We start from the raw sequence: 72,089 nt of genomic DNA on the forward strand, positions 1-72,089 counted from the left end.
AACCTACCCATATTCTCTTCCTCTAGTTCCGGTAGCCTTGGAACAATTAAAAGGGGCAAAGTACTTCACCAAACTCGACCTCAGGAGTGCCTGCAATTTGATCAGGATCAGGGAAGGGGATGAGTGAAAGACTGCTTTCATGACCACTAGGGGGCAATATGAATACCTGGTGATGCCTTTTGGACTCTCTATTGCCCCCTCTGTCTTTCAAGCATTCATTAATGAAGTACTCCGAGACATGCTAGGGAGATATGTTATTGCATATTTAGATGACATCCTAGTATAACTCCCCTGACAGAGAATCACATGTCCAACATGTTTGTGCTGTATTGAGACGTTTACTGGACAACAATTTGTATTTGAATGGAGGGCGGTTGTTATGATATAGCAGGTGGTTGCAAAGGTGTTGGTACTTAGGCCCAGTCCCATTTCTTATTTTAACCCCTACCCCTTGTTTTCGAGTGTTGCCCCTTGGAACTGAGTTACAGGGTAGTGGTTGAAATCTTCCCTCTGAAATGGGACCCTCAAATAAAAAGAGCATCACTTCATTAACAGCTACCAGCGCTGCTCTGTAGGCGACCCTGCCAGTCTGCAGTGACAGCAGAGGAGGGTAAAGTTCAGCTCCTCACTGCTGGGCTTTAGTTACATTTAGGGACTCATATGACTTCAAAGAGGGGGCAATTATTTATTATCACCCACCTCTAATTCTTCAGTGATATGAAGCTGAAGTCAGATATTCACCAGCTTCTTGTTTGAATTTACATGTTCCACCTTAAATGGTGCAGCAGTTTCATTCTGCCGCTATTTAAGGTGGAATGGGACATTTAGCTACTGAGACACTAGCATACTGTTAGCGATGTTTATGGCTGTTATGAAGAAAAGGACCAAAATACACTGAAACGACATTAAACTAAGATAATATAATGGTTATCGTCATTTTTTAACTGAGAGAATTCTCACATTTGTGTGTTTCTTTGGTCTCTTGTTCTCCATCTTGCCGGTTTTTCTTTTTTTTTCATAACTCTCTGTTTGGAGTCTCTGAAAGACCTCTGTTTGGGGGGCCATGTGGCCCTAACACTCTGTCCTACCCCTCTATCTCAACAGAAATCGGGACACCCTACCCCTAGACGTCAACGAACAAAACAGAGACGTAGGGCTAAGTGTAGGGGCTAGGGGTGAAATGGGATTGGGCCTTGGTTTCTGTGTTTTCAGGATGTTGAGGATTCTGCTATTCACTCCTACACTATGTACTCACTATATACATTGCATGTGATGCCAAACTATCGCCTTAAATAACCGCCTGAAAGGGTTCATACACCCAACCTGGACAGGCAGTGTGCTTCACCAGTTGAGGCTGATGTTCTAATGTTTCCAGTTGATTCTACGCTGAAGCCGGACAGCCATAAGGTCATCCTTCAGGGGACTGTGAAGAAGTTTCGGAAGCGTAAGTCTTTCTGGTATCTATTTAGAATTTAGAAGCTCATAGAAGAAAATGTTTGAAACATTTTTCATTCAAAACAAGCTGGCTTTAAGACGGTCAGTGCAGACATGGACATTTGAGAACTGGCAAAACGTGAATGTTGGCCAGTTTAAAGCGAACAAAAAAAGACTGTAAACCATGTTTATGTTAATCAAACAGGAAAAATCATTTAGTAACTTGATTATAAAGAGGCAGGTTTTCAGGTCTAATAAGGAGGTTTTGAGCTGCCCCTTCAGATGAGTTTATGCTAAAGCTAACACTGGAGCTAATTAGATGTTAGATGCTGAGGAGAACTCGTCGTCTTTTTACACGAAATCTTTCAACAAACTTTAATGACAGCCACTCGTTTTATTTCTTTGTTGTGATTTTGATCAAACCTTTCAGGTGTTTCAAACATCTTTGGGCCAAAAGACTTAAACAATTTAAACAACAGTGCCGGAAAAGAAAACCGGTCGTTCATATGAACAGCAAGCTGTAACACTGAATATCAAACTAGTTATTTTAAAAATGTAAACATTTTGAATATCCTCAGTTTGTGTCGATGAGTTCATTTCATTTTAATGAGTTCTGTTGGTTCCACAGCCAGAGGAAGTTCAGTCAGGAGCTGCTGGAGCGATACCTGCAGGCTCTGCTGAAGGCCGTGGAGATTTCCTGCAGATACAACATCCCCCTGATACCCGGACGCACCCTCATCTGCCTTTCTGATAACTTTTATGACAACAACTGGAAGCAGGCTGGGGAGTTCTTTCTGCCTCCAGACCCCTCAGAGAAGGCGGAGAAGACCCTCACAGAACCTTCAGAGGACGCAGAGAAGACCCTCCCAGAACCTTCAGAGGATGCAGAGAAGAACGATTCAACACTTGCAGTGAGATAAACACAAACTTTGTAACACAGTAAATCAGTGTTTGTATACAGTGCTGAGCAAAAGTCAGAGACCACCTTTCATTTATATCATTTCCATTCAGAATGGAAGTCAGACAAAAGCAGAAAACATATTTAACAGAAGATTTACTCAGATATTTATATAATTAAGTATAATGTAACCACATTTTCAGTGTTTAGTGTGTCACTCTCTTCCATTCTTTTCAGGAGACTCACTTTCAGTTCCTCAAAGAATCTGCAAACACGTTCAGTGGTGTTGAGGTCTGGACTCTGGGGTGGTCAGTCCATTGATCAGCTTCTTTGTTTAATGTGTCCGTCTCCTTTTGAGCTTAGTGGCCACTTTGACAGGAAATTAAATAAATAAAGGCTGCTTTCTGACTTTGTACAGACTTTGTACAGTACTAAATATCATTCCTGTCTGAGCGAAAACCTTGTTTTCTATTTTTTGACATTTTTAAGATACTGCTGATACATTCTGTAAAGATTTCTTGAGTGGATCAATGGAAAATGATCCAAAACTGCTTGGAATACTTTTTTTTATGTTAGCTTACAACCTCGTTTCCTAAAAAGTTAGGATGCTGTGCAGAGTGTAAATAAAAATAGAATGCAATCATTGGCAAATCACTGAAACCCTATAATTACTTGAAAATAATAGAAAGACAACATATGAAATGTTGAAACTGAGAAATTTTATTGTTTTTGGAAAAAAAAAAAATTGAATTTGATGCCAACAACACATTCCAAAAAAAGTCAGGACAGGTTCATGTTTACCGCTGTGTTTCATCACCTCTTCTTTAACAACACTCTGTGTTTGGGAACTGAGGAGACACTGCTGTAGTTTAGAGAGTGAAATGTTTTCCTGTTCTTTTTTGATACAGATTTCAGCTGCTCAGCAGTTCAGGGTCTCCTTTGTTGTATTTTTCATTTCATAATGCGGCAAATATTTTCAATGGTAACAGGTCTGGAATGCAGGCAGGTCTGTTTAGCACCCAGACTGTTTTACTGTGGAGCCATTCTGCTGTAATACATGCAGAATGTGGTTTTACATTGTCTTGCTGAGATAATCAAGGCCTTCCCTGAAAAAGACGTCGTCTGGATGGCAGCATATGTTGCTCTAAAACTTGTATAGATCAATCAGCATTAATGGCGCCTTCACAGATGTGCATGTCACCCATGCCATGTGCACTAATGCCCCCTATACCATCATGAATACTGGCTTTTGAACTGTGCACTGATAACAAGCTGAGTGGTCTTTAGCCCGGAGGACACAGTGTCCATGATTTCCAAAAAGAATTTAAAGTTTTGATTCGTCGGACCACAGGACACTTTTCCACTTCACTTCACTCCAACTTAAATGAGCTCAGGCCCAGAGAAGGCGGCGGCGTTTCTGGATCCTGTTATCTGGATCATGTTTTTTTCTTTGCATGGTAGAGTTTTAACTTGCATGTGTGGCTGCAGTGATGAACTGCTATCACAGACAGTGGTTTTCAAAAGTGTCTCTGAGCCCATGCAGTGATTTCCACTACATAATTGTGTCTGTTTTAATGCAGTGCTGTCTGAGGGCATGAAAATCATGGCCAGCCAGTACTGGTATTTTGAGATTTTTTGGATTCTCTGAATCTTTTCATGATATTATTTATCGTAGATGATGAAACCCCTGAGTTCTTCTATTTTACCTTTTTTTGAATTGTTGCACTATTTAATGGTGCAGTCTTTCACAGAGTGGTGAACCCCTCCTCATCTTCACTTCTGAAAGACTCTTTTATACTTTTATACTCAATCATGTTACTGACCTGTTGCCAATTAACCCAATTAGTAGTGAGATGTTCCACCAGATGCTTATGTAGGATTACACAACTTTACCAGTCTTTTGTTGCGCCTTTCCCTACTGGAAAAGTGTTGCTGTCTTCAAATTTAAAATGGGACAATATTTTTCAAAAAACAATAAAATTTCTCAATTTAAACATTTGATTTGTTGTCTTTGTACTATTTTCAATAAAATATAGGATTTGCACATCATTGCATTTTGTTTTTATTTACATTTTGCACAGCATCCCAACGTTTTTGGAAATGGGGTTGTACACTAAACGTTTAGAGTGTTTTTTTGTGCTTTTCTTGTAAAATTGCTATTTTGGAGATATGAGGTTGCATTTCAACAATGATGATATGTTAATTATGTTATTGATTACATTTACACCAAATTAACATTCTGTATCACTGGTTCAAGTTTGCACTTCAGAGTTTTTGTGTTTGTTTTGATGTCATAAATGGACAAAAAACAGCAAAAACGTAAAGGATGGTTTTCCTTTCTGCAAAGCAAAGCTGCACACACAACAGCAACCTTTCAGTATATTCATATCATAATAAAATATCCCCTTCTTACAGACACTAATGTGGTATGGATCGAAAGTTCACAATCTGCACTTTCCACACATTTTCTCCACTTCTTTTAATGAGCCATGATTCAGAAATAATTCATATAAATTTACAGCTTTGTCATGTTGGCTGGTAATGAGTGTGATGGGTTTAAACACCTTAAACCAGGGGTGGGCAATTCATTTTCCCAAGGGGCCACATGAGAAATTGGAACGGTTTTAGAGGGCCAGACTAATATACATAACTCAGTTCTGCCCAGATATATATACTGTATACAGTATATATATATATATATATATATATATATATATATATATATATATATATATATATCTTATCCCTTTGTAAAAAACAGTAAATTAAACATTACAATGATACAATGAAAATGTGGAGGACAGAATTATATCATTATTTAATGAACTTGTGATTGTTCAGTTTAGAAAATTGTAAAGACCAGCATTAGTAAATGAAACATTACAATGATGCAATGAAAATGTGGAGGACAGAATTATAGCACTATTTAACAAACATTTATAAAAACAGTTTTAAAAATGTGTCTCTTTTGCAGCGTTTAAAAAACTAGCATCACAACTTTACACAAAAAAAATCTAGTTTTTCAAAGACCAGCATCACATTAACTTTACACAAAAAAAGCAATAAATGCACCCAGCTTTGTTTGTTCTACCTCACTTCTTTTGTGTTCAGTGAGAGAAATCTAGCCTGTTTTGGGCTTGAACAAGTGCATTGAAGTCAGGTTGAATATCTGAGGTGGATATGCGAAGAACAGCACACAAGTGATCATCACTGAGAGACGATCTGTATCTGGATTTGTTTGTTCACATATGTAGGTAGATCCAAAGAGAACCAACATCCTCTGAGCATGCCTCCTTATGTGTGCAAAGTTTTCCTCTTTGAGAGAAGAATGAAACTCCAGCAGTGATTCTGACTTAAAATGCTCTGCCAGTAGATTGTCAGACTGCAGATCAGTGAGTTCAAGCTGGACATCACTGGGTGCATTATCCACGCTGCATGTAAAGGGAGAGGAAATCATGTGCATTTCACTCTCAACTGTTCTGAAGTCTTCAAATCTTCTTGAAAACTCACCGTGCAGTTCCCCTAACATGGATGAATACCTGTGGAGGTGATCAGCTGATGGTGTGACTTCTTTCAGTGTTGGCATGTGAGTGAGAATGTTGCCCTCAAATTGGCTTGAAAGAAACTTCAACTTTCTCATGCAAGCGGTCACCAAGCTGGACATTTCATGTGCAAAGAGGCCCTTGCCTTGCAGCTTGGTATTTAGCTCATTCATTAGTGTAGTCACATCAACAGCAAAAGCCAGACCTGCCATCCAGTGTGTATCTGAGAGCTCTGGGATGCCCTGGCCTTTCTTCTCACAAAACTCCTGAATCTGTGCTCTCAAGTCCCATACTCTTTGAAGCACCTTGCCAAGGCTGAGCCATCTCACAGCTGTCTGGTAGCCTATGTCACTATGTTCACTTTCATGCTCCTCCAACAGTGCAACAAACTGTCTGATTCACGAAATTAACTATCTTAGTTACAACTGTCGTTTATTAAATAGCGATGATGTGAAGATGATGAAGAAGTCTCCGCTGACACCGTCTTGCTTGTATAAGATGTTTATTACAAAGTAAAACAGTATCATATCAAGCACTATAAAGTACCTGAGAGGGGATCCGTGCCAATTCTGAAGTGTCCCCTTCAGAACAGTATAACCTACTGCTTATATAGGGTGGTTGTTATGGAAAAAGGAGACAGAACATACGGTCCTTCTTAGAATGGTCTCATTCATCTGGAACTAAAGTGGAAAGGGACCTAACCTGACAGTTTTTCGCTGTCAGATTTGGACAGCCATCGGTTGTAACACTTACCAGTTAGAGAGATACGGGCCGGTTCTGCCTCGGCTTGCGCTGACCAGTCTGCCTCAAAACAGCTGGGTAAGAGTAAAGTATGAGCTTCTCTTTGAGTTTTTCAAATGTGTTAGATGGTCTGTAGAGTTCTGATGATTCTGCTGACTTTTATATCGATATGATCATCTGTCATACATTGTATTGAATAGTAAAACACAGAATATGCAGAGTTCAGGGGGCTAACAAAGCACACAGAGCAACAGATGGACTACAGTCTGTTATTGTAGAACTACAATGTGCACCTGTTTTGAGGCAGACTGGTCTACATAGGACAGTACTTATGTTATCAGTAGTTCTATTGTCCGCCACGTTAAAGTAAAAGGAATAAACATGCCACTGTTTCATGTTTTCCAGGTGCTCGTGTCTTAGACATAGCCAAGCGTCTCCCCTCGGCTCTCAGCAGATGCAATGCCTTTGGGACCGTGGTTATCCATGTTGGGACCAACGACATCGCTGACCGACGTAGTGAGGTCTTGAAGGAGCACTACCAGACGCTACTGGACACCGGCAGGAAGAAGACGGACGCCAGGATCATCATTTCCGGACCGCTTCCCACCCACAGGAGGGGATCTGAGCGGTTTAGCAGGCTCTTCGCGCTGCAGTCCTGGCTCAGTGGCTGGTGCGCCCTCAATGACTTGGGCTATGTGGACAACTGGGCCTCGTTTTGGGAACAGCCAGCGCTCTACCGGAGGGACGGCCTCCACTCTAGTCGTCTGGGATCTGTTGTTCTCTCAAGGAACATCGAGAGGGCTGACTTCAGTACGTAAGTAGCGCCAAAAATAGAAACGCTACAGCTAATAATGCTACGGTTACTGCTGAATATAAGGCGATTGCTAACACTTATACTGTAAAGGGCAAGTGCTAATACAAATACTTATTCTATAAATACAAATGCTCACACCGCAAACTGTCTTGAGACGCCACATTGGTTCCTCCCGATACAGACTGTATCTGTTCCCCGAATAAAACAAAGCATCAAACAGCCTCGAAATATTTGCTATAGTAACTTAAATTAATATCAGACCAGTTATACCAGTTTGCAGTGACAGCACCTTTGGTCTAAAACTAGGACTGCTTAATATAAGATCCCTTACTCCTAAAGCTGTCGTTGTTAATGAAATTATTACCGATCACGGTTTTGATGCTCTGTGCCTCACAGAAACGTGGATTAGACCCAATGAATACTTCTAAACGAAGCCACACCCCCAGGCTACAGCTATGCACATAGCCCTCGTTTAAGCAGCCGAGGTGGAGGTATAGCAACCATCCACACTAAAGCTTTAGGCGTGAGCCAGAAAGTAGGCTATACATTCTCTTCTTTTGAAGTTCTTTTTCTTAATATAGGTAATCAAGGAACACATAAAAATTCCTTTTCACTAATTACAATTTACAGGCCACCAGGGCCGAATTCTCAGTTCTTACAGGAATTCTCTGAGTTTCTATCAAGTCTAATAATGTTTTCAAATAAAATAATAGTTGTCGGAGATTTTAATATCCACTTTGACAATCCTCAAGATGCACTAAGGCATTTATATCTATTATAGACTCCATAGGTTTCACCCAAATCATAAAGGGGCCCACATACTACCACAACCACACTCTAGACTTAATACTGACCTTTGGTGTAGACATAGATAACTTAGCCATTCTCCCCCAGAGCACAGCAGTCTCTGACCATTACTTAATCTCTTACGAAATTCACTTTAGTGGTAATGTGCGCTCATCACCATGTTATTGTGTTAAACGGACAATAACTCCCTCCACAGCTGGTAACTTTATTAGAAACCTTCCTAAATTATCAGCCGCTCTCAGCTGTCCATCTGATCCTACTGAGCTAGATGATATGACCAAGCTCTTAGAGGATCATTTTCGATCTACTCTAGATAGTGTGGCTCCATTAAAAAGTAAAATAGTAAGGCAGAAAAAACTGCCCCTTGGTATAATGACAACACTCGGGCTTTAAAACAGAACGCCAGACAACTTGAGCGTAAATGGCACCTGACTAAGCTAGAAGTGTTCCAGTCCGTCTGGATGGAGAGCCTTATAGACTATAGACGAGCATTTACTGCAGCACGCTCAGCGTATCTCTCCTCTCTCATAGAAAACAATAAGAATAATCCTAGATTACTTTTCAGCACAATCTCTAAACTAACAGAGAACAAAACAGTTAGTGAACCGCAGATACCATCAGCCTATAGCAGCAACGATTTTATGAATTTCTTTGGTGATAAAATTGAAAAAATTAGGCAGAAAATTAAGAAACACAAACTCTAGAAACCTGCTTCCCCTTAATGCCAGTCTAAATCCTGAGAATATTATAATTCCTGCAGAGAGGCTGGAATTACCTTACTTCAGGAAAATGATATAGTTAAAATTGTTTCTTCCGCAAAATCATCTACTTGTATGTTAGATCCGATTCCTACAGGTTTACTCAAGGAAATTTTGCCAGAAATAACCAAGCCTATTCTGTCAATAATAAACTCCTCTCTTAGCCTTGGATACATCCCAAAATCTCTTAAACTAGCAGTAATTAGACCGCTGATTAAGAAAGCGAACCTCGATCCCTGCGAACTATCAAATTATAGACCCATCTCGAATCTCCCCTTTATATCTAAGATCTTGGAAAAAGTTGTAGCAAAACAATTAAGCTCCTATTTGCATAGGAATCAAATACATGAAAAAATTCCAATCTGGCTTTAGGCCACATCATAGTACAGAAACAGCACTAGTAAAAATTGTAAATGATCTATTATTATTCTCTGACCAAGGAAATGTGTCCTTGTTAGTCCTCCTTGATCGTAGTGCGGCATTTGACACAATAGACCACACTATCTTACTAGATAGACTAGAAAACCTTGTAGGGGTAACAGGAACAGCTCTTTCCTGGCTCAGGTCCTACCTCACTGATCGCTATCAGTTTGTTAATATAAACGGTGAATCATCCGCCCTCACAAAAGTAAAGTATGGTGTTCCACAAGGCTCTGTTTTAGGACCTGTATTATTCACACTATATATGCTACCACTGGGCACCATTATCAGTAAACATGGCATAAATTTCCACTGCCATGCCGATGACACTCAGTTATACTTAGCAAGCGAACCGGATGATAAAATTAAACTTGGCAAGATTGAAGACTGTATAAAAGACGTAAAAGACTGGATGTTGAGTAACTTTCTCCTTCTTAGTAAAAGTTAGTTCATGCATTTATTACTTCAAGGCTAGATCACTGTAATGCCCTGCTGGCTGGATGTCCCAGCAAAAGCCTTAACAAGCTTCAGCCAGTCCAGAACGCTGCAGCCAGAGTTCTTACTAGAACCAGAAAGTTTGACCATATCAGCCCAGTTTAATCAAATCTACACTGGTTGCCAGTTAAATTTCACATTGATTATAAAATTCTATTATTGACCTATAAAGCCCTAAACGGACTCGCCCCTCAGTACCTGAGTGAACTTCTCTCTCACTATGAACCATCACGCCTACTTAGATCACAAGGTGCTGCTCACTATTAGTACCTAGAATTAATAAAGTTACGTCAGGGGGAGAACCTTCTCATACAAAGCTCCCCAGCTTTGGAATAGTCTTCCTGTTAATGTTCGGGACTCAGACACAGCCTCAGTGTTTAAGTCTAGGCTAAAAACTTACTTGTATAGTCGAGCCTTTGGTAATTAGTTTTCCCTGTCAGATCCAGACCTGATGGAGTCTCTGCTGCTCTGCTAACACTGTAATCTGTGATCAGTCACCCATTACAGAACTGACACCCATTACAGAACTGACACTCATTACAGAACTGACACCCATTACAGAACTGACTCTGTGTGTTTTTCCTTTCTTTCGTTTCCTTTGCCGAGTTGAACAGCTGCCCATCCTGTGCGTCTGATGCTGCTGCCTCTTCTGCCTTGATCAGGTACCACTGCTGCCAGCCCTCTGGACCGGCTTGACCACCATTGAGCTTCATGCTGTACAACACCGTGCAAACCTCACCCTCACAATCCCGACCCCACTGATGCTGCTGCATAAACTAAACCAATCAAATTAATCATTGCTCCACCTGTTTTCCCTGTTTTTGTACTAACAACGTTTCCTATCCGGTGTCGACCAGAGGAGGATGGGTTCCCCTTCTGAGTCTTGGTTCCTCTCAAGGTTTCTTCCTGTTTCTCTTAGGGAGTTTTTCCTTGCCACTGTTGCCACTGGCGACGCTCATGGGGGCTCGGACCCGGATTTCTTTCTGTAATGCTGATTTTTCTGTAAAGCTGCTTTGTGACAACACCTGTTGTAAAAAGCGCTATATAAATAAACTTTGCTTGCTTGCTACTGGTATGGTGGAGGGGCCATGCATCAGAGCTGCCTCATCTTGCCTGGGTTGCCAGGAAGCTTTTGTGCATCCCGGCAACCAGCGTGCCATCAGAGAGACTGTTCAGTGCTCAAACCGGACAAAGTTAATATGCTGACATTTTTGCATTTCAATCTCAAGTGAGGTGAGACGCATACATGCAGGATGTGTTAGGCCAGCAGCATTTTATTTCTTTATGAAGAAGAGACTGGACATACAGTCAGTGGTGTTCATTTGGTCCAGTATTGTGGTAAATTGTTCTTACATGGACGTTGTTGTATTTAGAATGGTTATGTTGCTTTTATATGCACATTTGATTTATTTAGGGTTTGTTAAATTAAACCTCCAGTACTAATTTTCTGCACAAAAAGCATAAACTCAATGTTATTGCACTATTGTTTACAGAATATTACAAGTATTGTAATACAAAAGTAATACTACAAATGTATTGCCTATTTTTTTTAATGTTTATGCAAACAAAAAGTGCATATTGCTGCCAAATCTATTTGTGTTGATATAAAAGTTGGTGAAACGAGTTTCAGTTTGTGTATCAGTATTTATTTATTTATTTATTTAACTTTTCAACACATTTGAACAATATCGCGATAATACCGATAATTGTGATAAATTTGGTCATGATAATCGTGATATGAAATTTTAATACCGTTTCATCTCTAACTCAAAGAACCCTTTGCATGATTAAAGGGTTCTCTGCATCATGAAAGGGTTTTTCTGATTGATGGAGAATGTGCCATAGATGGTTCTATATAGAACCTTTTTTAAAAGATTCTATATAGCTCTCAAAAGGGTTCTTCTGTTGTTACAAGCTTGATATCGTCACAATTCTTAAGAAGTTATTTAAAGAATAACAAGTTCTTTTGGACATATATGTACATGAAATATAAAGATATGGGCACTTCCCCCACAATTCCCAAGTATCAGGTGGACTGGTGTAAAGCGCCGCCACTGGACTCTGCAGCCGTGGAAACATTCTGTGTAGTGATGAATCAGCTTCTCTATCTGTCAGTCTGATGGACGAGTCTGGGTTTGGCGAATGCCAGGAGAACGTTACCTGCCTGACTCCAGAAGAGTGGAAGCTGTTAGAGCTGCAAAGGGGGACCAGCTCCATATTAATGCCTATGGATTTAGAATGGGAGTCATAAAAGCTCCTGCAGATGTGATGTGTAGGTGTCCCAATACTTTTGTCCATATAGTGTATCAGTGCTACTGGAATACTGTATCAAGCTATCTATCGATAAAAATAAATCTAAAAGGATAAAAGGATTTGCAGGCCAGTACTGTGAGACCTGGGACTGTTTCTATGAAGCTGTATTGATTAATTACAGTAAGATCCAGCTGAAAAGCTGCTTGCAAGGCCTGCCATATAACCCACATCCAGAAAATAAGACGTAATGTAAATGCAGAATCTATGACGTTTCAGAATTTCAGGTTTACATTTAAAGGGGGAAAAGCAAAAATCCACTGAAACTTGTGTAGCCGTTTGGATCATCGTTCACCCAGGTATCATCCCAGAGCTTGGTGTAGATCCGATCTCCCTCCTCCAGAGTCAGAACAATCCCATTGCTGGCGTTGCCGTTGGTTACTGGCTTCCAAGTAAACACAGAGCACTGCCTCTCATCATTTTTGTACAGGCTGACAGCCATTTTGGTGCCAGGGTGACAGAAAGCGTAAAACCTGAAAAAGTAAACTCCTTTAATCGGAGCAGTGAAAATCCCTGAAAAAGAGAGAGAGACAACAGTGATTCTACAAGAAAGGGTTAAAGGGGAGCCATAAATTTTTCAAATTTCTGCATGATTAAGTGGTCAAGATGTAAACAGAGTCATTCAGAGTGGTTTGGTGTGAAACGCTCCGTTCTAGATAAACTTACCGAGTCAGAACTGTTCACAGTGGTGGTGATAGGAACCAGACGTCCACCTCTAAAAGCTCCCTCACAGAAAGTTACTACATGAAATGGTTATGAATTCACTGCCTGATGACTGAGACGCTGTTTTATGATAGTTTAGAGAACTTAAACTCCATTCATGGTGGAGGGATACATGCAGGGCGCTGTGAGGCAAAATAGTCCCCAAAGGAAACTTATTATTTCAGATTTTCCACTATTTTCCATCATCAACATTCCATATAAACTCAGAAGACTCGTGTAGGTTCACTGGTGGTTCTGGATAGTAAATAAAATGTCTATATCTGTGTTGTAGTCATGGCGACCCCTGGGTCCTATCACCACCACTGTAAAGACATCTGAACTGTTTCACACCAAACCACTCTGTTATGCACAAATCATGAAAATATAGAACACAGAACACATGTCAGATGTTGAAAGTGAGACATTTTACCATTTCATGAGAAACATTAACTCATTTAGAACTTGATGGCAGCAACGCATCTCAGAAAAGTTGGGACAGGGCCGTGTCTACCATTGAGTAGCATCTGAGTTTTGGGAGAGGAATGTTGTCCTGTCTGATGTACGATTCTAGCTGCTCGACAATACTGGGTCTTCTTTGGGTCTTCTCTGCTGGATTTTTCATGATGTGCCAAATGTTTCCTATTGGTGAAAGGTCTGGACTGCAGGCAGGTCAGTTCAGCACCTGGACTCTTCTTCTGTGAAGCCATGCTGTTGTGATGGATGCAGTATGTGGTCTATTGTCTTGCTGAAATAATCAAGGCCTTCCCTGAAAGAGACGCTGTCCTGATGGGAGCATATGTTGTTCTAAAACCTCTGTATACTGTTCAGCATTGACAGAGCCTTCCCAGATGTGTTAGCTGCCCACGCCATAGGCACTAATGCAGCCCCAGACCATCAGAGATACAGGCTTTTGAACTGCATACTGATAACAAGCTGGACGGCCCTTCTCCTCTTGATTCTGCAGGACACGATATCCATGGTTTCCAAAAAGAATTTCAAATTTTGATTCATCTGACCACAGAACAGTTTTCCATTTTTGCCTCAGTCCGTTTTAAATGAGCTTTGGCCCAGAGAAGACGGCAGTGTTTCTGGATCGTGTTGATGTGGTTTCTTCTTTGCATGATACAGCTTTAACTTGCATTTGTGGATTGCATGGACAAATGTGTGCACAGACAATGATTTCCGGAAGTGTTTCTGAGCCCATGCAGTGATTTCCAGTAAAGAATCCTGCCTGTTTTTAATGCAGCGCTGCCTGAGGGCCCGAAGATCACGAGTGGCCAATACTGACCGTCTGCCTTGTCCCTTGTGTACAGGGATTTCTCCAGATTCACTGAACCTTTTGATATTATATACTGTAGATGGTAGGATTTCCAAAGTCTTTTACAAAGAATTTTACATTGGGGAATATTTTTCTGAAATTGTTCCACAATTTTTAGACACAGTTTTTCTGCCCTATGCTTCTGAGAGACTCTGCCTCTCCAAAATGCTCTTTTTGTAATCAGTCACGTGACTTAGTCACAAATTGGTCCTCCAGCTGTTTTTATTAGTACCACTTACTTTTCCAGCCTTTTGTTGCCCAGAACCAACTTTTCTGAGATGCGTTGCTGCCATCAAGTTCTAAATGAGTTAATATTTTTCATGAAATGGTAAAATGTCTCACTTTCACCATCTGTGTTCTGTGTTCTATTGTGAATAAAATGTGGTTCTATGAGATTTACAAATCCTTGCATTCTGTTTTTATTTACATTTATTTACATTTTACACAGCGTCCCAACTTTTTTGGAATTGGGGTTGTGTGTGTATATGTATACAAATATACATACATTTTTTCATTATTACTATTCATAGTTAGCATTACTGCCACTGAGTGCTGATTGGATAGCATTATTGATTCTGAGTACTGATTGGTTGGTGAGCTGATCAGCTCATTGGTTGACTGATTGACCTTCCTGATACTAATTCCCGTTTACTGTACCTGTATTTGAGTCGTAGCCGTTTCCATAGTTGCTGAAGACTTTTTTGTAGATCAGTGGTGACGGCACAGGGTTCATGGGTCCAGTGTGTCCCTCTCCAGAGGCCAACAGTGATGCAGAAAAGGCGACCTTTTTCTCTGGGAACATATATACATACATATATATTTATACATACATACATACATACATATACTTGTACATAGATAGAATGACAATAAAGCCTCTTGACTCACTTAGAAAATCAACACTGTAATGTGTAAATTGACAGGGAGGAGATGTTCAAACTTTTGCATACAATTAAATATAAATACATTTGTAGACTTTTACCTTTTTCCTTCTCCAGCGTTTCTTCCACATTTTTCAGTCTCTTCTCTAAATCCTGCAGTTTTTCCACTTCTGTAATAATGTTCACAGTTGGCACCGTTAAACACATAGTCTGACTCATTAGTAACCAAATTACAAAGGGATGTCACAATTATTAAAATCAATTACTCAATTAAAAAAGATCAGTGAAAGCTTACATTCTAGATGAATCATCGTAGAGATTGGCTTACAATTTAAATGATAATCAGATAATCCACAGGTCATTCTGAAGCTGTGTTCAGCAGTGTCTACATTAGGACTAAAATCCTTTTACTCTGAGTGACTCTAAACCTTAATTATGATTATTTTATTAAAACTAATGATTAAACATTCCATTTTGTCTCTACCAAAACAATAACTCTACCAAACTGTACCAAATGTTTCAGTCATGACTGTTTCGGTGACAATTTCAGCTCATTTTGAGCTCAGAAACCAGGGGTGGACAGTAACTGAGTAAATGTAGTTCGTTACTGTACTTAAGTAGTTTTTTCGTGTATCTTTACTGAAGTTTTTCCATTTTGGGCAACTTTTTACTTTCACTCCACTACATTTCAGAGTCAAATATCACTTTTTACTCCACTACATTATGAGAAATCTGTCGTTCCTTTTGGTTTATGAGTGTATAAAAACGTAACATGTCAAAACAAAAGAAGCACAAAGCAAGAACACCAATCAGGGCACAGCGGTCACTTTGTTTTGACCTGTTGGACAGAAATATGTACACATACATACATACGTACATATGCAGTTGAGACTGACGTGTCTTTTTTCTGAATTTATACAAACACAAAAATACATTTATTTCCTGAACACAGAGCAGCATAAAACATTTTAACACTGCTGTTATATTTTAAGAGCTTTTGAACTCGAGTTATAGGAGTTTAAAACGGCGCCTCATATCTGTTCATGACGTCAGTGAGCGCGAACAGCTTCAGAATAGCTTTATTATCATGACTTTGAGGTACAGTATTGCTAAAGCATCTCAACAGAAGAAGTGAACAACAAAAACAGTAATGAAAACAGAATAAGATAAAAGAACCAGCATAAATAATAACCATATTAATTATTATAATCACAATATTACAGTATTATTATTATCACTGTTTATAAATTATAATCATACTAATTAGTAAAATAATTTGCAATGTTGGGGGTCAGTGGAGTGGGGGTATGAAGGGTGGGGGTATGAACGGGCTGTTACCCGCTGTCTCTCAGGCGGTGGCATGTAGTTACGTGTTTGGCAGCCAGGGGGGCTGTGAGCTGTGAGCCCCTCTCCAAGGAATATTCGTAATTTCTCCAATTCTGTACATTTTTCAAAATTTGTTGAATTTGTTTGTGTAAATTTCCCTTGTCTGTATTTTTCACAGTGAAGCAGAAAGTGCAGCTCTGTCTCGACCTCACCTGTCAGACAGTGACCACACCGCCTCTCTTATCTGGGCAGCCAGGACTTTTTATACCTTCCCCGTTCTGTGGCCAGGCTGTGGTCACCGAGTCTGTACCTGGTCAGGATCTGTCTCTGCTGTGGTCACTGAGTCTGTACTTGGTCAGGATCTGTCTCTGCTGTGGTCACTGAGTCTGTACTTGGTCAGGATCTGTCTCTGCTCTGTATCTCTGACAGTCAGGAGATACTCCTCCAGTTCATACTCTGTTTTCAGGGCCTGATAATGTTCTAATTTACTCTGAGTGTTCATTTCTTTACCCCAGTGTTCCAGATGGTCACTCTGACTGTTTCTGATGGTGTGATTGATGTTTAGTCTGGGCTGTAAAGCAGTGCTGAGCGAGGCTGCTGTGTGTTAGCAGCTGTTAGTGGGTTAATAAGCCTCAGAACCAGCTGACTGAGGGAGCTCTGCTCAGGGTTCAGTTCTTGGGTCTGTAGCGCCTTAAACTGCAGCGTTTCTCTGGGACTCGTCTTCAGGTGCACTTAAGCTCCCGGACGCAGTAACGATGAGGCCGAGGTAAGTGTACTGCATCGTGTGCTCCAGGGCGGTGCTGCCCAGAGTGAACCGGTACCTGTGTTCCTGACACCTGGGCCTTTTCTGGAAGATCATAACTTTTGTCTTCTTCAGGTTTACTGCCAGGGCCCAGTTCTGGCAGTACTGCTCCAGCAGGTCCAGGTGCTGCTGTAGCCCCTCTGCACTTGGAGACAGCAGCACCAGGTCGTCTGTGTAGAGCAGGAACTTCACCTCCTCGTCCTGGAGAGCGAGTCCAGGAGCTGCAGACTGTTCCAGCTCATTAATGTAGATGTTGAACAGTGTTGGACTCAGGCTGCAGCCCTGCCTCACTCAGTTAAGTTTTAATTACACAAAACTTAACTTACTAACGGCTTGCTGTCTCTCCTATCTTCGCTATGAGCTGATGACTGTCCTCCCCGCCTGACGGAAAATCCTCTCTTTCACACTCACCCACTCACTCACTCTCTCTCTCTCTCTCTCTCTCTCTATATATATATATATATATATATATATCATTCTCTGTGCGCATGCGCGGGCGTGAGCGGTAGAGTGAGCGGAGTGCGGTTACGGCAAGCTAAGAGGGTCAGAACTCGCCAGGCTTTTGACGGCGTATAAAGCGCGCGCTGTGTTTAAAAGCGGCGCTTAAGGGTTTTCTTTTCGCCGTCAGGTAAACGCGAGGCGCTTAGTTAGCGCCACCACGCGTCTCATAAGCAGAAACGACCTGAATTTACAGACCCCCTCCTTCCCCAACAGGTTCAGCCCTGGCTTTAGACTGGTTTACCCAGTTCGAAACTCAGCGATAGCCAGGAGAACAATGTTTTTTCAGTGGTTCTTTAGTAAAGAAAAGGGTTCTAAAAAGAACCATGAACACTCAATTACAGGGTTCTTTATGCACCTTGCTTGTGTACAATTTACCATGAGACTGTAGCTCATTGGTCACGTGGTGAGAAACTGACCAATGATGTATGGAGGAGAGGGGCAGATACACTGTAGAGCAACAGACGGTCTACAGTCTGTAACTGTGCACCTCCATAGTGGAGCTATAAGGTAGGTGTTTCTAATAAAGTGGCCAGTTAGTGAAAGCACAAGGTGGGTGTTTCTAATAAAGTTGTCAGTTAATGAAAGCACAAGGGGGTGTTTCTAATAAAGTGGCCAGTGAGTGGAAGCACAAGGTGGGTGTTTCTAATAAAGTGGCCAGTTAGTGAAAGCACAAGGGGGTGTTTCTAATAAAGTGGCCAGTGAGTGGAAGCACAAGGTGGGTGTTTCTAATAAAGTGGCCAGTGAGTGGAAGCACAAGGTTGGTGTTTCTAATAAAGTGGCCAGTTAGTGGAAGCACAAGGGGGTGTTTCTAATAAAGTGGCCAGTGAGTGGAAGCACAAGGTGGGTGTTTCTAATAAAGTGGCCAGTTAGTGAAAGCACAAGGGGGTGTTTCTAATAAAGTGGCCAGTGAGTGGAAGCACAGGGTGGGTGTTTCTAGTAGCCACATAGTAGAAGTAAAAGGTAGGTTGTTTCTAAATAAAGAAACAGAAAGATGGCCATTAAATGCTCAGATGATTTTTAGCTAGTATATGAGACTTTATTACCAGATTCTGAGAAATATTTTTTAAATCCTGCCGTAAGACCCACATGCACAAATTATAATATAATGTAAATGCTGTCATATAATGTAAATGCTGAATCTATGATGTTTCAGAATTTCAGGTTTACGTTTAAAGAGAGAAAAGCAAAAATCCACTGAAACTTGTGTAGCCAGCTGGATCATCGAACACCCAGCTGTCCTCCCAGAGCTTGGTGTAGACCTGATCTCCCTTCTCCAGAGTGAGGACAGTCCCGTTGCTGGCGTTGTCGTTGTGCTCAGGCTTCCAATGATACACAGAGCACTGCACCTCATCATTTTTGTACAGGCTGACAGCCATTTTCCTGCCACCCTGACAGTGAGCGTAAAACCTGAAAAAGTAAACTCCTTTAATCGGAGCAGTGAAAATCCCTGAAAAAGAGAGAGAGCCAACAGTGATCCTACAAGGAAGGGTTAAAGGGTAGCTCAATTAATCTTTCAAGTTTCTGCATAATTAAGTGGTTAAGATGTAAACAGAGCAGAGGTGGCACCTCACCTCCAAAAGTGGTGGGGCAAAACAAATTGTTTTAGAAAAAAAAACCACAACAATAAAAACAAAAACAGCTGGCTGAGTGACACAATGCAATTAGGCCACTGACTAAAACTGCCATTCATATCAAGCTAAGAACATGTCTTTATAAACCTACTCAGAAGTGGGTAGTGACTAGTTACATTTACTCAAATACATGTACTTCAGTAAATTACTGGTGGACTTTTACTCTCCTGGGTATTTTTCAGATCATATTACTTTTACATCAACTAAGGTGAGTAAAGGAATCTTATTTTATTCTTTCATATTTAGATACTAATTCTATTTTTGTGTTTAATTTCAGTTTGTTTTGATGGTGGCAAGATTTGTACTCCTTTGTGATTGGTTACATCTCTGACTTTGGAGCTTCTGTAAGTTAAATAAAAAATCCCAAAAGAAAAGAACAGAGCTGCACAGTCTTTATTTCCTATGCTGATAAATGCTGGATGTACTAAGTAGGTTCACTGCAGGACTCAGGCATCTTTTGTATTTCTACTCAAGTTGTTGTTGGGAAGGCACTTTTACTTAATTATTTTATGCAAGTATCAATATTTTCACTTTAATTTAGATCTATTTAATATATATTAATATATTTAGATTAATATTAATTTAGACTAATCTACCCACCTCTGACCCTGATCATGAACAGTGTCTGTGTTAGTTTTGATGCTGCTTCAGTAGCTGCAGCCTCAGACAGTAGTATTTGTTAGCTAGCATCTATAAGGAACATCTGGACGTTTTCACACCCAGTTCATTTTCTAAAGAGCCACCACATTTTGATTTTGTGATGTTTTATCTTTTTTCTTCGGTTCAGATGGTGGACTGTAAGGGCTAAAGTGGACTAAATTACACACGTGGCTGTTTATTTATTGATCAGAAGTTTTGCAGGGATGCAGGCGCTCTGCTACTCTCACATTTACTAGCACGAAAACAGAAAAACAGAAAATAAAGACAAATTCATCTTTGTGAATACCAATTTAAGCTTAATCGATGAGGTCACTGATGACTACAGTCCATAATTAATCACATATCATTATTGTATTGCTTGTCTTTCGTTACTTACAGCAGCTTGCAGAGCAGGAAGGAGCGCTTGCATCCCTACAAAACCTCTGATCAATAAACAAACACTCGTGTGTGAGCGTTCATAAAGAGCGCAGTGTTAAAGCAGCAGGTTGTGCAGACAGTACAGAGAAAGTGTTCTGGTGCTCTGGTGATGAATTCCGTCGTGAATTAGCGCAGTTCAGTTGTTTGGTGCTGCCTGAATGTGGGTGGAGTTTCGCACGTCAAAACTAAAGATAAAGTTCGGCAGGTCCGCACCATTCAAGGCAGGTCTGAAAGCACCTCCCAGCTGAAATGGAGATCCTGAGTTTTACTCTGCCTGATCAGCGCTTTATGCAGTTTAAGGAAAGTGGAGGTTTTTATGTCGCACCCTCAACTCAAAAAGTAGTGGGGTGTGGCCGCTGTACTTTGAAAAGTGGGTGGGAAAATGCCTGCTCACCACCGTGGTTCTGGCAGCCCTGAAACAGAGTCATTCAGAGTGGTTTGGTGTGAAACGCTCTGTTCTAGATAAACTTACCGAGTCAGAACTGTTCACAGTGGTGGTGATAGGAACCAGACGTCCACCTCTAAAAGCTCCTCACAGAAAGTTCCTACATGAAATGGTTATGAATTCACTGCCCGATGTCTGAGACGTTGTTTTATTATAGTTTTGAGCAGATTTTGGCCTTAAAATTCATTCATGGTGGAGGGATACATAATATGCAGGGCGCTGTGAGGCAAAATAGTCCCCCAAAGAAAACTTAATTATTTCAGATTTTCCACTATTTTCCATTATCAACATTCCATATGAACTCAGAGGACCCGTGTAGGTTCACTGGTGGTTCTGGATAGTAAATAAAATGTCTATATTTGTGTTGTAGTCATGGCGACCCCTGGTTCCTATCACCACCACTGTAAAGACACCTGAACTGTTTCACACCAAACCACTCTGTTATGCACAAATCATAAAAAATGGTGAAATTCCCTTTTAAGGGTGAACACAAGCCAAAATACTGGTAAAGCTGACACGCCAATCAAACAGTGATTAATGCGAAATGATCAGGAGGCTGATATGTGACAGAAGTCAAAACATAAGTGAGAAAGACAACAACATATAGTTTACGGCCAGCCAAGCTTTTCTTGTGTGTGTATATTAACATTACTGCCACTGAGTGTTGATTGGTTAGCATTATTGATACTTAGTGCTGATTGGTTGGTGAGCTGATCAGCTCATTGACTAAATGATTGACCTTCCTGATACTAATTCCCGTTTACTGTACCTGTATTTGGGTCGTAGCCGTTTCCGTAGTTGCTGGAGACTTTTTTGTAGATCAGTGGTGACGGCACAGGGTTCATGGGTCCAGTGTGTCCCTCTCCAGAGGCCAACAGTGATGCAGAAAAGGCGACCTTTTTCTCTGGGAATATATACATATATATAGATATAAATATATGATTTAGAGAGCCTTTTTGCTTTAAGGAGGAAATCAGCAGGATTATGAGGTTCCAATCAGAACATTGATATTCAGCTTCATGTGATGTCATCTGCTTGAATAGTCATTTTGTTGAAAATATCTGTAGTAATCCCCTGCACTGCCCCTCAAATACTTTATATTTTAATTTTATTTCCAAATATGACCAATCAGGTTGAATTTTAAATGAATAACATTTAAACTGCAGAATAATTGACATGTTACTCCATTTGGGATGTTTTTTCTTTTTCACTGGAGTTAGAGAAGGTCAAAAAGAAATGGTCCAAAATTACAAGTTAATGTTTTTTTCCTTCTCTTGTAAGGACACAACATTTTGTGGAACCTACATTAAACTCAACGTAATAAATAGAAAACACACATTCAAATTTGCAGAAAAATGTCATATTTAAGTGTGTTCTCTGTAGAGGATATGTTAACTTACAGTACACGCACACACCTTCTAAGCCGCTTCTCCTTCTGGGTCGCGGGTTAACTTATAATATATAAATATAAATACATATATAGACTTTTACCTTTGTCCTTCTTCAGCTCCTCCAGCGTTGCTTCCATAGTTTTCTGTCTCTTCTCTAAATCCTGCAGTTTTCCCACTTCTGTAATAATGTTCACATTTGGCACAATTAAACACGTAGTCTGACTCATTAGTAACCAAATCACAAAGGGATGTCACAATTATTGGATTAAAATAAATTACTCAATTAAAAAAGATCTTATATTCTAGATGAATCAACTTAGAGATTGGCTTACAATTTGAGTGATAATCAGATAATCCACAGGTGATTATGAAACTGTGTTCAGCAGTGTCTACATTAGGACTAAGATCACTTTTGTATGTGTCACTGAAAGAGAGGAAACCCACACCAGCAGGATCTCACCAATGCATACTGTCATATGCAAATGTTTGGGCACCCCAGTCAAATTCCATGTTGCTGATTTTCTAAGTATAAAGCGCAGAAATAGGGGGCATTAAAAAAATGGACACTAGAAATGGTCACATACGAAGCTGTGCACAGTAGCTTTGCAGTGATGGGATGTTCTTGAACACATACAGCTGCATCGACTGTAGCTGTAGATGTTTTAATAGATCATTTTAACCATGTTTGTTGTCTGCTGATTACAGTTTATGCATGATTCTACTGAACTGGTTCAAAGTCAGAGTTGAGACTTTAGACTAAAATCCTTTTACTCTGAGTGACTAAAAATTAATTATGATAATTTTATTAAAACTAATGATTAAACATTCCATTTTGTCTCTACCAAAACAATCATAGCTCTACCAAACTGTACCAAATGTTTCAGTCGTGACTGTTTCAGTGACAATTTCAGCTCATTTTGAGCTCAGAAACCAGGGGTGGACAGTAACTGAGTAAATGTAATTGGTTTCTGTACTTAAGTAGTTTTTTCGTGTATCTTTACTGAAGTTTTTCAATTTTGGGTGACTTTTCACTTTCACTCCACCACATTTCAGAGTCAAATATCTCCACTACATTATGAGAAATCTGTCGTTCCTTTTGGTTTATGTGTGTATAAAAACATAACATGTCAAAACGAAAGAAGCACAAAGCAAGAACACCAATCAGGGCACAGCGGTCACTTTGTTTTGAGCTTGTTTGACCTGTTGGTCATACCGACCCAGTGCAGCACACGGTTCAACATCAGTGCAGCAGCGTAAAATTTTGGGAGAGTCTATTCGACATAAATGATGAATTAACCTAACTTTGTGTAAACAGACCACAATATAGAAACATGTACTCATATGCAGTTGAGACTGACGTGTCTTTATTCTGAATTTATACAAACACTATTTCATCCATCCATCCATCCATCATCTAAATCGCGGTGGGGTGCTGGAGCCCATCCCAGCAGTCATTGGGCGGAAGGCAGGATACACCCTGGACAGGTCGCCAGTCCATCGCAGGGCAAAACACTATTTCATTTTATAATAAATTAGTTTTGGCTGGTTTATATTAATTAATTAATGACATTCTATTAAAAGACTGGTTTACCAAGAGAGACACTGGAGTATCTTAAAATGAGTTAATAAAGTGAGAGTCTTGTTACAAAAAAAAGAGCCATAATTAATCTTTCAGTACTTTTACTTTTGATACTTAAGTACATTTGAAGGCAAATCCTTTAGTACTTTTACTCAAGTGGAGGTCTAAAGGGAGGAACTTCTACTTTTACTGCAGTCATATTTTACCTTGGGTGTCTCTACTTTAACTCAAGTACATGGTTTGAGTACTTTGTCCACCACTGGCTGAAACTCAGCAGTTCATGACCTGCAAACACAGCTTTGAACAGCAGAAAATATGACGATTCTTAAGTGTGATCACTGTAAAAAAAACATTGAAAAACAATGCTAAACTCCTCCCAATATAAAGCCCCTATAAATGATGATTTTATATATATTTAGTTTATCACTGTCTCTGTTAGTGTCTTGGGGTTAAACATAATCCTTGTAAGTATCTAATTTAAATAATCTGTTAAACACACACATATAATGAACACTCTGTATATTAACCTAATATGCAAAACATTGTGATCTGGGTTTTTAAATGGAAACTAGGCTGAGTTTAATAATCCATAATTATGAAGTCATCCCTCAGTGTGAGCTCAGACAGGCTAAGAGAGAGTCTGATTACCTCTGATTTCTCTCCTCAGCTCCTCCATCATATCTGTGAACTGAGTCGCGATGCTGTCCAGCTTTTGCTCCATGCTGCGTTCGTCCTGCTGACCGCTACGCCTGAGAGGAATTACCGGAAAGCAGCTTCCTGAGTTCTGCTCTGGGCGGTGGTCTCTTGTGAAGATAAGATCAGGAAGCTAAAAAATGTCATGTCAGTTTGTTGCACTACTAACTCGCTAATATCTCTCCATAAACAGACTTACAAACTGTTTGCCTCCCTTTTGTTCTCTCTCTCCTTCAATCTTCGCTATGAGCTCATCTCTCTCTCTCTCTCTCTCTCTCTCTCTCTCTCTCCCTCCTATGAGCTCATGACTGTCCTCCCAGCCTGATCCTGGCACGATAGAGTCCAATTGCAATGGAAGGCGTTTCCTTAAAACAAGAACGCCCACATCAGGAACGCCCACCTATCATTCATTGGCTGATATGTCTGCAAAATGGCTTCTCTCATTGGTGGATATGACTCAATGGGGAAAACACATCAATATTTCTAAAGACGTTACTAATACTAAATTAATATTGTTTCTACATATTTACATAATAAGTATTTGGCATTTAAAAACAAATATGCGTGAATCTGTAGCCTCTGGTGATTTGTAGAGTTCTGTCTGCGGTTTTGTGATCCCTGACTTGAACTTGCGGTCTGAATGTCTTTCATAACAGCAGCAGTCAGCAGTGTTTTCAGCAGTACTGCGCAACCTGCTCCATAGCAGCCCCAGATAGCACATTTGATAAGGCCCAAACTTACCACATGGAATGATGGCACAGATGTGGGCCAGATGCGGTTGCCAGAACCCAGCCTGTTTACTGCCATTACAGGGCCACATCTCAGGCACCTTTAAACCACCAGTACCAGAACTGACCAGGGGTGTAAAGAGTACTGAAAATCCCTACTCAAGTACAAGTACTGTTACTATAGTGATAATTTACTCAAGTAAAAGTATTAGTAATTAAAATTACTCAAGTAAGAGTAAACGAGTAGTTCTTAAAAAACTACTCAAGTACTGAGTTACTTAGTTACTTTTTCATATTTCCGCTGTCACAACCTGAACATATTTCTGAGCTACTCGGCTACATCACTGGAAATAATCTGTACAGAAAAACACTAAAGCTAAAGCTCTGAGAGCTGAGACTGATCACAGTCCGCTCTGCTAGAGCACATCTACACACCTGTCTGTGAGCTGTGTAAGGAACAAGGTTCACATTAAACTGCATGCATTTCATGGTTAGATGATTATATAAGACGTCCTAGTTTATCTGTTTCCAGTAAAGTAGTTTAGAATCCCTGAAAGACGGTGCAGAGGTTGTGAAAACTGACTCAAAATTATGAGTAAATTGCTTAATTAATGATGTAATTTTAGTGAGACCTGCTGCCCATCAGCTCCCTGGCTTACGTTAACAGGTGTGAACCTCTACAGACAGTAAACACATTCACAGCCTTCACACTGTATATTTTCACTGATATCAGTTCAGAACATTTACACCATTAAAATCAGCAGCGACATCAGCAACTTAACCAGCTTTGATTTTACTGTAATGTATTTCACTCATCATGCTGATCATACAGAATCAGACATTATTATCGCATTAGACAGTTAAACAGCCGTTAAAGACAAAGACCATGGCAGAAAGAGAGAGAGAGGGTGGAGGAAGAGGGAAAGAGAGAGGGAGAGAGGAAGAGGGAAAAAGGGGAGGTAACTGGGAGCGGGAGTCTGTCAATCATTTTTTGCATCAACCAATTAAATAACTGCTCTTGGCCGTCAATCACATTTTGCCTTGGCCAACCGCAAATTAGAACGAGCTGTCCGTCATTTTTTGCATTAGCCAATCTAAGGGTCTGTCTGCAGACCTGCACCGCCAGCCTGTTAACGAATCACGAACTGATGGACAACAAGAGCTACACTGAATGTACATTAACGTTGTCATAGTGATAATAAGGTAATTAAATATGGAAACTTTCAAAAGAAAACCACGACGATAAAACAATGTCGGGTTCATTCGCAGAAAAACAAACAGGCTGCAGAAACTGATGAAAGCCAGGCTGAAGACGATCAGAACCGTCAGGAATAAAACCTGATGGTTTTGCTTCCTAACGGGAATTGGCTCGGTGGCTTTAGGAAACGAACAACTGTAACTGTATATGGAATCAGTCCCAGAACAGCTGATTAAACGATTTGAATCCTTTACACTGTGATATCAACCCAGAGCACCATTAGCGACTACTGAAAACCACCAGGAACCGACAGACACTTTGTTCTATGCCTTTTTTAACAGGGGGGTACATTAAATGTAATCCTCTAGCTGTGTAATGGGCGAAAATGGATTAAGTGATGCTGTCGCTAAGCAGAAGCAGCCAAACAGTAACGTGTAATCTAGATGTTGTGAGAAGGAGAATACTGCAGACCCGAGACCTAAAATCATCATAAGCACAAAACACTGAAGGCAAGCAGTTCCATTAGGAACCGAGTGGCTATGAAATCACTTTTTGTGAACAAGCAAAGTTTAGGTGGAATCAGTGTTTGAATAAACTCAGAAAAAGACACGCCGGTCAGAACTGCACATATTTCTATACTGTGTTCATGTGTTTACCCACAAAGTCAGGAGGAACATGTTCTATCAGTTCACTGATGCTTTGTGTGAGATGGTCAGTCAGTGTTTGGATGAACTCCGTTCTGCTTTACCTGCCAAAGAGACCTAAGCATGTAAGCATGTACACATAAGACAAACGGAACGACAGATTTCACGCAATGTAGTGGAGTGAAAAATGAGATATGTGACTTTTAAATGTAGTGGAGTGAAAGAAAAAAGTGAAACAATAGTTATAATAATGTCTTGGTCTGAACTAAGAAATTAGGTGATATTAAAGGCAACTTCAAAGCTTTAAACTATCTTTCAACTATCTTTTAAAGACTGGTTTACCAAGAGAGACACTGGAGTATTTTCACCTAAAATTAGTTAATGAAGCGAGTCTTGTTACAAAAATGATAATAGAACATCAGATCCATAATTAATCTTTTAGTACTTTTACTTTCATACTTAAGTACATTTGAAGGTGAATACTTTTGTACTTTTACTCCAGTGGAGGTCTAAAGGGAGGAGCTTCTACTTTTACTGCATTAATATTTTACCCTGGGTGTCTCTACTTTAACTCAAGTACATGTTCAGTGTACTTCGTCCACCACTGATTTTGTGTTTACTTTTCAGCTCCCCAAGACAAAAAGTTCAAACAGTCTGGTTCAGATTTAGGGTTAATTACTGCTGCTAGGACAGAGGGTCTCAATCTAGTACCTGCTGACCCTCAGCCAGTCCATATTTACTCCATTATAGTTCTGCAATAACATGACACTCCACACACCATCAGTGTTTTAATACCAAAAGGCCTGTTATAATAACAATATCATATTTTTGTCCATATAGTGAACAGGTGAATTACCTGAGTTATGGTTAATGTCCACTAGATGGTGCTGGTGCTCTAATTCTGAGGTGACCAACACTGGGCTCTTATCTTTAATACCCTCAAGCTGCATTCTCTCAAGGCCTAGAAGACTGCTGGGATTTTAATGATGTTTTAAAGTTTTAGTTCATTTTTATTGATTAGAATTATGTTTAAATTTAAACTCTGAAAGTACTGCAGTACTACTTTTATTTCAGTATTATGTTTTGTTTAAAAACAAAAGGGTTCTCAAAACGCCCAACAGAACATGATCCAATCAGGATTGTTCTCTCTGTGGTATCTAGGTAGATAACCTGCTCTCTCATTGGTCAGGACTTCAGGAGCTGGACTGAAAGCCTTACACATTAGATTAACTATCAAAATAATTAGGAATTCACAGTGGAACCAACCAATCACAACAGATACATCACTGACTGAGCTGTAGTCTAAGCAGTGTTCCGGGTAGTTGTTAGGAATGGAAAACAGCGGCAGCTGCTCTACACTCCACTACACCACTACAGGATTCTTTAGTTAAAAAATGGCTCTATATAGAACCATGAAAACTCAAAGAACTCGTTGCATGGTGAAATGGTTCTTCAAAATGATGAAGAACCTTTTTTAAGAGTGTATGTCAGGACTCTTTACTGAGTCACTGAAAAATTGATACATATAAGCTCAGATATACGATAATGTCTGTTGCAAGATTCAAGTGTCTGTATTAATCTAGAGCGTTCATGTGAATTCGCAGATAGCTTAGCGCTAACATACTAATAAAATCTCATGGAGGTGCTAGCAGACATTAGCCTAGCTGTAGAAATGTTTTGGGTTTTTTTTTATTAAAACTTTATTGATATTAGTTTTTTAATATCAATTCTTTCTGGACATTCATTTCATTAAAATATCATTCTGGATATTAATTTAATTATAGATTTTTATTAAGGATATTAACTTGATTATAAAATTTATTCAGGACATTAATTTTATTCTAGCATTTTATTCTGGATATCAATTTTATTAGAACTTCATTCTATGAATTTACACAGATTACACATTTATCTGCAACCGAATAGGATTAATTATTTTAAAAATTCTATAGATGTAGCATCGTGAAGATTTATAATGTATATGTACACTTTAAAACACACTTCCTCACTCTCCACTGACTATCTCACTCGGCTCTTTCACTCCTGAGGAGTCTGTAAAATGTGTGTGTGATGTAAAAAGATGAAACTTCAGTCGTAGATGAGTTTTCATGACAAAAAACAAGACAGAAATGTAGTAAAACAGCTTGAAAACCACTGATGTGACCTAAGAATTGTCTGGGCGTGGCCTAATATTCTAATGAGCAGGCTTGATTGACAGCCCTTAGTCCAACACTCCCAGACTGCTAAAGCACCAAAGAACTAAATACACCAGCGCGAGTGAAGCAAGTAGTGAAACAAGCTCTACATATACAGGTGATACTGTAGACCCCGCTGTGTCCACTCACGAAAAACATCACCCAGCTTTCATATGGAGAACCTTAAAGAATGTTCTAATTCACTGAACTGCTGGATACGGCACGGCTGGCTGACTGAATGGATAGACGAATGGACGTTCTTGATAGCTGAGTCATGCATGTTAGGTTAGCTTTTGCTTGGTGGTTAGCTTTCTCTCTGTATGTTTTTCCACTCGATCACACACGCTGTGTGGGCGGGGCAAACCACATCAGCCTTGTGATTGGTGAGGACCTTGTTTATGTATGTGACCCAAGACTAGGACTATATATCGAGGGAATAAAATTTGGGCAAAATACGTTGGCCTTGACAACGTGCTCATCCTAAGATACTCATGTTTCTTCATCGCCTGCTCTATGGTGGTTTTCCTGTTTGAGTCACAGCACCGCTGTTCCCGCCCTCACTGCTGCATCACGGAACGCCGCTCCTGTCAAAATCTTTTAAAGTTCTTTAAAGAAGGAACCAGAAACTTTGAGTTCAGTTTTTCATTTACTAGAGCTGGAGATGCTTCACCGCCGGCTCCTGATGAGTTTGGGTTGTTTCTTTAACATTTGTATCGCTCGCTCAGCTGCCGTTCGCTGCTCTGCTGGTGCCGCCGAATCCTCGCCGGCACGCAGTGAACCTCAGGATATGTTGGCTGGTGAAGGATCCACCCACTGGATCCTTCATTGCCGTGGAAAAGAAGGACACATTTCTCAGCCGCATGTGAAAGAGCCTTCAAAATAGGACATGTTTTGTTTTGCGGAGACTGAAACTGAGAACCCGGCTTAATGAGGCAGGGAGGGGACGTCGCCAGAGCAGCGTCAGCTTAGGCGAGAGGGGTGGACCCATTACCCTGCATACACAGTGGCAGCAACACGACACGACAAAGCGGCCAGAGGTCATTCATTTTCAGTGAGAGCTGGCGATTTCTGGCAAAAGGAGGCGGCACGAACTTTGGCGACGCGACAAAGTTGAGCAGAGTTTGAAGCAAGCAAGGAGCGAAGCGATGTGGTGACTGCTATTAGGAATTGAGCTGGAGCCGGTCTCTGATTGAGCACTGAGCCAGAGCCGGCTTATGAGGAGCCTGGCCACTTTCTATTTCCCCCATTATATCAAAAACAGGACTGCAAAACAGCAGAGTGAGTCGTCATTGAATGGGAGTGAATGGAGCTCAACGGCTAAAAACAAAAAGTTAAAATAGTTTCTAATTACTGACAGAGAACTTTCCTTTAATTGTAGAAAGTAGAAGAATTAATTTCACTAAAACAGCAAAGAAAACTCACCTGTATGTTTCCTTTTTACTACAGCAAACAGGTTTTGGGGAGCAGGACGCTAACATTACTGCTACTGAGTGCTGATTGGTTAGCATTACTGCTACTGAGTGCTGATTGGTTAGCATTACTGCTACTGAGCGCTGATTGGTTAGCATTACTGCTACTGAGCGCTGACTGGTTAGCATTACTGCTACTGAGTGCTGATTGGTTAGCATTACTGCTACTGAGCGCTGACTGGTTAGCATTACTGCTACCGAGCGCTGATTGGTTAGCATTACTGCTACTGAGCGCTGATTGGTTAGCATTACTGCTACTGAGTGCTGATTGGTTAACATTACTGCTGCTGGTTAGCATTACTGCTACTGAGTGTTGATTGGTTAGCATTGCTGCTACTGAGTGCTGATTGGCTGCCAAGTGGAGCAGCTTATTGGCTGTTTGCACTCACTGACGTCATGAACGTACATCAGGCGCTGTTTTAAACTCCTGTAACTCGAGTTTAAAGGTTCTCTTTAACAGCAGTGTTAAGATGTTTTACTCTGTTCTGTGTTCAGGAAATGAATGTATTATTTTATATTTAAAATGTTTGAGCATTTATAAACTAGGATTTTGCTCAAACGCTCCATCTCAAGTCATTCATTTTGGACTCGCTCGGAGCGCCATCTAGTGTTTGAGAAACCCAGAAGACATTACGGAGTGGGAATTCTTCTCTCTACAAGTTCTCTGGCCATGGCAACCAACAGTCCGCTTGAGTTCAGAAACGCTCTCAGGTGATGAATGACCAGCGATTTGAGCGTCAAGAGGCGAAAAGTTACCGCCGATGTGAACGTAGGGTTACAGGAGTGAGAGGGACATCGAGTGGGTGTTTGAGGTCCTGTGGCGCTACCCATTTGTTTTCTTTTATTTTACTCCTTCTGGAGTGAAGCGGCCAGTGCAGTTATTGTTTTCTGGCCACACCCTTCTCAAGCATTGAACCAGGCCTGCAACGTGGGTAAAGACTAAACCATTGGGGTTGATTTCCAGCACAAACTCAGCTTTGTTATTATTATTTTGACCCGTTTGGAGCTATTCATTGATTTAGCTTTGGGACTTTTGGTTATTTTTATACACATTGGCACTGCGCACATGTTTCGGAAATATTTTAAGTTCTGAAAAGATGAATCTCTGTTCAAAGCTAAATTCTTGACTCCATATAGTCCAGCACACTGTGAATTGGAGTTTATATAGACAGATTGAAGTATTTAAAATACTAAATATTTTGTTTTTTTAAGGAAAGAGAAAACTACACTTAAAATATAGTCTAACTGACTGTGCTATTCATCTGTTGGAGACACATTCGTCAATAGCCCACAAGACCAAAAAACAAGCACCGCAGGTGGGTGTTATAGCAAAAGTAGCATATTTACAGAGCCCAGGGCCCCGTCCTTATAACCAGCGTGTAACTTTAAATATTCGTTTTAAAGGGACAGGGGCGCTACACTATATTTCGATATATTAGGGCCTACTTGAATTTCATATTAAGTTAGCCATGGGGAAAAATAAATAAATAAAGATTTGCAGGTCAGTACTTTGAGACTTGTGACTGAAATGTTTTTTTATTTAGCAAACACTGTACTGATTCAACTGCTGGGATAGGCTCCAGCTCCCCCCGCGACCCTGAAGGATAAGCGGCTTAGAAGATGTGTAAGATGTGTGTGTGTGTGTGTGTGTGTATTGATTCATAGCAGTCGTGTTTTAATGAAGCAGTCAGTTTTATTGTGTAGGCAGTCATACACACCCTCCGTGTTACTTTGCGTAAGTCGAAATTCATTCTCTGAAAGTCACACCACATGCACGTGACTTTTTCCCTCCTTAATGACTAAATTGTCTGATTACAGTTTCTCCAATATTTTAAAAGTAAGATCTAGCTTAAACCTTGCCATATAACCCACACCCAGAAGTTATAATGTAATGTAAACGCTGTCATACAATGTAAATGCTGAATCTATGATGTTTCAGAATTTCAGGTTTATGTTTAAAGGGGGAAAAGCAAAAATCCACTGAAACTTGTGTAGCTGTTTGGATCATCGAACACCCAGCTGTCATCCCAGAGCTTGGTGTAGATCCGATCTCCCTTCTCCAGAGTGAGGACAGTCCCGTTGCTGGCGTTTTCGTGGTACTCAGGCTTACCATGAAACACAGAGCACTGCCCCTGATCATTTTTGTACAGGCTGACAGCCATTTTGGTGCCACCCTGACAGTGAGCGTAAAACCTGAAAAAGTAAACTCCTTTAATCGGAGCAGTGAAAATCCCTGAAAGAGAGAGAGAGAGAGAGAGAGAGAGGAATCAAACCAGACATTCAGGAAACAGGATAAAAAAAACACTAAAGCTGCTTTTACACATAAATTCAGCAGTAAGTCCACAAGGAAGGGTTAAAAAGGAACTCTATTATTTTTCACATTTCTGAATAATAAAGTGGTTGAGATGTAAACAGAGCGGTTCAGAGTCGTTCAGAGTGGTCTGGTGTGAAACGCTCCGAGTCAGAACTGTTCACAGTGGTGGTGATAGGAACCAGACGTCCACCTCTAAAAGCTCCCTCACAGAAAGTTCCTACATGAAATGGTTATGAATTCACTGCCTGATGACTGAGACACTGTTTTACGATTTCTAACACAAGGTTTCTCAAACACTGGGCCGTGGACCACAAGTGGGCGTGTAGGTACAGCAGCACAGACGAGGTTTTCTTATCACTCTGCACCAACACATTACAGTCATTAGCAGCAGTCCTCATTTCTCATTACTCTCTATGTTGTTATCGTTAACTATCTGATGTGTTTTTATATAGCAAGCTAATGTTGCAGGTTGTCAATCAACAGCGGTCCACTGTTTGAATTCGAGTGAGAGAAGTGAGCTGTTGTGCCACTGGTGGGCCTAGATATTGATTTTAAAGCCAAGGTGCTGGATTAGTACTGTCTGTATGCGCAGCAGCTAATTAATGTTATAGAATAATATAAGATATGATCAGAAAAATAAATGGGGGGGACTGGTCTCACTGGGTGCTCAGCCCCCCTAAAGCTCTCCTGGACTTATAAACATCAATTTCTGAGACATTGCGTTATGTTATCTCAGGTCCCACTAATAAACTGGAAATGAGCTTGAGCAGCTGCTTGAACATTCTGCCTTATGTCCATTTTTTACATTATTTGCAAATATTCACATGATACAACCGCATACTACAACATCCCTCTTTCTGAGATAATAGCTTTCTAATAGCTTAACTCACTTATCCCAGCTTAAGTCCATGAATTCTAATGTGTTACTTTTGTTTTGAAAGTCAGAGGGCCAAATAAGAATTCCCTTTACATTTCTCAACTAAAATGTATGCAACATTTTTTTTTGCTAGAAAGTTGGGGTGGACTACCCAACTGTCTTCTGAATGTGGGGATTATTCACTGCGCTCACCCAGTGTTTCCAAAGACACCTGCTGCTAACAAAGTCTTTTAGGTGCTTTGGTAGACTGCGCTTTCCTTCTAGGTGTCTTCTCTCTTGTCCAGTTGCTAAGTGAGGAGTCTCTGCAGTGGGGCTCGGGAGTGGTATGGCATCAGCTGGGTCCACAGAGCTAACAGACAGATCCTCTGGCAAGAGACATGGTCACCAGATGAGTTCTGTTCCTCCGCAAGATACTAATGTTTTTATGAGGTATGGCCTGGGCTGCTGGGCCACTTGCTAGAAGCCAAGGATCTACTGCCCTTCATCACTTTTCTCATTAACAAGTCCTGGTCATCAGGTGAAGTTCCATCAACTTTGAAGACTGCAAGAGTACTTCCCATCCTGAAGAAGCCCATGCTTGCCAGCTCTGATATCAACAACTACAGACCGGTATCACTCCTTTCTTTCCTTTCAAAAATTCTTGAACGTGCAGTCTATAATCAACTGTCTCTCTTTCTCACACAGAACCAGCTCCAGGACCCCAACCAGTCTGGCTTCAAACCAGCGCACTCAACAGAAACTGCTCTTATAGCAGTGACCGAGAAGCTCCAGTCAGCAAGATCAGCCTGTCTGTCATCTGTACTGATTCTTCTTGACCTCTCGGTAACTTTCGACACGGTCAACCACACAATCCCTCTGGACATCCTCACCAGCTTTGGAATCACTGACTCTGAGTGGAAGTGGTTCAAGCCCTATCTGGAGGATCGCTCATATCTGGTAACATTGAGAGGGTCCACATCCTCTCCATGCAGGCTCTCCACTGGTGTCCCACAAGGCTCGGTGCTAGGTCCTCTTCTCCTTTCTCTTTACACTAGCTCTCTTGGCAATGTAATATCATCTCATGGCTTCTCTTATCACTGTTATGCTGATGACACTCAACTAATGCTTTCTTTCTCACCCTCTGACACACAGGTTTCCAGTCGGATCTCGGCATGTCTGTCCGACATCTCTTCATGGATGGCAGCTCACCACCTGAAGCTCAATCCTAGCAAGACTGAGCTACTATTCATCCCTGCAACTACAGGTCCTCATCATGATCGTGCCATCTCATTCGAGAACTCTCTGATTGTCCCGTCTGTAGAGGCAAGAAATCTTGGTGTGGTTCTGGACGGCCAGTTATCGTTCTCGACTCACATTGCGAACCTAACTCAGTCATGCAGATTTATCCTGGACAACATCCGACCCTTTCTCACTCGAGAGGCCACCCAGGTGCTGGTGCACTCTTTTGTCACCTCAAGGCTTGACTACTGCAACTCGCTCTTGGCTGGTCTTCCAATGCAGCCATCAAGCCCCTGCAACTCATCCAGAATGCAGCAGCTCGGCTCGTCTTCAATCTCCCCAAGTTCAGCCACGTCACCCCACTGCTGCGCTCCCTTCACTGGCTTCCTGTAGCTGCACGCATCAGATTTAAAACCCTTATGCTGGCCTACAAAGCCAAAAATGGACCAGCCCCTCCCTACTTGATGGCAATGGTGAAATCTCGAACTGTACCACGAACCCTTCGAGCTTCGAGTACAGCTCGGCTTGACCTGCCATCCCTCAAGGCGCGCGGAAGGCAAGCATCAAGACTGTTCTCTGTGCTGGAGCCCAGGTGGTGGAACGAACTCCCACTGGCTGTCCGAACAGCAGAGTCTCTCATTGTCTTCAAACGCAGACTGAAGACTGTCTCTTTATACAGCACTTAAATGAGCACTGAGTTAAGTATTGATTGTAATGTATTGTACAGCACTTATGTATTGTGTTGTATTGTATTGTATTGCACTGCTCTGTGTTTAACTCTGTTCCTTTTTCTCTAGGTGTCAATAATGACTTTCTGATTCTAGCAGTATCTGAGCTCAGGACCGACTTTCTCTCTAATCTATTGGTAACTAGCAAAGATAGTTTCTCTGGATAGACAAAGCACTTTCTGTAAGTCGCTCTGGATAAGAGCGTCTGCTAAATGCTGTAAACATAAATGTAAATGTAGAAGAGTTGAGCGATACACCATCAATGAAAGCTATGTGTATTTAGCTTTTTCAAGAAGTTCAAGCTTTTTTACAGTCTTCACTGTGCAGTCAGCCTTGCAGTTACTTTGTGGAAACCATTTCCAAAGCAAACTTCCTGAAGCTCTTAGATGAGAACCGTTATCCACGCAGACAACAGCAGCAGTCCCATGCTGTGCAAAGATAGATTTGAAGTGTTCAACTGCTGTTTCTGAGGAAGTTGAAGTGAGCTTTGCCACCTCAAAGAACCTGGAGAAGTAGTCCACCATGAGTAAGTACGGCTGATCTTTGAACTGAAAGAGGTCTGCTCCAACTTTGTACCAGGGCCAATCTGGAAATTCGGAAGTTCACTTTTTCTTTTGCACATATGTTGCAGTTCTTGATTTCATTGTTCAGCTGTGTACTCAGGCACCATACTGATTGGTTAGAATCCCTACTACTGAGTGCTGATTGGTTAGCATTACTGATACTACATGCTCACTGGTTAGCATTACTGCTACTCAGTGTTGATTGGTTAAAATCACTGCTACCGAGTGCTGATTGGTTAGAATTACTGCTACTGAGTGCTGACTGGTTAGAATCACTGCTACCGAGTGCTGATTGGTTAGAATCACTGCTACTGAGTGCTGACTGGTTAGAATCACTGCTACTGAGTGCTGATTGGTTAGCATTACTACTACTGAGTGCTGATTGGTTAGAAGCACTGCTACTGAGTGCTGACTGGTTAGAATCACTGCTACTGAGTGCTGATTGGTTAGCATTACTGATACTACGTGCTCACTAGTTAGCATTACTTCTACTGAGAGCTGATTGGTTAGCATTACTACTACTGAGTGCTGATTGGTTAGCATTACTACTACTGAGTGCTGATTGGTTAGAATCACTGCTACTGAGTGCTGACTGGTTAGAATCACTGCTACTGAGTGCTGATTGGTTAGGATTACTGATACTATGTGCTCACTAGTTAGCATTACTGCTACTGAGTGCTGATTGGTTAGCCTTACTACTACTGAGTGCTGATTGGTTGGTGAACTGATCAGCTCATTGGCTGAATGATTGACCTTCATGATACTAATTCCCATATACTGTACCTGTATTTGGGTCGTAGCCGTTTCCATAGTTGCTGGAGACTTTTTTGTAGATCAGTGGTGACGGCACAGGCTTCATGGGTCCAGTGTGTCCCTCTCCAGAGGCCAACAGTGATGCAGAAAAGGCGACCTTTTTCTCTGGGAATATATACAAATATATACACTCACTGAGCATTTTATAAGGTACACTTACTTTGTATCTACATTCATTGTCCATTTTATCAGCTCCACTGACCATTTAGTGTTACTCTAGTTCTACAGTTACAGACTGTAGTCCATCTGTTTCACTGATACTGTGTTAGCCCCCTTTTATCCTGTTCTACAGTGGGCAGGACCCCATGGACCCTCACAGAGCAGGTACTATTTGGGTGGTGGATCATTCTCAGCACTGCAGTAACACTGATGTGGTGTGTTAGTGAGTGTTGCGCTGGTGCGAGTGGATCAGACACAGCAGTGCTGCTGGAGTTTTAAACTAAAAATAGTCATAAAAAATCATTTGGGATTCAGCTGCATTCATACTGGACAAATTGTGCATTGTTCGTCTGTAGAAGCTAGAATTTCAATAGCTCCATAGCCAGCACACTATTTAGGGAGTATTCAAGGCATTTGGGATTCAGCCAGGGTTTGACACGACTTCTGACTGAAACATGGGCATTTCAAGTGTGTAAGACAGTCAAGTGACATTCTTTACAATTTTATATTGCAGTTTATTGCATATTTAGTTCATCAGTTCACTCGGTGCTCCATGTGAGCAGCATGAGAGTCAAAGATTAATCCATTAACAGCACAAGGTAGGGCTGGGCGCTAAAATGATAATGATAATTATCACGATATAACTTTTCCTCGATAGAGCAATACGACATGTTCGATAAATGTTCGATATAATACACCGCTCTCACACTTCCACATTCTAGTGAAAGCCGTGGTGGTGTTTTCTACTGCAAGGAAAGCGACACTACTCGGCTGTCGCCAGGAGAGGGCGCACTTCCGAGTTTTTCTACATGATTAGAGAGGGAGGGGGCCACGAGTAAGATGAGTCTTTAGCAACGGCTGAAGTGTGGAGTTATACATTCCCTGTTTGAGTGGAGCGACCGGCGATCTGCTCTCCTGTGACCGAGTGTGAGTGACGAGATCAGTGGTGTAACTGTACTGTCCTACAGTGAACTCACCTCTTTACTAACATCCTAACCAGCTTTAGCAGCTTTAAATCACGTCTGCTCCTCACAACTACAGCGCTGTTACAGCGCCCGGACAGTCATATTTAAGTATTAGTGCGTTCACAAGCAACAAAAGTGAAAGAAAAAAGTGGTTCATGTAAATTACAGCCCTGATTTAAACGACAGTAAACTTAGGACGCTGTGAGGCGTTGGAGAGCAGGAGAGCGCTATCTTTCCAGGCTAGCTGTTTTTAGCCGCTGGGTAACTTGAAGCAGCTCCGTCACTCCACAACACAGGGAACTGATGATACTGTAGATCAAACACGACACAAAAGCACCGCTTTCAGTTTAAATGTACCTGAAAGGAGGACTCTGCTTGTCTGGTGTTGATATTTTGCGGTTCACCACTTTAACTACTACGGTAGTATAGAGAAATCCAGTCATCTAGCTGGTGTCTGAATACTGATGTCATGTGTAGCGGGGTAGCCGAGCGCTCGTCACCAGACAGCAAAAAATAATCTGTTTTCTTTCTTAAATTATGACTATTATAAAATAGCCGTGCTCTTCCAGCTGGTAAAAACAGCTCAGCAGACACTTTCTCCCACTCTCCCATGACAGATCTGTGAAATGTTCCACTGGTTGGTGAGTGTTTGTCGTGTTCAGACCATAAAGGATAGTTTTAAACAGCGATTAACCCCCCAGGAGCAAAAATCAGCCTTCAAACTCGAAATAAATAATTATTTGACATCTATCGCGATATGTATCAATATCAAACGATATGAATTTTGTTTATTGTGATAACATTTTTGGCCATATCGCATAAGGATTTTGCATGACGTGGTGCAGTGATGCAGAGTTCAGTTGCTATGAGGTGGTCAGTGCACTTCAAATGCAGTTCAGCCAATCAGATTATAGGACCGGAACGAATTTGAGCACTAAATATAAAATACATATATAGACTTTTACCTTTTTCCTTCTTCAGCTCCTCCAGTGTATCTTCCACAGTTTTCAGTCTCTTCACTACATCCTGCAGTTCTCCCACTTCTGTAATGATGTTCATGTTTGGCGCCGTTAAATCATTTGTCTGAATGTTCTTCAGTGTTTTACACAAGGTTTGTCACATTAATGAACAAATTATATAGGGTTTCATGATTATTTGATTAAAATTGATTACTAGATTTAAAAAATCATTAATTAAAGCTTATATTCTTGGTAAATCAGCTTTGTGATTACCTTACAATTTGAGTGCTAATCAGATTATTCACAGGTCATTTTAAAGCTGTGTTCAGCAGTGTCTACATTCCCCACAAGGGGGAGCTACACACACACACACACATCTTCTAAGCTGCTCTATTCTTCTGGGTCACAGGGGATGCCTAACCCAGTAGTCAATGGGCAGAAAGCAAGGGGGAGCTATAAGGACTAAAATTACTTTTATGTGCATCACTGAAAGAGAGGAAACCCACACCATCAGGATCTCACCAATGCTCATACTGTGATACGCAAGGGTTTGGGCACCCCTGGTCAAATTCTAAATTTGTGAACACACCAAATAAGTGAACACATTCTCCACAGAGAATATACATCTGCACATTTTAATACACAGTTACTGTTAATTTGCTGAGTTTATCATACTGGAAAAAATGAAACACAAAGTGTGGCCTGTATACATTGTTTGGCCATGTATACTTCATGTTTTATTTTTTTTTTTTTTGTGAAACAAATAAATAGAAATTATTCACTAAAATGTGCAGGAAAATGCCAAATTGTTCTCTGTAGAGGATCTGTTAATGTATTTTCACCTGGGAAATCAGCAACAACGTCATTTGACAGGGAGTGTTGCATACAACTGTACGTTTGTAGTGAATTTGTAATTGTACAAGGTAAAATGAAGCTGTTAGAAGTTGTGTGTGTATGAAGTAAAAGGGTTTGTTTATGTCTAGAATAATCAGCTCAGCAGATAGCAAACAGGCTAACAGGCTCCTCCAACAATATTCAATTAAGATTCACTGAAGGATTCCCTGTAAAACATACTTGAATGTCTGCTAGAAGCTTCATATACCTAAGATGGCTTAAATAGTACAAAACCCCATGTGCAAAGTGAATGCATACCACAGCTAGCATGGCACTAACACTACAATGAAATTCCCATAGATGGAAATTAGCGTTAGAATTTGAGTGGTACTCAGATTAATTATAAGTTGAAATTCTCAAATTGTGTTAATAAAAATGATTTAAAACTTCAGGATTTGACCAGGAATGTCAAAAATTACTTCTGTATGAAGCATAGAAATGGGGACACTCAAAAATATTTGGACACATAGCTGGAAATGGCCACATTTGCTTTGCAGTGGCGGGGATCTTCTTGAACACATGCGGCTGCATCAACTGTAGCTGCTTTAAAAAATCATTAAAAAAAATATATGTATGATTCTACTGATCCAGTTCAAAGTCAGAGCTGAAACACATCTGGGACTTTTAACTGATCTTGGACTTTAGACTGAAATCCTTTTGCTCTGAGTGACTCTAAACCTTAATTATGATTATTTTATTAAACTAATGATTAAACATTCCATTTTGTCCCTACCAAACCAATCATAACACTTTACCAAACTGTACCAAATGTGTCAGTAGTGACTGTTTCAGTGACAATTGTCACAATGCTGAGCTCAGAAACTCAGCAAACACAGCTTTGAACAGCTGTTCACACAGAAAATCATCATATTTTACATTAAAACACTAAAAAGTGCTGAACTGCAGAAAATATGACGATTCTTAATGTTCCACACTGATTTTCAGACTTTGGGACACATTTACTTCAAAACAATGGGATCTAACTGATCACCATGTGGCCATGAGGGACAGGGATGCAGCCTCACGTCCTGCTCTGAAATGCAGGGGCGTGGCTAAATTAAGGCTCTGCCTACAGACTGAAACTCTGGGTTTCAGTAGTGATTTTTTGAATGAAACTTTTTTATTTAAAATTTTAAAATCATTATAAATCAAAATCTTTCTACTTCACTTTAAAAGAAATTAAAAGACTTAAAATAATAATAATAATAATAATACAAAAAAATGTCTTTTTAGGGGTTAGGGTTTGGGACAGACTCCTCCCTAAAGAAAGTACCCTATAAATGATGATTTTGTATATTGTTGTTGTCGGAAGAAAACCTCGTATCTCCAACATGGTAACTTTACAGGAAAAGGAAAAAACCTACTTACTTTTAATGTAAGTCAATGGAACCAGAGTTTTTTCCAAGTCATTTTGGGTCGTTTCTTTTGATCCATTCATAATGAAATTTACACACAATGTAAAGGCCAACATTTGATTTAAAGAATATGTCAAAAACTGAAAAACTTTTCTTTCGACAGCAGCGAGATATTTAGTTTATTACTCTCTCTGTTAGTGTCTCGGGGTTAAACATGTAATATAACACACATAACACATATAATGAATACTCTGTATGTTGACCTAATATGCAAAACACTGTGATCCGGGTTTTCGAATAGAAACTAAGCTTAGTTTAATAATCCATTATTATAATTATAATATCTCAGACAGGCTAAGAGAGAGTCTGTTTACCTTTGATTTCTCTCCTCAGATCCCCCGTCAGATCTCTGAACTCAGTTGCGATGCGGTCCAGCTTTTGCTCCATGCTGCTTTCTGCTTCTTTCTTTCTGCTTTCTTTCTTTCTGCTTCTTTCTTTCTGCTTTCTTTCTACGGCTGAGCGGCTTTATAAGAGGAATCAGAATCAGGAAGGAGCTCATACTGAGCTCTGATTGGAGAGGAGGAGGAGGTGTGGCTGGCACATTGTTGGAATGATTGAATTATTCATTTATTTGATGTTAGCAGATGAGAAGCGAAGTGACAGATGGTTTATACTCAGCACTTTTTAGGACTACATACAATGTCTGTAGTGTGTATGCAAAAGTTTGAATATCTCCCCCCATCCAATTACACGTTTTGTTGATTTTACAAAAGGTCATGAGGCTCTCTGTGACATCAGACAGTGAGACAACAGGTCAGAAAGCCCTCTATGACATCAGAAACTGATGCTACAGGTCAGAAAGCTCTCTAAGACATCCAACAGTGATGTTATAGGTCAAGAAGCTCTCTGTGACATCAGACAGTGATGCTATAGATCAGAAGACCCTCTATAACATCAAACAGTGATGCCACAGGTCAGAAAACCCTCTATGACATCAGACAGTGATGCCACAGGTCAGGAGGCCCTCTATGACGTCAGACAGCGATGCCACAGGTCAGGAGGCCCTCTATGACGTCAGACAGCAATGCTACAGGTCAGGAGGCCCTCTATGACGTCAGACAGCAATGCTACAGGTCAGGAGGCCCTCTATGACGTCAGACAGTGATGCTACAGGTCAGAAGACTAAAGTTCCTTCAACTTTCAAGACTGCAAGAATGGTTCCCATCCTGAAGAAGCCCATGGTTGACAGCTCTGTCAAGATGTCAACAGCTACAGACTGGCATCACGCCTATCTTTCCTCTCATAAATGCTTGAATATGAATTATATAATCAATTGCCTCTCTTTCTTACTCAGAACCAGCTCCAGGACCCCAACCGTGAATCACTGGCTCTGCATGGAAGTGGTTCAAGTCCTATCTGGAGGGGCGCTCCAGCAGACATGGAGAGGGTCCACATCCTCTCCATGCAGGCTCTCCACTGGTGTCCCACAAGGCTTGGTGCTGGGCCCTCTTCTCTTTTCACTTGACACTCGTTCTCTTGGTGATGTAATATCCTCTCATGGCTTCTCTTGCCACTGCTATGCTGATGACACTCAACTAATGGTTTCCGTCCCACCTTCAGATACCCAGGTTTCCAGTCTCATCTCGTCATGTCTGACTGACATCTCTTCGTGGATGGCAGCTCACCACCTGAAGCTCAATCCTAGCAAGACTGAGCTGCTGTTCATCCTACAGGTCCTCATCATGATCTTGTCATTTCATTTGAGAGATCCCTGCTGTGATTCTGGATGGCCTGTTATCGTTCTCAGCTCATGTTGCAAACCTGACTCAGTCATGCGTCTTCCTGTAATGCTACAGGTCAGCAGGTTCTCTGTGACATCAGACAGTGATATCAGACAGTAATGCTCTGTGATATCAGACAGTAATGCTACAGGTCAGGAGGCTCTCTATGACATCAGACAGCAATGCTACAGGTCAGGAGCCTCTCTATGACATCAGATGGTGATGATATAAGTCAGGAGTCTCTCTATGACATCAGACAGCAATATTACAGGTCAGGAGTCTCTCTATGACATCAGACGGTGATGATATAGGTCAGGAGGCTCTCTATGACATCAGACAGCAATGCTACAGGTCAGGAGTCTCTCTATGACATCAGACGGTGATGATATAGGTCAGGAGGCTCTCTATGACATCAGACAGCAATGCTACAGGTCAGGAGTCTCTCTATGACATCAGACGGTGATGATATAGGTCCGAAGACTCTCTATGACATCAGACAGCAATGCTACAGGTCAGGAGTCTCTCTATGACATCAGACAGTGATGATATAGGTCAGAAGACTCTCTATGACATCAGACAGCAATGCTACAGAAAGTTGGATTGCATTGATGGTGACCCTCATTTTAAATGTTGCTGAGCATTAAATAAATAAAGGGTCTGAAAAAAAAAAAATGTGACAGTAAATGTAAAGCAAATCAAATCAAATAGTAACAAAAATTGTTATTAAAACAGTACATAAGATGAAGAAAAATCAGAAATAAAAACCAATTAGGAAACTATAAGACAAATAACATCAAATCAAAAGGAATGAAGCAGATCTGTATTCAGCAGATTTGCAATGTTAAAAACAAATAAAACAATCAAGTAAAGTGAGAAAAAAATTAAAATAGACAACAAAACTAAAACTGTAACAGGAACAAAGTAATGTGCAATAGAAAAATCAAAGAAAAGACCTAAACATTATTAAGTTTATTATTATTATTAAGTCGGTAAATTACCGACGTTAGTTCCCAACATTTGATTGTTTTGCGAATAAATTCAGGGCTGAATCCATCCTGGGCATTTTCATTACAGACCTCATAGTCTTTAACGGATTTCACCCATAAAACAGTTTAACAGCCACTTATTGTTACTTAAACCTGTTTATTTTTTCATGAACAGGTGATACTGTTTGTACATACAGCAGGAAAGTTCATGAAGAACAGGGTGGGAAAGGAAAATGTACTGAGCTGACTGAATTCACAAGCATGGCTAAACCAACAGAACAACATAAAAACTTTTCCTGATTGACATGTGGGAATCAAAACAAACTTTTCATCAAAGCGGACTACAAGGAGCCAGGCAAAAGGCCAAACATTGCCAAAAGGCATTTACCGGATTTCTGCTTGTACCTGTCCGGGCAGAGGACAGCTTCTCGTAAAATTAAGACTTGTAATCATTTGTGGGAAGCACACAAATGTTCCCTGGGCCATGTGTTCCCAGAACCCTCTACACCCAGGGGCTATGCATTTGGGTCAAGTGTCCTCTGGACCATATGCTTCAAGACCCACATTTCCCAGGGCTCTGTGGTTTAGGGCTCTTTGTTTCCAGAGCTTTACGTTCGGTAAATATAAAATATGAGCATCTCTGTTCATAAACTAATAAGAAGAAAGTGCAGAAAAAAATAAATAAAAACTCAGTTCTGAACATTGAGCCTCTGAGCAACTTTCACCTAAAACAATACTGAGATGTTGAGTTTAGAGCATATTGTAGCGCCCCCTACTGGCTTGCATGGCAGAAGCTCTTGTGAAGCACGGCAGCTGCAGTAGGAGAGACACTTTGGCTCTTAATTTGTTGTTTATGTGACTTTAACACTGTATGTGCTTGTCTGTGCTGGGTTGTGGGGTAGATAGGCATTGTTAGGTGTCCACCATGTAGGTCAAGTATGGTTGGAAGTGACCTGTCTTCTATCTCGGCCATTTCCGCTGAGCGGCAGTTCTCCTCTGCTGCAGCTGTTCAATAAAAGAGCATCTGCTTAAACCCCTATTATTCCCACATCTTATTCTACGCCGACACCACAACACTTCATCCAAATGGTCAACTTTGTCCATTTTTAAATGAACTACACAAACTGCGTTATTATCAGCTGCTGAGTATGAAACCTGCCAATCTCCGCTTTCCACAACTCAGCTTCAGCCTGAGAGAGCTTAGCTGGCTGATTCTAACTGAACAGGTACAGTGTTTACTATTTTCTACTTACATTGCTGGTTGACAATTTTAGTTACCAAGATTTGATTGTTTTGCGAATAAATTCAGGGCTGAATCCATCCTGGGCATTTTCAATACAGACCTCAAAATCTTTAATGGATTTCACCCATAAAACAGTTTAACTGCCACTTATTATTACTTAAACCTGTTTATTTTTTCTTAAATATATGATACTGTTTGTACAGAGAGCAGGAAAGTTCATTAAGAACAGGGTGGGAAAGGAAAATGATGCCAGGCAAAACGCCAAACGTTGCCAAAAGGCATTTACCAGATTTCTGCTTGTACCTGTCCGGGCAGAAGTCGGACAGCTTCTTGTGAAAATAAGGTTAATTAATGTTTGTGGGAAGCGTGCGAATGTTCCCTGGGCCCTGTGTTCCCAGAGCCCTCTGCACCCAGGGCTTTATGCATTTGGGTCATGTGTCCTCTGATTCATATGCTTCTAGGCCCACATTTTCCCAGGGCTCAAACATTCGTTTACAAATTCTTCACATGCACACAACAGATCCAGAACCCCAGAGAGATAAAAGACAGATATATACATCAGTGTCTATGCTGGCTGTTCAGTATACCAGCATCCAAAACACAACATACCTCGTATCTCTATTTTTGACGTTTTTCAGTTTTTGACATGATTTGAAAAAAGATGTTGTCCTTTACATTGTATATAAATTTCATGAAGAATGGACCAAAAGAAATGGCCCAAAATCACCTGGAAAATATTCTGGTTCCATTGACTTACATTAAAAGTAAACTATGTTTTTTCCTTCTCCTGTAAAGTTACCATTTTGGAGATACAAGGTTTTCTTCTGACAAGATCGATATGCTGGTTTTGCTGGTGACCATCCAGGCCTTCTCATCTAACATCAGTGACCTCACAAATGCTCTTCTGGATGAATGGGCACACATTCCCACAGACACTCCAGCATCTTGTAGAAGCTTTCCAGAAGAGTGGAAGCTGTTAAAACTGCACAGGGGGACCAACTCCATATTAATGCTTATGGATTTAGAATGGAACATCCAACAAGCTCATATAGCTGTGAGGGTCAGGTGTCCACATACTTTTGCCCATATAGTGTATATGGACCATTCTACAGAATAAGTTCTACAATAAGAAACTACTTAACAAAACAATTAAATATTCAGAGCTTAGATGTTTACAATGATTTTGTTATGATATATTTAAACCCAAGACATCAGTTGAAACAGCAATAAGCTTAAATAAGACAAATATGCAAAATTATCATTTATAGGGTATTTTCTATGGGCAGGTGACTGTCCCAAACCCTACCCCCTAAATTTACACTTCTGAAAATAATACTTTTATGTATTTTTTTGTGTTATTTTAAAAAACTGTCTTTTATATTCCTTTTAAAGTCGAAATATTGATTTATCATGAGTTTAATTTTTGAATAAAGAAAACTTACTAAACATATAAAGTCCTATCTTTTCATGTCGATACTCTGAACCGCCCCCCATAGGATGCACCTAAAACAAGAAGTAAGGTTACACATTGCCGTGAAAAAGTATTCGCCCCTTGATCCCTTTTATTTTTGCGTACTTGTCACACTCAATTGTTTAATGGCTTAATTGTTATTGTTATTTTTAATATAAGGCAAAGATTAACTGAAACCTGAGTAAACACAAAATGCAGTTTTTACATTGTCTTTTTTTATTTCTTGAAGAACCACCAACCAAAGTTAGCCCTATGTGAAAAAGTAATTGCCCAGTAAAGCAATAAATCAGCTAATTAACCAGATTTAGTAGATAAGTGGGATCAGTTACACCAGGACCTTAAATGGACAGTTCAAAGTTTGGACACTCTGGTCCAGATTTAGGGTTAATTACTGCTGCTAGGACAGAGGGTCTCAATCTAGTACCTGCTGACCCTCAGCCAGTCCATGTTTACTCCATCATAGTTCTGCAATAACATGATGACTTAAACACACCATCAGTGTTTTAATACCAAAAGGCCTGTTATAATAACAACAATATAATATTTTTTGTCCATATAGTGAACAGGTGAATTACCTGAGTTATGGTTAATGTCCACTAGATGGTGCTGGTGCTCTAATTCTGAGGTGACCAACACTGGGCTCTTATCTTTAATACCCTCAGGCTTCATTCTCTCAAGGCCTAGAAGACTGCTGGGAGAAGTGCAATGATTTTTGATGTTTTAATGATGTTTTAAAGTTTTAGTTTTATTTCATTTTTATTGAATAGAATCATGTTTATATTTAAACTCTGAAAGTACAGCAGTACTACTTTTATTTCAGTATTATGTTTTGTTTAAAAACAAAAGGGTTCTCAAAACGGCCAACAGAACATGATCCAATCAGGATTGTTCTCTCTGTGGTATCTAGGTAGATACAGCCAAGCAAGCTCTCTCATTGGTTCGGACTTCAGGAGCTGGACTGAAGGCCTTTAACTACCAACGTAACTAGGAACTGACAATGGAACCAACCAATCACGATACACATGTCACTGATTGACTAGTTGTAGTCTAAGCTGGTTCTGGTTAGTTGTTGCAGCGGTCAGTCAGTACCTGGAGTGACGCTCCATGCTCTGAGAGACCGGTTATCAGATACGGAGAAAACACGTCCATCACATCGGCTCGCTAAGGCGCAGACAGCACCGCTGTAGCAATAAAGAAGCTGCACCTACAGAGAGAGGAAAACTATTATATTACAGTTTCAGTACTTGATTAGGCTACTGTAATAACTTTAATTATTTCTGACTCGTAGAAAGAAACTGTGGGAAGTGCAGATTCTAACCTTTCAATCCAAACCACATCTGTGTTTGTAATTAGATCAGCATATATAACATAATATAATATAATACACACTCACCAAGCACTGTATTAGGAAAATCTGCAGGTGTAAAAAGAAGTTCACACTAGCCGAAAGGGAGACGTGTTCGTGGATTTGTACTGTCACACCTTTGGGATGAACTAGAACAGAGATTGTGAGCCAGACCCTCTTGTTCAACATCAGTGTCTGACCTCATAAATGCTCTTCTGGATGAATGGACACAAATTCCCACAGACTCTCCAACATCTTGTAGAAGCTTCCCAGAAGAGTGGAAGCTGTTAGAGCTGCAAAGGGGGACCAACTCCATATTAATGTCTATGGATTTAGAATGGGATTCATAACAGCTGCTGTAGGTGTGATGTGTAGGTGTCCAAATACTTTTGCCCATATAGTGTATCAGTGATACTGGAGTACCGCATCAAGCTTTCTCTTAATAATAAATAAAAATATTTGCAGGCCAGTACTGTGCGACCTGGGACTGAAATGTTTCTATGAAGGAAACATTGTATTGATTAATAACAGTCATGATTAAATGAAGTGATCAGTTTCATTACGTGTAGCAGTTGTGTTGTGTACAGTCTCAGAAAAAAACAAGCCCTCTTCATTAGTGTAATCTTTATAAGTGTAATCTACATTAGAGTAATCTACATTAGAGTAATCTTCATTAGAGTAATCTTCATTAGAGTAATCTTTATTAGAGTAATCTTCATTAGAGTAATCTTCATTAGAGTAATCTTTATTAGAGTAATCTTCATTAGTGTAATCTTTATAAGAGTAATCTACATTAGAGTAATCTTCATTAGTGTAATCTTCATTAGAGTAATCTTCATTAGTGTAATCTTTATAAGAGTAATCTACATTAGAGTAATCTTCATTAGTGTAATCTTTATAAGAGTAATCTTTATTAGTGTAATCTTTATTAGAGTAATCTTCATTAGAGTAATCTTTATTAGTGTAATCTTTATTAGTGTAATCTTTATAAGAGTAATCTACATTAGAGTAATCTTCATTAGAGTAATCTTTATTAGTGTAATCTTTATTAGAGTAATCTTCATTAGAGTAATCTTTATTAGAGTAATCTTCATTAGAGTAATCTAGTGTAATCTTCATTAGAGTAATCTACATTAGAGTCATCTTCATTAGAGTAATCTTCATTAGAGTAATCTTTATTAGAGTAATTTTTACTTAGAGTAATCTTCATTAGTGTAATCTTTATAAGAGTAATCTACATTAGAGTAATCTTCATTAGAGTAATCTTTATAAGAGTAATCTACATTAGAGTAATCTTCATTAGAGTAATCTTTATTAGAGTAATCTTCATTAGTGTAATCTTTATAAGAGTAATCTACATTAGAGTAATCTTCATTAGAGTAATCTTTATAAGAGTAATCTACATTAGAGTAATCTTCATTAGAGTAATCTTTATAAGAGTAATCTACATTAGAGTAATCTTCATTAGAGTAATCTTTATTAGTGTAATCTTTATTAGTGTAATCTTTATTAGAGTAATCTTTATTAGTGTAATCTTTATTAGAGTAATCTTCATTAGAGTAATCTAGTGTAATCTTCATTAGAGTAATCTAGTGTAATCTTCATTAGTGTAATCTTTATTAGTGTAATCTTTATTAGAGTAATCTTCATTAGAGTAATCTAGTGTAATCTTCATTAGAGTAATCTTCATTAGAGTCATCTTCATTAGAGTAATCTTCATTAGAGTAATCTTTATTAGAGTAATTTTTACTTAGAGTAATCTTCATTAGAGTAATCTTTATTAGAGTAATCTTCATTAGAGTAATCTTCATTAGAGTAATCTTCATTAGAGTAATCTTCATTAGAGTAATTTTTACTTAGAGTAATCTTCATTAGAGTAATCTTTATTAGAGTAATCTTCATTAGAGTAATCTTCATTAGAGTAATCTTCATTAGAGTAATCTTCATTAGTGTAACCTTCATTAGAGTAATCTTTATTAGAGTAATCTTCATTAGTGTAATCTTTATTAGTGTAATCTTTATTAGAGTAATCTTCATTAGAGTAATCTTCATTAGAGTAATCTTCATTAGAGTAATCTTTATTAGTGTAATCTTTATTAGAGTAATCTTCATTAGAGTAATCTTTATTAGAGTAATCTTCATTAGTGTAATCTTTATAAGAGTAATCTACATTAGAGTAATCTTCATTAGAGTAATCTTTATTAGTGTAATCTTTATTAGTGTAATCTTTATTAGAGTAATCTTCATTAGTGTAATCTTTATTAGTGTAATCTTTATTAGAGTAATCTTCATTAGAGTAATCTTTATTAGAGTAATTTTTACTTAGAGTAATCTTCATTAGAGTAATCTTCATTAGAGTAATCTTCATTAGTGTAATCTTTATTAGTGTAATCTTCATTAGTGTAATCTTCATTAGAGTAATCTTTATTAGTGTAATCTTCATTAGAGTAATCTTTATTAGAGTAATCTTTATTAGTGTAATCTTTATTAGTGTAATCTTCATTAGTGTAATCTTCATTAGAGTAATCTTTATTAGTGTAATCTTCATTAGAGTAATCTTTATTAGTGTAATCTTTATTAGTGTAATCTTCATTAGAGTAATCTTCATTAGTGTAATCTTTATTAGAGTAATCTTCATTAGTGTAATCTTCATTAGAGTAATCTTCATTAGAGTAATCTTCATTAGTGTAATCTTCATTAGAGTAATCTTCATTAGAGTAATCTTCATTAGAGTAATCTTTATTAGAGTAATCTTCATTAGAGTAATCTTCATTAGAGTAATCTTCATTAGTGTAATCTTCATTAGAGTAATCTTCATTAGAGTAATCTTCATTAGTGTAATCTTCATTAGAGTAATCTTCATTAGTGTAATCTTCATTAGTGTAATCTTCATTAGAGTAATCTTCATTAGTGTAATCTTCATTAGAGTAATCTTCATTAGAGTAATCTTTATTAGTGTAATCTTTATTAGAGTAATCTTCATTAGAGTAATCTTTATTAGTGTAATCTTCATTAGAGTAATCTTCATTAGTGTAATCTTCATTAGTGTAATCTTCATTAGAGTAATCTTCATTAGTGTAATCTTTATTAGAGTAATCTTCATTAGAGTAATCTTTATTAGTGTAATCTTTATTAGAGTAATCTTCATTAGAGTAATCTTTATTAGTGTAATCTTCATTAGAGTAATCTTCATTAGAGTAATCTTCATTAGAGCAATCTTCATTAGAGTAATCTTCATTAGTGTAATCTTTATTAGAGTAATCTTCATTAGAGTAATCTTCATTAGTGTAATCTTCATTAGAGTAATCTTTATTAGAGTAATCTTCATTAGAGTAATCTTTATTAGAGTAATCTTCATTAGAGTAATCTTCATTAGTGTAATCTTTATTAGAGTAATCTTCATTAGAGTAATCTTCATTAGAGTAATCTTCATTAGAGTAATCTTTATTAGAGTAATCTTCATTAGAGTAATCTTTATTAGAGTAATCTTCATTAGAGTAATCTTTATTAGAGTAATCTTCATTAGAGTAATCTTTATTAGAGTAATCTTCATTAGAGTAATCTTCATTAGAGTAATCTTCATTAGAGTAATCTTCATTAGTGTAATCTTCATTAGAGTAATCTTCATTAGAGTAATCTTCATTAGAGTAATCTTCATTAGTGTAATCTTTATTAGAGTAATCTTCATTAGAGTAATCTTTATTAGAGTAATCTTCATTAGAGTAATCTTCATTAGAGTAATCTTTATTAGAGTAATCTTCATTAGAGTAATCTTCATTAGAGTAATCTTCATTAGAGTAATCTTCATTAGAGTAATCTTCATTAGTGTAATCTTCATTAGAGTAATCTTCATTAGAGTAATCTTCATTAGTGTAATCTTCATTAGAGTAATCTTCATTAGAGTAATCTTTATTAGAGTAATCTTCATTAGAGTAATCTTCATTAGTGTAATCTTTATTAGTGTAATCTTCATTAGAGTAATCTTCATTAGAGTAATCTTCATTAGAGTAATCTTTATTAGTGTAATCTTTATTAGTGTAATCTTTATTAGAGTAATCTTCATTAGAGTAATCTTCATTAGAGCAATCTTCATTAGTGTAATCTTCATTAGAGTAATCTTTATTAGAGTAATCTTCATTAGTGTAATCTTCATTAGTGTAATCTTCATTAGAGTAATCTTCATTAGAGTAATCTTCATTAGAGTAATCTTCATTAGAGTAATCTTCATTAGAGTAATCTTTATTAGAGTAATCTTCATTAGAGTAATCTTCATTAGAGTAATCTTTATTAGAGTAATCTTCATTAGTGTAATCTTCATTAGAGTAATCTTCATTAGAGTAATCTTCATTAGAGTAATCTTTATTAGAGTAATCTTCATTAGAGTAATCTTCATTAGAGTAATCTTCATTAGAGTAATCTTTATTAGAGTAATCTTCATTAGTGTAATCTTTATTAGTGTAATCTTCATTAGAGTAATCTTCATTAGAGTAATCTTCATTAGTGTAATCTTCATTAGAGTAATCTTCATTAGAGTAATCTTCATTAGAGTAATCTTCATTAGTGTAATCTTCATTAGAGTAATCTTTATTAGAGTAATCTTCATTAGAGTAATCTTCATTAGTGTAATCTTCATTAGAGTAATCTTTATTAGTGTAATCTTCATTAGAGTAATCTTCATTAGTGTAATCTTCATTAGAGTAATCTTCATTAGTGTAATCTTCATTAGAGTAATCTTTATTAGAGTAATCTTCATTAGAGTAATCTTCATTAGAGTAATCTTCATTAGTGTAATCTTCATTAGAGTAATCTTCATTAGAGTAATCTTTATTAGTGTAATCTTCATTAGAGTAATCTTTATTAGAGTAATCTTCATTAGAGTAATCTTTATTAGAGTAATCTTCATTAGAGTAATCTTCATTAGTGTAATCTTTATTAGTGTAATCTTCATTAGAGTAATCTTTATTAGAGTAATCTTCATTAGAGTAATCTTCATTAGTGTAATCTTCATTAGAGTAATCTTCATTAGAGTAATCTTTATTAGAGTAATCTTCATTAGAGTAATCTTTATTAGTGTAATCTTCATTAGAGTAATCTTTATTAGAGTAATCTTCATTAGAGTAATCTTCATTAGTGTAATCTTTATTAGAGTAATCTTCATTAGAGTAATCTTTATTAGTGTAATCTTCATTAGAGTAATCTTCATTAGTGTAATCTTCATTAGAGTAATCTTCATTAGAGTAATCTTTATTAGTGTAATCTTCATTAGAGTAATCTTTATTAGTGTAATCTTCATTAGAGTAATCTTTATTAGAGTAATCTTCATTAGAGTAATCTTCATTAGAGTAATCTTCATTAGTGTAATCTTCATTAGAGTAATCTTCATTAGAGTAATCTTTATTAGTGTAATCTTCATTAGAGTAATCTTTATTAGAGTAATCTTCATTAGAGTAATCTTCATTAGAGTAATCTTCATTAGAGTAATCTTCATTAGTGTAATCTTCATTAGAGTAATCTTCATTAGAGTAATCTTTATTAGTGTAATCTTCATTAGAGTAATCTTCATTAGAGTAATCTTTATTAGAGTAATCTTCATTAGAGTAATCTTCATTAGAGTAATCTTCATTAGTGTAATCTTCATTAGAGTAATCTTCATTAGAGTAATCTTCATTAGTGTAATCTTTATTAGAGTAATCTTCATTAGAGTAATCTTCATTAGAGTAATCTTCATTAATCTTTATTAGAGTAATCTTCATTAGAGTAATCTTCATTAGAGTAATCTTCATTAATCTTTATTAGTGTAATCTTCATTAGAGTAATCTTCATTAGAGTAATCTTCATTAGTGTAATCTTCATTAGAGTAATCTTCATTAGTGTAATCTTCATTAGTGTAATCTTCATTAGAGTAATCTTCATTAGTGTAATCTTCATTAGTGTAATCTTCATTAGAGTAATCTTTATTAGAGTAATCACATGTAAGTTAAAGGTTTTTTTCCACACGCAAGTAATCTAACGTTACATTCACTGAAAGAAAGAGACTTTTGGAGAAAGACAAATACATTCTTTGTATAATCACATTTCCTGGCCACATTATCGGAAACGGATCCAACTTGCTGGAGTGCAATTAGCGACTGTAGCTCAGTGGTCATGTGGTGAGAAACTGCCCAATGATGTATGGAGTAGAGGGGCTGATGTAGAGCAACAGACGGACTACAGTCTATAACTGTACATGTACATAGTAGAGCTATAAGGTAGGTGTTTCTAATAAAGTGGCCATTGAGTAGAAGTTCAAGGTGGGTGTTTCTAATAAAGTGGCCAGTTAGTGAAAGCACAAGGTGGGTGTTTCTAATAAAGTGGCCAGTGAGTGGAAGCACAAGGTGGGTGTTTCAAATAAAGTGGCCAGTTAGTGGAAGCACAAGGTGGGTGTTTCTAATAAAGTGGCCAGTGAGTGGAAGCACAAGGTGGGTGTTTCTAATAAAGTGGCCAGTGTGTGCAAGCACAAGGTGGGTGTTTCTAATAAAGTGACCAGTGAGTGGAAGCACAAGGTGGGTGTTTCTAATAAAGTGGCCAGTGAGTGGAAGCACAAGGTGGGTGTTTCTAATAAAGTGGCCAGTGAGTGGAAGCACAAGATGGGTGTTTCTAGTAGTCACATAGTAGGAGTAAAAGGTAGGTTGTTTCTAAATAAAGAAATAGAAAGATGGCCATTAAATGCTCAGATGATTTTTAGATAGTATATGAGACTTTATTACCAGGTTCTGAGAAATACGTTCCCTCCTTTATGATTAAACTGTCTGAATAATGTTTCTCCAATATTCTAACTGTAAGATCCAGCAATATAACCCGCACCCACATATTAAGGCGTAATGTAAATGTTATAATATAATGTAAATGCTGAATCTATGACGTTTCAGAATTTCAGGTTTACGTTTAAAGAGAGAAAAGCAAAAATCCACTGAAACTTGTGTAGCCAGCTGGATCATCGAACACCCAGCTGTCCTCCCAGAGCTTGGTGTAGATCCGATCTCCCTTCTCCAGAGTGAGGACAGTGCTGTTGCTGGCGTTGCCATTGGTTACTGGCTTCCAAGAAAACACAGAGCACTGCCCCTGATCATTTTTGTACAGGCTGACAGCCATTTTGGTGCCAGGGTGACAGTGAGCGTAAAACCTGAAAAAGTAAACTCCTTTAATCGGAGCAGTGAAAATCCCTGAAAAAGACAGAGAGACAACAGTGATTCTACAAGGAAGAGTTAAAGGGGAACTCAATTAATCTTTTACATTTCTGTAGAATCAAACAGTTGAGATGTAAACAGAGCGGTTCAGAGTCATTCAGAGTGGTTTGGTGTGAAACGCTCTGCTCTAGAGAAATTCTAGTCATAATTGCTCACAGTGGTGGTGATAGGAACCAGACGTCCACCTCTAAAAGCTCCCTCACAGAAAGTTCCTACAGTAAATGGTTATGAATTCACTGCCTGATGACTGAGACACTGTTTTATGATAGTTTAGAGAACTTAAACTCCATTCATGGTGGAGGGATACATGCAGGGCGCTGTGAGGCAAAATAGTCCCCAAAGAAAACTTATTATTTCAGATTTTCCACTATTTTCCATCATCAACATTCCATATAAACTCAGAAGACTCATGTAGGTTCACTGGTGGTTCTGGATAGTAAATAAAATGTCTATATTTGTGTTGTAGTCATGGCGACCCCTGGTTCCTATCACCACCACTGTAAAGACATCTGAACCATTTCACACCAAACCACTCTGAATCACTCTGATTACATCTCAACCACTGGATTATACAGAAATCATAAAATTTTCTTGTAATTCCATTTTAACAGTGAACACAAGGCCAGTTAAATGGTGATTGACGTGAAATTACCAGGAGGGCTCATGTATCAATGGAAATTGAAACATGAGTGAGAAAGACAACAATATATAGATTACAGCTGGCAAAGTTTGTGTTTTTCAGTTTAGTTGCATGAGTAATAATGCCACAGCATCAGGAGAGTTTTCTTTTTTATGTGCACTGGGTCGCCGCCCTGCTTGTTACCATAAGCCTATAAGATAAAATAATCATATTTAAATATGTAACTATTTTCCTACTCACAATTTACGTTTTTGCTTTGATATATGTGTGTAAAACTGGCTGGAAAGTCAAAAAAAATAGCTACAGTTCATAAATCGTATTTACAGCGGCTATAAGCTGTGGCTGGGGTTCCAAACTCTCCATTAGTTTCAGTGCACCTCGTTAGTCATGTGGAAAAATACTGATGAAAAAGCCTGTGACCAATAGAGCGGTTGCTGCTAAGCAGATCAGCACATTGCATTAAAACGACTGGCCACATTTCCTCCTGTCAGAAGCTTCTGGCATAAGTTTTGAAAAACACTGCTAACATAACATGGCCTGCTAATACAGCTGACGTGCTAATTTTAAACTCATGCTGAAATACACTATATGGCCAAAAGTATGTGTACACGTCTCCTTATCACTGAGTTCTGGTGTTTCAGTTGCATCCATTGCTAACAGGGGTATAAAATTGAACACACAGTCCTTTATCTCCATAGTCAAACACTGGCGGTAGAGGGTCACACTGATCAGCTCAGTGACTTTAAACATGGATGCCAGCTTTGCCACAAGTCAGTCTGTGAAATTTCTGCTCGGCCAGATCTGCCCCAGACAACTGAAAGTGCTATTATTATTATTATTATTATTATTATTATTATTATTGTTGTTGTTGTTATTATTGTTGGTTAACAAATACTGCTACTGAGTGCTGATTGGTTAGCATTACTGCTACTGAGTGCTGATTGGTTAACATTATTGCTACTGATTGCTGATTGGTTAGCGTTACTGCTACTGAGCGCTGATTGGTTAACATTACTTCTACTGAGAGCTGATTGGTTAACGTTATTGCTACTGAGTGCTGATTGGTTAGCCTTACTGCTACTGAGTGCTGATTGGTTAACATTATTGCTACTGAGAGCTGATTGGTTAGCATTACTGCTACTGAGAAGTGATTGGTTAACATTACTTCTACTGAGAGCTGATTGGTTAACATTATTGCTACTGAGTGCTGATTGGTTAACATTACTGCTACTGAGAGCTGATTGGTTAGCATTACTTCTACTGAGAGCTGATTGGGTAGCATTACTGCTACTGACTGGTTAACATTACTGCTACTGAGAGCTGATTGGTTAACATTATTGCTACTGAGTGCTGATTGGTTAACATTACTGCTACTGAGAGCTGATTGGTTAGCATTACTTCTACTGAGAGCTGATTGGGTAGCATTACTGCTACTGACTGGTTAACATTACTGCTACTGAGTGCTGATTGGTTAACATTACTGCTACTGAGAGCTGATTGGTTAACATTATTGCTACTGAGTGCTGATTGGTTAACATTACTGCTACTGAGAGCTGATTGGTTAGCATTACTGCTACTGACTGCTGACTGGTTAACATTACTGCTACTGAGAGCTGATTGGTTAGCATTACTTCTACTGAGAGCTGATTGGTTAGCATTACTGCTACTGAGTGCTGATTGTTTGGTGAGCTGATCAGCTCATTGACTAAATGATTGACCTTCCTGATACTAATTCCCATTTACTGTACCTGTATTTGAGTCGTAGCCGTTTCCGTAGTTGCTGAAGACTTTTTTGTAGATCAGTGGTGACGGCACAGGGTTCATGGGTCCAGTGTGTCCCTCTCCAGAGGCCAACAGTGATGCAGAAAAGGCGACCTTTTTCTCTGGGAATATATATGTATATATACATATAAATGTATGTTTTAGAGGGCGTTTTTGCTTTGAAGGGGGAAATCAGAAAACATTGAGGTTCCAAGCAGAATTTCATTCTGGTTCATCTGGTCAGCTGTTTAAAATGAACATGGATTTATGCTGGAATCAGTTATTTTATTCAAAATATAAATTGCAATTCCCTGCATTGAACCTCAGATACGTTATATTTGAATGCTACTTTCAAGCTTAAGAAAATCAACACTGTAATGTGTAAATTGACAGGGAGGAGATGTTCAAACTTTTGCATACAATTAAATATAAATACATTTGTAGACTTTTACCTTTGTCCTTCTTCAGCTCCTCCAGCGTTGCTTCCATAGTTTTCAGTCTCTTCTCTAAATCCTGCAGTTTTTCCACTTCTGTAATAATGTTCACATTTGGCACAATTAAATAATTTGCCTGAATCTAAAATCGATTACTCAATTAAAAACGATCAGTTAAAGCTTATATTCTAGATGAATCAACTTAGAGATTGGCTTACAATGAAATGATAATCAGATGATATCATCAGATGATAATCCACAGGTGATTATGAAGCTGTGTTCAGCAGTGTCTACATTACCCACAAGGTGGAGCTATTAGGACTAAAATCGCTTTTGTATGCATCACTGAAAGAGAGGAAACCCACTCACCAATCACACCAATGCTTACTGTGTTATGCAAAAGTTTTGGAACCCATGATCAATTTTCATGTTGTTGATGTTCTACATGTAAATAAGTTAACTTGCCGTTTACAGAGACACACTTCTGCACACTTTAATATGCACATTCCCTTTTATGTACTGGATTTAACATATTGGATAAAAGATAAAACAGTGTATGTGCAAAAGTTTTGGCAGAAAAAGTCATATTTAAGTGGGTCTCTGTAGAGAAGGTGTTAACTTATTTTCACATAGAAAATCAACAAAAACATAGAATTTGACCTTTGGGGCAGATCAAACTTACAACTATATAAAGCACAGAAATGGGGGTATTAAAAATTTGAACGCATGGCTAGATATGGTCACAAATGAACCCCTGCACATTTGTTTTTGCAGTGACAGAATATTCTTGAACACATTGTAAACTACATAATATTCTAGCCCAAAACGATGCGGAACAGCTGGTGCCTTTATGACCTCCAGGCTGGGCTACTGTAACACCATTTTAGCCGGATGCTCCAATATGTTACAAATAAGCTCCAACTGGTCCAGAATGGAGCTGCTAGAGTCCTACAAGGACCAAAAATTTGACCATATATCCCAATCCGGTCATCATTACACTGGCTACCTGTTAAATTTAGCATAGAGTATAAGATCCTCCTCTTAACGTATAAATCATTAAATGGCCCCGCAGTATCTTAGTGAATTAACTCATGGGTTCCCCTTCTGGGGTTTGAGGTTTTTCTTTTGCTCTTAGGGAATTTTCCTTGCCACTTTCGCCATTGGCGACACTAATGGGGGCTGAGACCTGCTTTGTGACGACACTTGCTGTAAAAAGCGCTATATAAACAAACTTTGACTTGACTTGACATACAGCTGCATCAACTGTAGCTGTAGCTGTTTTAAAAGATCATTTTAACCATGTTTATTGTCTGCTGATTACAGTACATTGTGATGCGCCTGTGCCATTACAGGTGGAGCTGTAGTGGGTGGGGCTGAAGGCTTCTCTTTTGTTCTTTTTTTTCTGTAACCTGGACAGTTTGGTTTTTTGGGCCTGTTTTCTTTTGTTCTTTTGGGTATTATGCTTTAGTTTATTTGCTTATTTTGGAGTTATTTTGGCAGCTTTGGTCCTTGAGATGTTTGCACCAGATCCTTAAATTTATTTCTTATTAAAATCATTTTTTATTTATTCACTGTGTGCTTCCCTTTTATTTGTCAAGATGTTGAGCCAGTCATGACAAAGTGTGGGGGCTCATCCGGCTTGATTCTGCTGAACCGGTTCAAAGTCAGAATTGAAATTTTGGACTAAAGTCCTTTTGCGAGTGACTCTAAACCTTAATTATGATTATTTTATTAAAACTAATGATTGAACAGTCAATTTTGTCCCTACCAAACCAAAACTGTACCAGATGTTTCAGTAGTGACTGTTTCAGTGACAATTTTCAGAGTCAGAAACTCTAAAACACTAAAAAGTGCTGAACTGCAGAAAATATGGCGATTCTTAATGTTCCACACTGATTTTCAGACTTTGGGACACATTTACTTCAAAACAATGGGATCTAACTGCTCACCATGTGGCCATGAGGGACAGGGATGCAGCCTCACTCCCTGCTCTAAAATGCAGGGGCGTGGCTTTTTTATTTAAAATTTTAAAATCATTATAAATCTAAATTTTTCAACTTCACTTTAAAAGAAAGCAAAAGACCTTAAAATTATTATAATAATACAAATTGTCTTTTCAGTTTTTAGTGTTTGGGACAGACTCCTCCCAATAGAAAGTCCCCTATAAATGATGATATATATATATATATATATATAGTTTATCACTGTCTTTGGGTTGAACATAATCCTTGTAAATATCTAATTTAAATAATCTGTTATACACACACATATAAGGACGGCTCTGTATATTTATCTAATTTAACCTAATAACATTGTGATCTGGGCTTTTAAATATAAACTAGGCTGAGTTTAATAATCCATAATTATGAAGTCATCCCTCAGTGTGAGCTCAGACAGGCTAAGAGAGAGTCTGATTACCTCTGATTTCTCTCCTCAGCTCCTCCATCATATCTGTGAACTGAGTCACGATGCAGTCCAGCTTTTGCTCCATGCTGCAGTCGTCCTGCTGCTTTCTTCCTGCTTTCTTTCTATGACTAAGTGGCTTTATAAGAGGAATCAGAATCAGGAAGGAGCTCATACTGAGCTCTGATTGGAGAGGAGAAGGAGGTGTGGCTGGCACATCATTGGAAACATTGAATTATTACTTTTTAGGACAACATACAATGTCTGTAGTTTGTATGCAAACGTATGAATACCCGCCCGCCCGCCATCCGATTACATGTTTTGTTAATTTTCCAAGTGAACACGTCCTCTACAGAGACACACTTAAATGACATTTTACTGCAAATTTTACTGCACAGTTTCTTCTTCCATTCTGAGTTTAGTGTATTGAATATTTAACATATGAAATGTTCCATAACATTTGCACAGGTCAGATTTTATGTTGTATTATTTTGTCCCCCAATATGTAAAATTCGTACATAAAAAGTAGTCTTCCTTTTTTGGCCGATAACAGTAGGTCCTACAAGACATGAAAATAACCTTTACCTGTTATGGAAACTGAATACAACAAACGGAACAAAGCCTTCTGAACTGAGCAAGAGGGTCCAATCAAATAGTCAGTCATTTATTTTATTTGAACTTTTTCCTGTGCATTTAAAAGAATATTTACATGAAATGTGTTCAAATTACTGATATCAGTTTCTTCACTTACAGAGAAGTCACTTGCATTTCACAGTGATCACGTCATCATCTTCATCATCATCATCATCATCATCATCATCATCATCAACCGCTTAGTCCAGATAGGGTCGCAGTAGCAGTTGGGAGAGCAGAGAATCCCAGACGAATCCTGTCGCTCGCAACTTCTTCCAGCTCATTCCTGGGGACCCAAGCCGCTCCCAGGCCAACTTGAAGATATAATCCCTCCATTGGGTCCTAGGATGACCCCGGGGTCTTGTCTCAGTAGGTCGTGTCTGGTACACTCCCACCGGGAGGCATCCAGGTGGGATCCGGCTAGATGCCCGAACCACCTCGACTGGCTTCTCTCAATCTGGAGGAGCAGCAGCTCTACTCTGAGCCCCTCCCGGATGACCGAGCTCCTCACCCTGTTAAGTAGAGTGTAGCCCACCCTGTGAAGAAAGCTCATTTTCGCTACTTGTATCCTCGATCTTGTTCCTTTGGTCATTACCCACAGCTCATGACCATAGGTGAGGATCTGGATGTAGACCAACCGGTAACCCTCTTCACCACTACAGTCCAGTGACTGCATTACTGTTGCCGCCTGTCCCAGCCTACGGCCAATCCCACCATTCCTCTTCCCATGAACAAGACCCCAAGATACTTCAACTCCTCCACCTGGGGCAGGTCCTTTCCCCTTACCTGGAGTGGGCATGCCATCCTTTTCCAGGCTAGGACCATGGACTCAGACTTGGAGGTGCTGATCCACATACCAACCAGAACCTCCTCGAGGCTGACCGAAAGGCTTTTTCCATGGTCTCAAAAAAACTCCTCCCCTGGATTTTGCTTCTGCCACCCTTGCGGTAACCACCTTTTTTGCCTGTCGGTACCTCTCTGCTGAGTAGGGAGTCCTCCAGGCAATCCAGTCCCTAAATGACTCTTTCTTCAGCTTGATGGCCTTCCTCAGAACCGGTGTCCACCAGGGGATTCTTGGGATACCGCTCTGACAGGCACCCAGACACAACTTCGCCTGGCAGCTTCCACAATGGAGGTTTTGAACAGGGTCCACTCACACTCTATGTCCCCTACCTCCTCTGGGCATGAGAAAAGCTCTCACAGAGGTGGGAGTTAAAATCATTCTGAACAGGGGCCTCCGACAGTCATTCCCAGCACATCCTCACTATTCGCTTGGGCCTACCAGGTCTGACCATCAGTCTTCCCTGCCATCTGATCCAACTCACCACCAGATGGTGATCAGTTGACAGCTCAGCACCTCTCTTCACCCACCTGTCTAGAACATGCTGTACCTTGCTGGTGGGGGCGCCTCTTTGGGCAGAGCCTGGCACCAGGCACTCGCCGAGGAACACTACCCCCAGGCCTGGCTCCAGCGCTAGGTCCTGGTGACCCTCTCCCGGGCAGAATACACGGTCTTCTGTGTCCATTTTTCATGGAGGGTTTTTGGTGATCACATATGACGTGTCTAAAACACACGTTCACTAGTTAACACACGTGACATAAGTGCCCTGACACAGAAAAAGGAAGGTGGTTTGTGAATACAGACCCAAACACAGTAGACGAAAGTGAGTAGTTAGGCTGATGTAGTAGTCTGGCCAGAATTTTTGGGCAGTACTCTGCCTGTGAGAAGCATGACATCGCACAGTGATGCTATAGGTCAGGAGCCTCTCTATGACATCAGACAGTGATGCTATAGGTCAGGAGCCTCTCTATGACATCAGACAGTGATGCTATAGGTCAGGAGGCTCTCTATGACATCAGACAGTGATGCTATAGGTCAGGAGCCTCTCTATGACATCAGACAGTGATGCTATAGGTCAGGAGCCTCTCTATGACATCAGACAGTGATGATATAGGTCAGGAGGCTCTCTATGACATCAGACAGTGAGTCTGATATAGTATCATACTATTACAATGTTACACTATTTTTTTAATGTCATAGTATTTTATTTAATTGACTATTGCTGCCTCCTGTCCAGCTGCTCTACCTATAAAAGTTTTTTTTTATTCTCAAATGTATATTTTGGGCATCAACAACAATGAATACAGTCATTTTTATTAAATGTATATAAATCTAGAGAAATTCTGAGCCTGACTCAGAGTTCATTATAAGCCATTTTCTTATAGTAGTTTAACAGGTTTGACATCTCATATTGTTTTTCATTTACATGTAAAATATCTTTGTGATGATGTGAAAAAAGTGTGATCTTGTGTCGTTTCAGGGTTATTACACAAACATCATTACTCACATGACGTTATGTGTTTTACTTGTGATCACATCTGGTTCTTAGACATTAATGGTAATAGACATTCTGTGAGATGTGCAGGTGCTTCAAAGAAGTCTAGAGCCTTAAAAAACAAATACAAGAGAAAATACAGGAAAACTCCACCAGTGTTTTAAGATTTTTGCAGAATTGACTGGTTAAGATGTGAACGGTTTATGTTTCCTCAAGATAACAGCTAAACCAACCTGATATCTGCTATTTAAAGCAGGCGTTGGACAGCTTCTTATGAAAATACATGCAGTTTATGTTTGTTGAAGGCGTACCAATATTCTCAGGAAACTATACTTCAAGGGCCATGTGTTCTTCTGTCTGTTCATGTACCCTCAATAAATCAGCCCAACTTGATTTCTGATCTTACCTTTCCAGGCAGAACTTGGACAGCTTCTTAGGAAAAATATGGGCAGTTTGATTTGGAGGAACCTGGACCTTTGTTCCCAGGTCCATGTATTTCCAGAACCGTATGCCCCCAAGACTATATGCTTCTAGGCCCCTATTTACCTAAGACCCTATGTTCCCTGGGCCGTATGTTCCCAGGATCCCTGTTCCCAGGAGCCTCGGTTCCCGAGACCCTATGTTCGCAGAAGCGTATGCTTCCAGGGCATGCTTACAGATGGGTGGTTGAACAGCTGGTCTGCTAGAGCAGCCCCAACAACATGGAGCTCAACAGGTGCTTCAGCCAAATGTGGGTTAAAACAACCAGAAAACAGCCAGAAATGTTTCTTTTTTCACATCTTACACTCATGAACAGTTGTACATAAGAACTGTTGTGGTACTTGAGATTGTTTTCATACTTGATTCTTATTTCATGTTGTTCTATTTTATTTTAACTTATCCACTATTGCTGCCTCCTGTCCGGCTGCTGTACCTATAAAACCTTTCATTCTCACATGTACATTTTGAGAATACATATTTTGAGCCACATTAAAAAAAATACCAATCAACAACTATGAATACAGTCATTTTTATTAAATGTATATAAATCTAGAGAAATTCTGAGCCTGACTCAGAGTTCATAATGAGCCATTTTCTTACAGTAGTTTAACAGGTTTGACATCTCATATTGTTTTTCATTTACATGTGAAATATCTTTATGATGTGTGCTCTTGTGTCGTTTCAGGGTTATTACACAAACATCATTACTCACATGATGTTACGTGTTTTACTTGTGATCACATCTGGTTCTTAGACACTTCACATGTGTAATAGACATTCTGTGAGATGTGCAGGTGCTTCAAAGACATCTAGAGCCTTAAAAACAAATACAAGAGAAAATACAGGAAAACTCCACCAGTGTTTTAAGATTTTTGCAGAATTGACTGGTTAAGTTGTGAACAAAGTGGTTCAGACTGGTTTAGTGTGCTCTTACCTGTCCAGGAAGAAGTTAGGCAGCTTATTATGAAAATACAATCAGTTAACCTTTGCTGGAAGCGTACCAGTGTTGACAGGGCCCTCTGTTCTTCTCTTCACGGTTTATGTTCCCTGAAGATAACAGCTAAACCAACCTGATATCTCCTCTTAATAGCAGGCGTTGGACAGCTTCTTATGCAAATACATGCGGTTTATGTTTGTTGGAAGCGTTCAAATGTTCCCAGGGCGTGTTCTTCTCCTCTCAGATTACGTGCCCTCAAGACAAAAATTAACCTTGATTTCTGCTCTTATGTTTCCAGGCAGAAGGACAGCTTCTTGTGAAAATACAAGCAATTAACATACGTTGGTAGTGTACCTATGTTCCAAAGCCCGGTGCCCCCAGGGCCATATGCTTCTAGGCCTCTGTCTAACCAGATGCATATGGTGCCTGGAGCCTATGTTCCTAGAGCCCTATGTTTCCAGGACACTATGTTCTCATCATTTGAGATGTGAGTATCTGAGTATCTACATGTCCTGGCAAACAAAATTAAATAGGCTTCTTGTTGAACAAAACAAGATTTATTTATCAAAATTCCAACAAGAAATTCAGAGATTTAATAACCGATTTCACAGCTTCACAAATGTTTAATATGCGCACCAGCTGTGACACGACACACGTCCAGTCGGTAGTCCACCTCCTGCCAAACCCGCTGTGTTGAATTTTTTGTGCCATGTCCAGATCTGCTGTCCGTTTGGTGCATTTTTATTGAATTTTCTCGAAAATGCCACTGCACACTCTCGCTTGACTGTGTTTGAGCAGATTCTAACACACACAATGCCTTTTCATTTCTAGTGAACGCCGTTCTTCAACCTGAAAAAAAAAAAAAACATTAAAAATTAAACTGTTTTAATTGTTTTTACACACTTTGTGTGTAAAAGAGAATTGGCTGTTATTAGACTACGAAGTGATGCCAATTTTTTGGGACGCCCAGTATAATTCGTTTCATCTACAATTTGATTTCCTTAGTGTTTTAATAACAAGAGACAGTGTAAAGACATGAAATACATGTATACTAGTTCGTCTCTGTGGCCCTCGGCCCACCATAACCACAACCACTACACTTCGGCTCCCCAAGACAAAAAGTTTGGACATTCTGGTCCAGATTTAGGGTTAATTACTGTTGCTAGGACAGATGTTCTCAATCTAGTACCTGCTGACCCTCAGCCAGTCCATATTTACTCCATTATAGTTCTGCAATAACATGACACTCCACACACCATCAGTGTTTTTCATTTTTCATCATATTTGTTCATCATATTTTTGTCCATGTAGTGAACAGGTAAATTACCTGAATGTACAGTTATTGTCCACTAGAAGGTGCTGGTGCTCTAATTCTGGTGACCAACACAGTTTATGTCTTTAAATACCCTCAGGCTTCATTCTCTCAAGGCCTAGAAGACTGCTGGGAGAAGTGCAATGATTTCTGTTGTTTTAATGATGTTTTTAAGTTTTAGTTCATTTTTATTGAATATAATCATGTTTTTATTTAATCTCTGAAAGTACAGCAGTACTACCTTCATTTCAGTATGAAGTTTTGTTTGAAAACAAAAGAATTCTTGAAATGCCCAACAGAATATTTCTGTGGTTTCTGGGTAGATACAGCAAGCGAGCTGTCCCACTGGTTAGGACTTCACTTATACCATAATTAGGAATTGACAATGGAACCAACCAATCATGATAGACACGTCACTGACTGACGGAGTCCAAGCAGTGTTCCAGGTAGCTGTCAGCAATGGAAAACAGCGGTGACAGCTCAACACTCTTAAAAAAGTTAGTTCTAGTAAAGAAAATGGTTCTATATAGAACCATGAACACTCAAAGAACCCTTCGCAGGGTGAAATTGTTCTTCAGATTGATGGAGACTTTAGATGTGTTTTAGATGATTCTATATAGAACCTTCTTGAAAATGGTTCTATGTAGCACTCAAAAGGGTTCTTCTATTGTTACGATGTTGCGTTTGTAACCGTTGGGAGGTAAATAGTTCTGATATATCTAAAAGAACCCTTTAATCATGCAAAGTGTTCTTTGAGTGTTCATGGTTCATTTTCTTTACTAAGGTACCCTTGAAGAACCATCTTTTCTAAAGAGTGTACGCCAGAACTCTTTACTGAAAGAGTCACTGTAAAACTGATATATGTTAACATATGTTGCAAGCTTGAAATGTCTGTATTGATCTACAAAAACCAAAACATGTTCATGAGAATTCGCAGATAGTTTAGCGCTAACAGGGGTGCTAGCAGAAATTGGCATTCTTTTTTTAATCACAGCTTCATTCTGGATGCTATACATACATACATACATACATACATATATATACATATATATACATATACATATATATACATACACACACACACACAGACACATACACACACACAACACACACACATACACATGTGACTTACATTAGAGCTTAACATTAACACTGTGTATGTGTGTGTGTTGTGTGTGTGTATGTGTCTGTGTGTGTGTGTGTATGTATATATATGTATATGTATATATATGTATGTGTGTGTGTTGTGTGTGTGTATGTGTCTGTGTGTGTGTTGTGTGTTGTGTGTGTGTATGTGTGTGTGTTGTGTGTTGTGTGTGTGTGTATGTGTATGTGTGTGTGTGTTGTGTGTGTGTATGTGTATGTGTGTGTGTTGTGTTTGTGTATGTGTATGTGTGTGTGTATGTGTATGTGTGTGTGTTGTGTGTTGTGTGTGTGTGTATGTGTATGTGTGTGTGTGTTGTGTGTGTGTATGTGTATGTGTGTGTGTTGTGTGTGTGTATGTGTGTGTGTTGTGTGTTGTGTGTGTGTGTATGTGTGTGTGTTGTGTGTTGTGTGTGTGTATGTGTGTGTGTTGTGTGTTGTGTGTGTGTGTATGTGTATGTGTGTGTGTTGTGTGTTGTGTGTGTGTGTATGTGTGTGTGTTGTGTGTTGTGTGTGTGTATGTGTATGTGTGTGTGTTGTGTGTTGTGTGTGTATGTGTGTGTGTATGTGTGTGTGTTGTGTGTGTGTGTGTGTGTGTGTGTTGTGTGTTGTGTGTGTGTGTGTGTGCGGACTCATTTTCACTTTTTAAAAAGTTGCCACTTCAGTTACGGACATGTGGTCACCAAGGCCAGTACACCATGTTATTATATTTTATTATTATTTTATATTATTGTTATTAGCTTCTCACAGTCATTCAGAGAAATGACCAAATTCACTACAACATCAGTAAAGTGATTTGAATCAATCAGGTCAATAACAATTGACAGTGACAATTTTTTGTAACAAAATGTCTCCTTCATACACGGCCACAGTGGGTTTGAAATGAAGGAGTCAAGATGTGACTTAGAAAAAGTGCAGACTTACAGCTTAACATAGTCCAGAGAGAGAGAGAGAGAGAAAACTAGTTAAAACCCAATCAAAACTACTACCTACTATATTTCAAAATAGAAACAACAATATGACACAGTAATATGGCAACTTGTATTAAAAGATCATTGCCAACCAAATCTGTCTATTGAAAGGCAATTCCACCAACGTTTCAAGACTTTTGCGTAATTAAACAGTTGAGATGTAAACAGAGCGGTTCAGAGAGGTTCAGAGTGGTTTGGTGTGAAACGCTGCGTTCTAGAGAAATTCTAGTCAGAATTGTTCACAGTGGTGGTGATAGGAACCAGACGTCCACCTCTGAAAGCTCCCTCACAGAAAGTTCCTACAGTAAATGGTTATGAATTCACTGCCTGATGACTGAGACACTGTTTTATGATAGTTTGGAGAACTTAAACTCCATTCATGGTGGAGGGATACATGCAGGGCGCTGTGAGGCAAAATAGTCCCCAAAGAAAACTTATTATTTCAGATTTTCCACTATTTTCCATCATCAACATTCCATATAAACTCAGAAGACTCGTGTAGGTTCACTGGTGGTTCTGGATAGTAAATAAAATGTCTATATTTGTGTTGTAGTCATGGCGACCTCTGGTTCCTATCACCCCCACTGTAAAGACATCTGAACCATTTCACACCAAATGTACACCTAAATGATTGAATATGCAGACATTTCGAAAAATCAGTGGAATTGAACTTTAAGATGATCTAGGTTCTGGGTTCTACTCGTCCTCTTGGTAAAGATCATCAAAAAAGCTCTCGGTGGTTCTGAGCATCTGAACAACTGCATTCAGGAGCAGGATGTCGGTTCTAGGATCCAGTTCCAGGTCTTGGCTGTAGTTCTTGACTGGAATCACGGCAGAGAGGGAGACTCCCAGACTGGTGCTGACTTCCTGCATCTGAAACAAGAGAACCTACGTTTCAGGTTCTGTTGTACTTGCGTACGTACTTTCACAGGGAAAAATCCCATTATGGGTTTCCAAGCCACCATTCAGCAGCTAAATCTCACCATTTTGTGGATGTAGTGACTTTGATAGACGCTCTTCAGGTCGACTGCCACAGAAGAACAAGCCTCATCAACCTTGGTTAGCAGCACCAGCTGTGGAACCCCTGGAGAACAGGCAGAACAGAACATTACATACACTATTGCTTCTGGGTGATCTGGAGAGTGTTTGTTATTTGGACAGCAATGAGCATGTCCCAAATTATGCTCAGTTTAATATGGAATATATACCATTAGCAATTTTGGAGGTCAGTGCATAACACACATAAAATGATGAGTGTATTTCTAACAGTATGAAGAAGATCACTGTGAGGAACCAAGAGTCAAAAGCACAAAAACTCCCTAAGAGCATCAGAAAGGACCACTGAGAGGAACCTAGACTCAAAATATAGAACTTCCCAAGAGCATGAGAAAGAACCACAGAGAGGAACCAAGACTCAAAAGGAGAAACTCCCTAAGATATGAGGAAGAACCACTTAGAAGAACCAGAACTCAAAAGGAAAAATGTTCTAAGAGCATGAGAAAGAACTCCTGAGAGGAAACAGGACTCAAGACATAGAACTCACTAAGAACATGAGGAAGAACCACTGAAAGGAACCAAGACTCAAAAGGAGAAACTCCCTAAGAACATGAGGAAGAACCACTGAGAGGAACCAGGGCTGTTAAAAGGTACCCATACTCTGGGCCACACCATCCAGCAAACGTACGTGATGCTGTTATTTACCCATCTGGTTGGTCTTTCTGCGGAAAGCCGCCAGCTTCTCAATCATTTTATCAGAGAGGAGTTTGACTCTGCATGCGTCCATCACGTAAACCACGGTGTGGATCTTGTCCTTCAGGCTGGGCTCCTTGCAGAATGAAGGAGATTCTGGTTGTAGAGGCATTGATGGGTTCAGCTGAGGGAAAAATGCAAAAAGTACAATATTTATACAGACAAGTACAAATACAGTCATCACAACCAACAGTTTCATGAATTCCTGACCTCAGACTTTCAAAAACGCAGGAAAACTTTGCTGTGTTCATCTTGTGCATTAAGGCCCAGTCCCGTTTCTTATATTTACCCCTACCCCTCGTTTTTGAGAGTTGCCCCTCAGAACTGAGTTACAGGGTAGTGGCTGAAATCTTCCCTCTGAAATGAGACCCTCAAATAAAAAGAGCATCACTTCATTAACAGCTACCAGCACTGCTCTGTAGGAGACCCTGCCAGTCTGCAGTGACAGCAGAGGAGGGTAAAGTTCAGCTCCTCACTGCTGGGCTTTAGTTACATTTAGGACATCATATGATCTTCAAAGAGGGGGCAATTATTTATTATCACCCACCCCTAATTCTTCAGTGATATGAAGCTGAAGTCAGATATTCACCAGATTCTTGTTCGAATTTCCCCGTTCCACCTTAAATGGAGCAGCAGTTACATTCTGGCCCTTCAGGCCTCAGAACTGCTGGACTATTTAAGGTGGAACGGGATATTTAGCTAGAACATGAGACATGAACATACTGCTAACTACTGTTTATGCTTATTAGGAAGAAACAACCATAATACACTGAAAGGACATTAAACTAAGATAATTCAATGATTATCATAATTTTTTAACAGTGAAAATTCTCACATTTGTGTGTTTCTTTGGTCTCTTGTTCTCCATCTTGGCCGGTTTTTCTTTTTTTCTCATAACTCTCTGATTGGAGCCTCTGAAAAACCTACGTTTGGAGGGTCATGTAGGCTCAACACTTCACCCTCCCCCTCTATCTCAACAAGAATCAGGACACCCTACCCCTAGATGTGAACACGCAAAATGGAGGGGTAGGGCTGAGTGGTAGGGGCGAGGGGTGAAATGGGACTGGGCCTATAGTTCTCATATGTTACATGAATTAAAGATCTTAGACTGCTTTGTAATTCAGCATAGAAGACATTCAAATAAAGTCCAGCAACTGCGCTGAGGGACCTCACCTGATACTTGTCTTGAATGTGGCCTTTCAAAATGCTCGTGAAGTCGTCGATGTCCAGTCCAGCGTTTAAACCCTCTTCCAGGCCCATAGTGTCACACAGAGTGATTGGGAGAAGCTTACCGCCACCGCCGGCCTTTATGGAGTAGGTGCGGAACTACAACACAAACAGTCATTAAGTCATTCTAAATATTTTTACATACCTTCTGTGCTTGTTTTATTTGGTTTGGATTCATCTTTTGCTCAGTAACAGACTTCTGATAGCTCGGCTGTCTTGGTGATGCTTGGTGTGTAAAATTCTAATTAGATGTTTCAGGTGTGGTTTAAGTTTGGACGAGATATAACAGGGTCATTAATCTTGTACACACAGGGCCAGTGTGGCTGCACATTTTCATTTGCCCCTGAGAAACCTAAAAATTCAGGGA

General features: G+C 39.3%; 4 protein-coding genes across 4 annotated transcripts in view; all 4 read right to left on the minus strand.

Annotated features, from left to right (window-relative positions):
- Positions 1-12,362: 12,362 nt before the first annotated feature.
- Positions 12,363-24,832, minus strand: LOC118826279 (complement C1q tumor necrosis factor-related protein 3-like). Its single transcript, XM_036597207.1, has 7 exons — positions 24,765-24,832; positions 24,521-24,675; positions 22,394-22,471; positions 21,672-21,806; positions 15,222-15,290; positions 14,897-15,031; positions 12,363-12,732 (listed from the first exon to the last, which is right to left on the minus strand). The coding sequence occupies exons 2-7, from the start codon at positions 24,591-24,593 to the stop codon at positions 12,455-12,457; spliced, it is 768 nt and encodes a 255-aa protein (XP_036453100.1). The 5' UTR covers positions 24,594-24,675; positions 24,765-24,832; the 3' UTR covers positions 12,363-12,454.
- A 7,646-nt stretch (positions 24,833-32,478) lies between these two features.
- On the minus strand, positions 32,479-42,137 carry LOC118826285 (complement C1q-like protein 2). The gene is made up of 4 exons (XM_036597213.1): positions 42,019-42,137; positions 39,402-39,479; positions 37,283-37,417; positions 32,479-33,032 (listed from the first exon to the last, which is right to left on the minus strand). The coding sequence occupies exons 1-4, from the start codon at positions 42,089-42,091 to the stop codon at positions 32,755-32,757; spliced, it is 564 nt and encodes a 187-aa protein (XP_036453106.1). The 5' UTR covers positions 42,092-42,137; the 3' UTR covers positions 32,479-32,754.
- Positions 42,138-55,158: 13,021 nt separating this feature from the next.
- On the minus strand, positions 55,159-61,047 carry LOC118826284 (complement C1q-like protein 3). The gene is made up of 4 exons (XM_036597211.1): positions 60,950-61,047; positions 58,550-58,627; positions 58,085-58,219; positions 55,159-55,672 (listed from the first exon to the last, which is right to left on the minus strand). Exons 1-4 carry the CDS (start codon positions 61,020-61,022, stop codon positions 55,395-55,397), a joined length of 564 nt encoding a protein of 187 aa, XP_036453104.1. The 5' UTR covers positions 61,023-61,047; the 3' UTR covers positions 55,159-55,394.
- An 8,235-nt stretch (positions 61,048-69,282) lies between these two features.
- Positions 69,283-72,089, minus strand: part of LOC118826278 (interferon-induced protein 44-like) — a 4,503-nt gene continuing 1,696 nt past the window's right edge. Inside the window, exons 2-5 of the mRNA XM_036597206.1 lie at positions 71,669-71,821; positions 70,448-70,619; positions 69,730-69,830; positions 69,283-69,619 (exon numbers count right to left, since the gene is read on the minus strand). Coding sequence (XP_036453099.1) covers positions 69,443-69,619; positions 69,730-69,830; positions 70,448-70,619; positions 71,669-71,821 — 603 coding nt within the window. The 3' untranslated portion in view covers positions 69,283-69,442. The remainder of the gene's footprint in view (positions 69,620-69,729; positions 69,831-70,447; positions 70,620-71,668; positions 71,822-72,089) is intronic.

This window comes from Colossoma macropomum, unplaced genomic scaffold (genome assembly GCF_904425465.1).
Source record: "Colossoma macropomum unplaced genomic scaffold, Colossoma_macropomum, whole genome shotgun sequence".
In the NCBI taxonomy this organism is placed as follows: domain Eukaryota; kingdom Metazoa; phylum Chordata; class Actinopteri; order Characiformes; family Serrasalmidae; genus Colossoma; species Colossoma macropomum.

What these genes read in the sequence shown, in the direction of transcription:
- LOC118826279 (XM_036597207.1), bottom strand. Translation starts at nt 24,593, where the DNA reads ATGGAGCAAAAGCTGGACAGCATCGCGACTCAGTTCACAGATATGATG. An exon ending in GCTGAGGAGAGAAATCAGAG is followed by an intron (nt 22,472 to 24,520) that starts GTAATCAGACTC and finishes ACATTATTACAG; the next exon opens with AAGTGGGAAAACTGCAGGAT. An exon ending in CGGCTACGACTCAAATACAG is followed by an intron (nt 12,733 to 14,896) that starts GTACAGTAAACG and finishes TCTCTTTTTCAG; the next exon opens with GGATTTTCACTGCTCCGATT.
- LOC118826285 (XM_036597213.1), bottom strand. Translation starts at nt 42,091, where the DNA reads ATGGAGCAAAAGCTGGACCGCATCGCAACTGAGTTCAGAGATCTGACG. An exon ending in TCTGAGGAGAGAAATCAAAG is followed by an intron (nt 39,480 to 42,018) that starts GTAAACAGACTC and finishes ACATCATTACAG; the next exon opens with AAGTGGGAGAACTGCAGGAT. An exon ending in GGAGCTGAAGAAGGAAAAAG is followed by an intron (nt 37,418 to 39,401) that starts GTAAAAGTCTAT and finishes ATATATTCCCAG; the next exon opens with AGAAAAAGGTCGCCTTTTCT.
- LOC118826284 (XM_036597211.1), bottom strand. Translation starts at nt 61,022, where the DNA reads ATGGAGCAAAAGCTGGACTGCATCGTGACTCAGTTCACAGATATGATG. An exon ending in GCTGAGGAGAGAAATCAGAG is followed by an intron (nt 58,628 to 60,949) that starts GTAATCAGACTC and finishes ACATTATTACAG; the next exon opens with AAGTGGAAAAACTGCAGGAT. An exon ending in CGGCTACGACTCAAATACAG is followed by an intron (nt 55,673 to 58,084) that starts GTACAGTAAATG and finishes TGTCTTTTTCAG; the next exon opens with GGATTTTCACTGCTCCGATT.